Genomic DNA, 56,830 nt, shown 5'->3' with positions numbered 1-56,830 from the left:
TTTCAAGAATAAAAGTCTATGCAAAAAAGTGAACATGCGGCCACCATTTCCCTGCATTTACAATCCTTTACTGTCCGAATCGACCTTAAATATTTCAACTAGACAAGTTACTTATCAATTTTTTTCCTTCCACCATAAATGTCATTTAGGAGGTATATCTTCTCCACAATTTTCGTAGTCAAACATGTCGTTCCATTTTACGTGTCTGTTTTTCACCAGCTTCTTGAATTCCCTGTTCCACCTGATCCACTAGTGCTGAAACTACCACAGAAACTTTTTGAAGCAACTGTTATTCTGCTTTATTTATTTAAAACACACAAACCAATTGTACCTAAAGTAAAAGTATCATGATGTATTATGGCTCTAATGTCCTATTATAATTTTTGTAATAAAATGATGAATAACACACTGTAGGTGAAAAGACTACAATGAATGATGTTATATCAACTATTACATACACCCAGGGTTCTGTCCCTCCAAATCCTGAGTATTAAGTCCAATGCTTTTGTGTTGAACATATGCCGAAGGCAGCGCGGCCTGTTGCACACCTCTTCAGACATGTAACTCGTTGTGTCTACGCAGACCATAATGACTGGGATTGGTTGCTCACCTCAAGAAGTCCAGGAATATTATCTCCTCAACACTACACTGTCTAAACAGTGCACTTTAAAGATGTGTAAAACTGATATCACTGCACCACTGTATTGTGTACTACATATGGTTAAAGAAGATGTTTGAAATTCAGTCCTAGTGGTTTGGCGGTGTGACTGTAGAGCGACGCAGACGCCAGTGCACAAATATAAACTTTCACAATGGCACAGGACACTTGTGCAGGCTTACTCATTTAGGAACAAGGTTTGTGGTTTTTTTCTGCTCCTAGGGCTTGCCCTAGTGTAATACAATTTCTTTCCTTGCTTTGAGTATTGTGTGTAAAAAATCTCCAACTGACTCTCACCATCAGTGAGTGATTTGTGACTTCTACAGATCCATACACCATGTTTATGAATTAATAGTAGTTACTGATGAGTCAAATAAAGTCAAATAATAATGGTACAAATCATTTTGTTAATTCATAATGGTTATAAGAACTAAAGTGATTATGTAAAGTCTCAAACATGCACAACAGTTGATAAAAACAAAGTCTGCATTTGGTATTATTGGTTTTAGGTGGAGAAAAAAAATTCACTTATTTTAGTGCGGCGACTGTGTTCGGTTGACTTCTAGCAACGGTGCCGCTGTGTGTCGCACAGAAAGCTGTGTGGAGCAGGAAGATTTGTTTAGACATGTAACTCTTTTATACAAAAAACAAAAGTAATCGTAGATTTTCATAATGTAGTGGAGTAAAATATAAGATGTTTGACTCAACAAATAAATAAATACTTTTTTTCATGGAAATGTAAATTAATTAAATGCATTGATTCTGCATTTCCACAGGTTCATTGTTTGTGTTCTTGGTATTAGGAAACAGCCAAATAATGGACTAAGTTAGCTAGAAGAATGTTCTTGCGAAGTCACCTCACAAGTGCAAATTTGTGATGCCACATTTCTTATTGGCAGACAATCAATGGATGTATCCTCCTTATTTTGGAGTGAGCAAGAACAACATCCAGGTACGTTAAACATTCTTGTTTGTGTTCTTGAACTTGAGCATTGGAACATGACGTCAAGCAAGAACACGAGAATGTAAGAATACACAAGCGTGCATATTGAGAAATATTGTATACATTAGTTGGGTGGGTGGTCCTAACTTCACTCTAAAACAGGATTGTTCAGTTTGGCAAAACAGTAAATGTCTCAGCAGATGTATTAACAGGGAAATGTCTATATCCATGCTTTTAGTTTGCATTTTTTATCAAACCAAGCACCAGGACACACGAGTCCTGCTGGTGGACCCTCCAGGGTGTGTATCTGCCTTGCACTCAGAGATTCTTGGTAGGCACTGGACGCACCCCGATTGTTGAGCTGTAGTGGTAGACAGATGATTTGTGTACATTCTGATGATTGAGTTGATAAATGTAAACCTCTAAAAGAGTGGATTGATTTTTTTAACTCATTTACTTCAGCCACTGTGCTCCTGAGATGGAACAGGAAACACGGCAAAGCACATATTTGCTGTAATGTCCACATTCTATTGATTTGTGCTGCCTGGGCACAAGAGCCTCAGGGCCATTGATTGGTTTGCCAAGCTGAGCAAGTTGTTTTCGAGTATGTTAATAGTGCCCACCTAATTAACATACAGACCCAGAAATAAACAAGTGTAGAAAGAAAGAAAGAAAGAAAGAAAGAAAGAAAGAAAGTAATTTAGAAATTAATTGATTTGTTCATTGTCTGTAACCATTGTACGTATCCAGTTCCATGTCATGGTATGTCTAGACTCTGCTCAGGATCATTGGGCTGAAGGTAGGAACACACCCTGTGGAGAGACCACACACACACACACACCTATGGGCACTTTTGGATAGCCAATCCACATACCACCGTATTTTTTTAGACTGTGGGAGGAAACTGGTACACAGGAGGAAACCCATGCAGACACACGAAAAAAATACACTCAAATTCCTGTGACCCAACTGAGAGCTTTCAACCCAAGGATGCTGGAGCTCTGTGCCAACATGCCTAACACATATCAAGATATTTACTTCATTATACACTGGATAGTGTACAAAATAATCGATTTTTAAAAAATATTCATAATGAATTTGTGCATTCATTTATTTATACTATATATATGTATATATATATATATATATATATATATATATATATATATATATATATATATATATATATATATATAGTAGATTTCCTGGGAAATGGGATACATCATTGATAATTCAAACTAAAGTTTTGCTTTGTGAAGATAAAAATACATGCTGATGAAATATATTTAAAAAGGGCTCCAACCTTGATGATTTTCCTTAAATTTACATAAATAAAATTTTTACTTTGGTTCACATGTTTATTTGTGATATTACATCTATTTGTAGTTATCTAATGTTGCCAAAAGTGAAAAGTTCTTATTTAGAAAATGTAAAAGAAACGCAGATGGGCACCGTTTGTCCAAGTTAAAATATACTTGAAATCAATCATTCACATTCGTGTTGGGCACGAAATTGTTAAGACAATCTATATCATTTAATAATAGTTTTAAAGAATTTATCTTGTATGTTTTTTGGTTACAGAGTACGAGGAGCAGTATCTGCGCAGGGACTTTTATTGTGTGTATCGTTTCTCTTTGTCCGTTGTTCCTGTGAGGGCGATTTAGCTTTAGCGCCATCTCTCTCTCACACCCATTCAGCACACCGCAGCCGGTGACCGAGATTCCCTCTGCTTTTTGTTTCAGAAAGCTGCCAACACGTCTTACGCAATGAGGTAAAGACTGCCATTTGTATGTTTTTGTGATATTTGTACAATTTAAATTTTTAAAGTAAACGCAGCGCTTCATTGAAGTGTCCGGGAGTTGTTCACGGCGCATAGCCGTTTGCCTTCGCTGAGAAGGCCTGCTGATTCTGAGGGCATCTCAAATGGCTCCGTGTTCTCCGTGTTGGGCACTACATAGGTCGCTAAATGACGCCTGCTGCATCCAAAAATGCATCAAATGCCACATGGAACGACATTTATACACACTCATATCCTGTCTAACTCGCCTGTTCATCGTTAATTGCGTTTTCGTTTAGAGAAGCGTCGTTTTCAGTCCCTATATAACGTTAGTGCACTATGTAGGGAGTACCGAGTCGTTTGAGACTTAGCCTTTGCTAAATTTAATATTTGGTGCACAATCACCACTCACAATTATTAAATGATAGATGAGCAATAAAATGTTCTGACCTTATTTTTTATTATGGTTTTACATGCCGTTGCCAAAAATTAATTCCGTATTAACCCTTAATGTGATGTCGTTGTGAACGAACGAATGAATGAACCAATGAAACATTTTTAGCCATAGGCTTTGCGAAGTAGCCAACCGGCGATAGCAGCTATCCAGTGTGTTATGATTTACAGTAGATTAGCCGATATACAGCAGAAAATCATCACTGTGTTCGGAGGTAGTTTCCCGATACACGATAGCGATACCCTGTTTATAAATTAAACAGCTACTTCGGTTATCGATTAAGGGTAAACCTTAATAACACCATCTCTGCTCATTATAATGATATATTTCGAGGTTATTCCTAGGACAAAAAATAAAATATAAATAATAATAAAAATCCTGTTTTATAAATGGATTGGATGTAAATGAACATCTTTGACATTCTTCATTTCTTCATGCAGGGAAATATGAATATGCAATTTGTTTGATGTCTCCTAAATGTTTGTCTAAAGGCCTGGCAGGAAAGTTGATGGGGTCGGTTACTTAAATTTGTGACATAAGAAGTTGGATGCCTGAATATGCCCACATTACGAACCAGTTTGAAATTGGAAATGCTTAGCAATGGTGTTGACGGAGCTTATTTTGCTCATGAAATGGCTAGTATTTAAAACAGTCCAATTATCCCCAGTAACACCAACTGATTATGCTGTCATTTTTTTATTGAGTCTTGCATTTGGTCATTATTCAAACTCTGACAATATTTGTTATGGCCAGAAAAGCATATAGCTGTGTAATTAATTATAATAAACTATAAAATATGGTTATATTGCCCATCTCTATTCTTAATGCTTTGGTTCCTTGTTTTATTTTTTTGTTTTATTTTTTATTTTATTTTTTTCTTTTGCTTCTGACTAAAATATCATCAGCAGATTTTTTGAAGCATTATTTGTCTTTAGGTAGTCATAGATAAAGCCATGATTCCAAAAATGATGTCACCAGCTGTGGATTTGCAGTGCTGGACTAACCCAGTTTTCTTTCTCCCCCTCTATTAGAGGAGATCGGGGAAGGGGCCGTGGTGGCCGATTCGGCTCTCGTGGTGGTTTAGTGCAAGGGTAAGCTGTTCAATTTCTGCTCATTGGACTCGGCAGTCTGAAATAAACAATTTTATATGTAATTAAATAACTAACAATATCTGCAATTTTTTTCCCCTTTTCTAACCGCCCTTAATTTTATTTTTCATTTTCAGATATCGGCCGTTTGTTCCCCACATACCATTTGACTTTTATGTCGTAAGTATTTTTGTTATTTGTGTTTATTTAATTTTATTTAACACCCTGTGTGTGTTATTGACGTGTAAACTGTTTTTGTTCTCTTTTTTGCTCCTGCGCTGTGGTGTTTGAGAGTACCTTTTTGTCATTCAACCTGCTGTGTTTGTTTACACTGGTGTGTGTGTGTGTACTGAGCCTCTCCAATATTTTAAATTAGTTTTCACCTTTAAACCTGACAATTACATGGTAATTTGTCATAGCGACTGAGAAATTTAATCCCAGAGACTGTTCTCTGCAGACTGTGAAACTGTGAAAATGTCCACCTGGCAGACATTTGTGTATTTACAGGCGTCAGTGCATATGCTTTTTGGGGAGCAGAACAGTAGTGAAGTTTTGACCAAGCCATTTCCATGTCGTAAACCCCTCAGAAACAAAATTGCTTTGGACTTGAGCCCACAGATCAATCACAACAGCTTGAGAGACATAAATGTCCCACATTCTGATCCGGCTTTTTAGAGTCGCATTGCCACAGATTGGATATGCATCAAATTTCAATATGGCATATAAAATGATATTTTAAAAAAAGTCAGATTTAATGATATTTTTGCTGTTTACACAAAAAGTGTAACAGATTGTATTGGGGCCACTTTTACCTGCTGAGAATGTAGCCTATGTAACAGTTAAAGATGTACAGACTATTTCTCTGGTTCTAGTGTGAGATGGCCTTTCCACGGGTGAAGCCAGCACCTGATGAGACTTCATTTAGTGAGGCTTTGCTGAAGCGTAACCAAGACCTTAGTCCTACACCAGCTGAGCAGGTAACTTTAACTTTACCTATGCTTAACTATTGTAAATGTGTAATGTTCTGAATGACTTTCAAGCCGACAGACTAGACTTATACTGCTGTTCATTGGATTATTTTTTTTTTTATTATTTTTTGTCATGTAGTATTTTTATTACAGATCTTGTACATGCATTGGAGCAGGTCTTTGCACATGAGCTAGATCTGTGGTGGCTGTGAAAATCCAGTGCCCTAAAAATGAAAACAAGTTCCATCAAAAATCACAAAACCGTTCCATCAAAAAAAAGAGCATATATGCTTCATTTAAATAATGTAATGCAAGTTCAGAAAACAACTGCAGCTTCTGAAATGCACCTCGGGCACTGGGTAAACAAAGTAGTGTTACTGTAGTCTTTAGTGTCACTTCTAAAGATTATACTGCTACCGGTTGAATGCTGACCTAGACTGATATTATTATTATTTTTTTTTCCTTTAGTCTTCCATTTTGTCCTTGGTGACAAAAATCAACAATGTCATTGACAATTTGATTGTGGCTCCTGGAAACTTTGAAGTGGTAAGAGGTGGATATTGTTCAGACTAGAAATTTTACTTAAATTGTAATTTTACGATTGTTAGCTGATGTTGTTATGCTTCCACAATCCTAAATATAGCAAATTGAGGAGGTGCGGCAAGTGGGCTCATACAAAAAGGGTACAATGACAACCGGACACAATGTAGCTGATCTTGTGGTTATTTTGAAAATTCTACCTACTTGTAAGTATTGTTTACAAGATTTATTTATACATAATAGAAAATTCTGATTTGATTTAGACATTAAGCTTAAAAATAAAAAACGCCTTTTTTAATGCAGTGGAGGCAGTGGCGGCACTAGGAAACAAAGTGGTAGAGACACTCCGCACCCAAGATCCAGCTGAGGGTGAGTATATAATTGAGTCAGAAAACCCTCAAGCAATTAATTGTAATTATTGTAAAAGGAATGTGCTTTTTGTTTCCTCAAGGTGACTGTATTTAAATGTATTTTGGTTTCAGTGCTGTCTATGCTGACAAATGAGACTGGCTTTGAGATAAGCTCTGCTGATGCTACAGTGAAGATCCTCATTACCACTGTCCCTCCAAATCTTCGCAAGCTTGACCCGGAGCTCCATCGTAGGCCCTTAATTTGTTCAGCTCTTACAGTTTCAGACTAGTTATTGTTTAAGTATTTGACCTGACAAATTCTTTTTTCTCACCATTATGAAGTTGACATCAAGGTTTTGCAAAGTGCTTTGGCTGCCATTCGACATGCTCGCTGGTTTGAAGAGAATGCTTCCCAATCAACGTATGAACACTTATCCCATTAACTTACTTGCTTCCCAAAAAACTGAACTGTTCAATATCACTGGTGCTTTTTGTGACTTTGTTGCTACGTTCATTTCTTTATTTTCTTCTAGTTACTAATTTAGAAATGTTGACGTTAATTAATCTTTGATCCTATCTTTCTGGCTCTCACTTGCTTTGGTGTTTCATTTGGAAATGTCCTCAGTATTTCTGTAAATCAAAGTGTATTTTGTGTTCAGGGTGAAGGTTCTGATCCGCTTGCTTAAAGACCTACGGGTGCGTTTTCCTGGCTTTGAGCCTCTAACACCCTGGATTTTGGATCTCCTGGTGAGTCATGGCACTAAAAACAACAGGCAGTCAAATTTCTTTAAGTCCAAACAGAAGAGAACACTATAAATTAAGATTGATTATGGGCTGATTTTAATAACATTGAACACTGTGTCTGTATTCCAGACAGGAAATCTGTTTAGAAATATACGGCCTGTTCTCTGAATGTTGTTTAGCCTGTCCCTGACTTTGTGATATATTATACTATATAATATTTTTGTTTCCCTCCTCCTTCAGGGGCACTCGGCTGTCATGAATAATCCCTCCCGGCAGCCCCTTTCACTCAATGTTGCCTACAGGTCAGCCTGCGTGTGCGTGTGTGTGTGTGTGCGTGTGTGTGTGTGTGTACTGAGCAAGTAAACAAGTAATTTGTCTAGTAATTAATGTCTCCTTTGTGTTATTTATTTATATTTTTTGCATGTAATGTAGGCGCTGCCTGCAGATGTTGGCAGCTGGGCTTTTCCTCCCAGGGTCTGTAGGAATCACTGACCCATGTGAAAGTGGAAACTTCCGTGTGCACACTGTAATGACTTTAGAACAACAGGTAATATCCCAGGATTTACAGTCTTAGGAAAAATGTGCCTGCTGCATTATGTGAAAATACTTGGAATTAAGGTGGAAACAAATATTCAGTGATATTTCATAAATGTATATGGCAATTAATTCAAATAACAATGCATAGATTTATTCAAATACTTCACATTATTATTATTATTATTATTATTTTGGTTCTACAAAAGTTTAAAGTCTTTTTTTGCAATGCACAATTGTATTAACTTCTAAAGTTCTCCTGCTCTTTTTGTCATTTTATTTAGAAAAATAATATTAATACAGCAACGTTAACTTTGTCAAGCTTATCCACAAAGGGCACACCAGTATCTCATGTCATAGCATGAACCTCAAGTGTATTATTGCAATTATATCGCAGTCCATTGTTGCCATTTATCATTATGTTTAAAGATAAAAGGACAGAGGAAAAAATGTTTATCATCTTTCTGCGAGGTAACATTGTTCCATTAGGTCAAATTCCTTTTTTCCCTTTTCAACAAACTCTGGATCTTGAAATGGTTCTGTTCAGGATTTTTGAACTTTGGTTCTTTCCACTGAGCCCAGTCAGCCTTTACGGAGAAAAAAGTCACCTCGACTCAAGTTGAACGCAGTCACAGAAACCACACAGACATGGTGTGTTTATTTCCTTGAGATTGTCTTTAGTTTACAAATCAGAAAGTGGGTCTACTGCACCACAGTTCTTTACTCAGTGCACCTTAATATGAACAAACGGAAACTGGACATATTCCCCGTTGTCTGAAAAGGTCCAGGCACCCCACGGCTGTCTTGTAAGCATTTGTGTCTTTGCTAGTTTACATGTATTTTGGGGAGTGATACCAGAAGAGCTTTGGTCAGAGTGCCATTGTGCAATATAGGAACTCCTGGAATGGTGATTTCAGACTGAAACTAATAAAAGGTTATGTATGTAATTTTTATATGTATGTGTATGATCTTGTCTGTGCTTGTAGGATATGGTGTGCTTTACAGCCCAGACACTGGTACGGGTCCTTTCCCATGGTGGCTACAGGAAAATCTTGGGACTTGAGGGAGACGCTAGCTGTGAGTTTTCTGTTAATATACAAAATCATTTTGAGTCTCCTGTTCTTTCCTGATTGCTGACAAATTTAATCATATGGGCGTTGTTGTGTTTGTGCACAGATCTGGCATCTGAGATGTCCACTTGGGATGGAGTGATAGTCACTCCATCTGAGAAAGCCTACGAAAAGCCCCCAGAACGCAAGGAAGAGGAGGATGAAGCATTGGAGGAGGGAGGAGAAGGAGAAGATGAGAGCATGGAGACACAAGATTAAAATAAGTGAGACTTCTACCAGGTATGGCTTGTACAGTTTTAATGGGTCTAAAGGGGTTTCTTTTAGTAAATATAAATGTAGTGTCCTGGTTGCATTCCTCATTTTTGTTTTTGTTTTTTTTCTCCCTTTTCTTCACTTTTGTCTTGGCATCGTCCGCTCTAGCCTAATGTCCCCAAGACGTCCTCTCCTCTTCTGTGAATGTAGCCTTGGGCAGCAAACAGTATATGGACCAAAAGACACCAGCTGCATGAACCATCATTCTACCATTTCATCTCAACCAGTGGCTTCTGTTTAAACAGAGGAGGGGAGTGAATTCTCCTGTCGGTTTGAAATGTTTTTGTTTTTTTTTATTTTACTTTGTAACAGGTAAATTAAAGTTTTTATTTCCTTTTGAGTACAAGCCAGAGTCCTTTCATCAGTTCTTTTTAAAATATATATTCTTTTTTTTTTTAAATCATGTGTTCCAGCAATTGACTCACATCAATGGCAGCTATTTGTAATTGTGAAGTAATAAACAGACACACAAAACCAACCGGACAATAGTGATTTAACTCGCTAAAATAGCTTTATAATAACTTTTAAAAAATGTTTACAACCATCGACAGTGTTACATTCTGTGTTAGATTTACCACATCACAGTGTGCCTTCTCTCTTGATTTAGAGCTAGCAGACATTTAGCTGTACACGTCTATGGCAAGAGAACAATGACTAACTGAAACGAAAATACATGACCCATGTACTCGAGCTGTCACATCATCAACTGCAACTCTTCCTTGTAACAAACTTGAGTGGGTTTTTCATAATCAAAATGCTGAAGTAAGAAGCTATTGCTCTTTGATCTGGCCAGTAAAAAGAGGCGTGAAGTAAAAAGTACAAAATGAAAATGACAATTTAAATATTGGCACTGTATTACACTTACAATAATAATAAAAAATAAACAGTAACGTATTTAATTTGAGCAAGATCATGAAATACAGTGCTATGTTGTTTAGAAGAATTAATTTCTAAATAAACTTGTCAGTGATGGAGAAGGAACAAAAATGTTGCTACATTACAGAATGCCCACATTTTCCTTTAGAGAGGAAAAGAGACCAAAAAAATAAAAGTAAATAATCTTCTTCATCACATCTTTGTATTTTTTTTATGCATACAAAGGATTATCCAAGATCTATCAACAAACTCCATGTACGATCTCATCCGTAATCTCGCATGCAGCAACCACAGGAGCAGCCCTGGGCCAGCATTTACTAAAATGTTCAATGTTATTTCCCCCAGTTCACCTACTTTAGCAGCAATAAAAAAATCTAAATAGGGTACTTCTCTATACATTATAAACACACCTTTTAAGAATACAGAGTAGATTTTCCATAGTCAGAATCTTTTAAAGAACAATTTCTCAGTATAATGTGATAATAGTAGTAATAATAGTCATGATAACAATCCATATAGTATTAGTAACAATAACTTCCATGGCAACAGATATATTTACATCATAAAACAGAGATTGAGAAGGTATATTAATTACACAGTAATTGCTCAGAAGTCTATGACCCATGTTAATTTTAGTACTGCAATGATTAATTATGGAGTGGATAAAGACAACGTCACAGTGCCTTGAACACACGCTGCTACACAAGATCCTCTGTGCTACCAGGACAGAAGTATCACCCACACAAGCTAATTCTGCTTTTGTTATTTGAATATGGCAATAACACCAGCTACATCCTGTTTTTTTTTCTTTTTTTACACTACAAACTCAATTTATTCAGCAAAGGCTAATAGAATAACAATAACAAAGATGTGAGAGTTTACGCTGTCTGGGTTTCATTGACTCAAGGCATGTTGCACAGTGGAAAAAAATATATAGTGCCTATATATTCAACTTATTGGCCCAGGTACTCTGCCAGTAAATGACAAAGTGCCTGGGTCATGTTTCAGAGAGAGAGAGAGAGAGAGAGGCAAAGAGGTACAGACTATAGCAGAGAGCATGTTTTTGCATGAAGAGAAGATCCATTAGTCCATCTGATTATTCTAGGGTATGACTTTAGTGAGCGATTTTAAAAGTCCACTCCGTTCAGTGTGGGGCTGATTCCTTTGTCATCAGTACAGTTTGTCCATCTGAAAACACAAGATTCCCTTTAAAAACCCAGGCTCTGGTCAGAATGTGGACAAATATCAACACTCATCCTTTGAAATCTGAGAAAACAAGGAAATGGCCACAAAGTTCATTTGGTAAACATTTAAATCATTGAGTATTTTTTTTACCCTTTTACTTCTTTATTTATTTATTTATTTTCTTAAGAATCCAGTGTGTCCTTCACAGTGGAAAAGGGAATAGTCAGTTGTGCTTTTCATTCCTCTGACATATCGTGCCAGATGTATTTCTGAGTTACTTATGTATGCAAAATAGATGCGAAGTGGTTAAGAGACAGTATATGAAGGTGATGGAATAGGCCTTAATCTTATAGTGGAGGTGGTGTTGCTTAAAAATCTTGTGTTTTGTTTTAGTCCCAGTGTGGGTTGAAAAGAAAAATGCTTATCAATTTACCAGTGTAAAAGAATACAAAAATGAACATATTGCACAGAAACTTGCCCCCCACCAAGCTGATGTGATTTGCAGATTGCAAGGGTGTGTGTGTGTGTGATGGTGGTGGTGGGGGGTGGGGGACAGAATAGATAAAGGTTAGGCATGCATTTACGTAGAAACAGTTTAGTGTGGTTATCTGCTCATGAACAAACCTGATGAAGTGTAACAGATTATCAGGATTAGCAGAGTAATACTCCTTGTACATAACATATTTTATATTGAATACATTGTGGTAGTCAGTTTAGAAAGCCACGCATAGTGCTGGTTAGGCACATTTCGTCGATACAAGAGGAAAAGGACTACAAGTGGCTATTGTCTTTCATTAAAACTTTACACTGTAAGCTCGTCCTGTCAGGACTGCGATTTTGTGTGAGCCTAAAAGGCTCCAGAGATTGATTTCCAAACTAAACGAAATGTAGGCTACATAAAGAATTCAGATATGCAAGAAGCCAGAGCTAGCCCCATTTCTCCTCTTATATTCACCCTTTTAAAACTATTAATAACACACTTTTTGATAAGCAAGTCTCAGGGATTTTTATATTCGAATCTAAAAACGTCATTTAGAAAATATACATCTTCCTATAAAATACTTTTCATATCCTTTTAAAGAAACGATAGATAGCGCTTGTTTTAAAACACAAATAGGAACAGTAGGGTTACAAGCAAATGTTATGGCACCAGTGTTACAAAAGGCAAGCCATTACCTTGCATTATTAATCAATTCAAAACATTTGAATACATACAAACCCAGGCCCCTGTTAATGTACCATATTCACACACACACACACACACACACACACACACACAGAAAATCAAAACCCAGCCAGGTCAAAGGTCGAGGATGTAGGCGTTGTAACCATTGCTTTTGGGGTAAAAGGGACATGGCATATATTCAAGGGATATAAATAAATCGGAAATGAACCTACCCCGTAAATACTGAGAAACTACTGAAGGAAAACAGTAATTCAAAAGCACAACCCTTGTTGATTCTTTTACACTCACAAGTTAAAGTCCTCTTACAAGTTTATATCCTCACTCCTGTCCCATTGACGAAATTTTTGGCTGTGGGCTGTCCTGATTTTGCTTGAGTGAATTGCACACTTTTCTGCCTCAACCAGATGCTTGTGGTGACTCACTGGACAGAGCGCTTTTTGTTACTAAGCAGGATGGACATCTGGGGATTGTCTCCTGTGCCCTTGTGTGCCTCTGTCCTCTGTCTAAACCTCGGGATACGTTCTTCCTGAAAAGCTTTAGGAACTCAATAAGACTTGGATCACATTTACTAGGAAAGGCCAAAAACAAAAGCAAAGAAGAAATACACTTCAGAAGAAACACTTCACTTGAAAGCACATCCCTGCTGGGTACTGAGTATTAACCAGAACAATGAATTATGCTGCTTTTGTTGTTAGAGTTCAAATTCGTTTCGTTTTGGCCTGAGTTTTAGGGGTGCACTATCCTGTCCTGGCCACTAGAGTGTGCTGCTGCTTCACAGTGAGAGGAACTACTATCACAACACTAGGAAAAAATAATCTAGATGCACAGTTTAGATATCAAGACTATATCAAAAGAGTGTCAGCTATTTGTAACTAAAATCTAAGCTCCTCTCACCAAGTCGATTTTGCACCCGTATTTGAGCAGGCAATTTATTGAAAGAGTCCTAAGGTTTTGGGATTTTACACAGGCCTTTTTTTGAAAAACACACCCCTCAATCTCATACCACTTGGTTGTGCTGGTGGGAGCCCTTTTTAAGGTGAGAATGAACACTAGTTCAACACAAACAAGTGAGTGAGCTCACATCCAGAAAGTGCCCATCGTATTCCTTTGATCTCAGGCAGTGATTTACACTGCCGTTAATCCGTTTCCCAGGCCACTTGTGAGTGCAGAGTGTGAGTGTGTTTGTGTGTGTGCAGGTGGCCAGCGGGGTCTTGCTATGATTATTTGATGGACAGAAGTGACCGGGCTCCTGCTCACAGTCTGGTCTGAGCCTCTGGAATGTAGATTTCGATGCTATCTGCACTCTCTGTGGCTGAGTTTTGCCGGAAAGACGCAGCCCTCTTGGGCCCTGCCTGAAGGAGCCTCCTCCTGGCCTCCTGCCTCTGACGTTCGCCCAGGTCCAGGGATTTGTCCCGAATGGGTACGCCACGCCCATGGGAAACCACCAGCATGCCACTGCTGCCCCCTGACTCAGCCAAGCTGTCTGCTCGCAGGCTCCCACTCACACCACCCGCTGGCTTCTTTGGTAACGGAGGAGGAAGCTTCTTCTCCTCCTGAGACGGGTGTGAGGGGTTGGGGTGATTTGGGGCAGTGATGGATTTAGAGATTTAGACATGCAAGTAAGGGAAACGCATGAAAGTGTACGCATGGGAAGAGAAGATGGATAGTGTTGTTTTGATGGAAGTGGATTAGAATATTTAGGATGGGTCGTAAAAAAATGATCAAATGAAAAAAGAGAGAGAACACAAATTAGTTATTTTTTCACAGGTTAGATCAGGGGTACTCAACTCTGGTCTTAGAGGGTCGCAGTTTAAAACAGTTTAGTGATTTCCTGGCTATTCAAGCCCTACTTGAGCTGGATTAGTTTTAGCTGTTGAGGTATTATAGTTAAGTATGTGTCCAGTAAAGCCCCTTTCACACATGAACTCTGGGGAAACTCTAGAGAAACTCTGGATTGTCAGGTCAGTAGATGTCCTGGAGTGGTCCTTTCACACATGCAGGTTTCTGTATCTGACGTGTTCTCATAGCTCGAAATATGCTGTATCCTTTAGGCTCGAGGTGAAACCTGTGCAGCCCATGCAGGAAATATTCCGGAACATTAGCGGCTCTGTTCACACATGCACTGACTCTGACTTTACCCAGGGTCTTTACTAGGGGGCAAGTGGGATAAAGTCTGTGTAATGTCTGGAACAAATGTTTCAGGTGTTAGTGTTCACACACACAGCTCCTCTGGATACATTTCGGAAAATTTCTGGGTTAAGGTGCATGTGTGAAAGGGGCTTAAGTGATGCCAAATGGTGTTGGAATCATAACGGGATTAGCAGGGTTTTTTGCTTAAAATGAATTTGGATTGGACAAAAGTTTTTGAGCATTTATGAAACCTATATTTGTTGATGCAGAATATGTAGGTAATATTGGATTAGTATCTTAAAATGTTGCTCATTATTGTTAGAACACATTTTACAGTCCTATAAAAATGAAGGTTATATTCCTCTGTAGTTCTTCCTGTTTTAAATGTCTTTGTATCTGCATCCACATATATGTACATGGAAGCTACTGGATATTTTCAGGCCGTTCCCATTTTGTTGCATCTACGTGATGATAATTCCAGAGTGAATGACCTGTAATAAGCTAAACCTCTAGCACCTTCTGCATTTGTTCTGTTCAAACTGACCATGTTAATGTAACAGTAATCAAATATCTTCACTCAGGTACACTTACTGGCCCTGTGCTTCCAAAACTGGAGCTCTGTAACCCTGTATTAGACAGTAGTAGTAGTGATAGTAGTAGTAGTAGTGATAGTAGTAGTAGTAGTAGTAGTAGTAGTAGTAGCATGGTACGTATTTCGGAATATATGCTAAATTATTAGACAGTGTCCCAGTATTTGCCCATTACAGCACTGTTTCTATAGTCCAGTCCCCACTGCTCCTCTGCTTTGAGTTATTGTGTCCATTATCCATGTTAGCAATTCCTCTGTATGCTGGTGGTCAACCGGTGTGGTTGTCCTGGACACACAAGGGCTCTGACAAGGCTTCCCTTCTCACCTTCTTCTCTGACGGCAGCCTCCAGCCCGAGTCCTTTATCCGCTGCAGGTCTTGGAACTTCACCCGCACGTCCTCAATGGCCAGCTGCAGCAGCTCCCAGAAGCTGGCCAGGTCCTGAGTAGTGGGCTGCGGGTACGCTGAGGGGTCCTGTGGGTCAGAATGAGGTAATAATAATAATAATAATAATAATAATAAAAGAAGAATCTGAGTGCCCCAGATTCTTAGCTGCTTACATGTTGCAACCAAATTATAATGAAATTGTAATGAAATTCAACAGCGACTCCCTGGTGAGAGGAGCAGGGCCCGTGTGAGAGAGGAAAGGCCTGCTGCTTACCACACTCTGCTGGCACATGCGGAAGAACTGCTGCACCTTCTGGGACATGAGCATCTGTGCACTCCCCACCGCTGCTCTGATCAGCTCCAGAACTGTAGAGTAGAAAAGTAAAAACTCACAATATGACCCTCAATGACACAACCGGGAAGTACTTCAGATAAAAGTTACAAAGTAAGGCTACTTTCACATCACAGTGTTAACGGGAACAAATCTGCTCTGTCCTTTGTTGTCTGAATTTGATCTATTGATTTTGAAAGATGTGAGCTGTCCTAGATCCTTTCATCTTCATAATGTAGTAATGTGACCATAATAAAGGTCATTACATATGCTTCATTACATATGCACATATCATCACATGAGCAAAAGTTTGTTGACACCTGCTAATCCAATGTCTGTTTTGAGAAGGGTTTGGCTGCAGACATGCACACTCTGCCTTACTTGCACCGCCTGCCTATTCATGTCACTGCACACTCTGCCACGGAAATTATGTTGTGTCTGTTGAGGAATACATTGGTGCTTTTACGCCACACAGCAGTGTATCGTCTGGTGTGAAATTAGCTTAGATATGTGACAGGTTTGTAAGGTTTTGGTTTTGGCACAAGAATTGAAACTTAAGTTAGTTTAAGTTCAGTTTTAGCTGCATTTATTATATATATATATATATATATATATATATATATATATATATATATATATATATATATATATATATATATATATATATATATACCAGGAATCATTGGGCGCAAGGCAGGAACACACCCTGGAGGGGGTACCAGTCCTTCACAGGGCATCGCACCACACACACACACATTTAAGTAGCCAATCAACCTGCCAATGAGTGTTTTTGGACTGTGGGAGGAAAGCCACGCAGACACAGGGAGAACACACTACACTCCTCACAGACAGTCACCCGGAGCGGGACTCGAACCCACAACCTCCAGATCCCTGGAGCTGTGTGACTGCGACACCTTCCTGCTGCACCACCGTGCCACTAATTAAATAAATCTCAAGTAACCACGATTTGATACAAGGATATGAAAAATACACAGAATAAAAGCTTTGTCCCCATGACATTCAGCAATGATACAGGGATTTGCAAATTACAACTACCATGAGTATATCCTGTCACTCTAATGAGCAAAGATAAACCATGTATTATTAGGCTATAAGACTGAGCTTTGTCATACTGAATGTTAAGTGTATGAGCTCAAGAAAAGACTCAAGTTTAACAAAACAACAAGTGCTTTATTTATAAGAGCTACAAAGAACACACACGTTAACTGGGCACATACTGTATATAGCACCAGAACTCTCACTATAAATCTCACTATAAATATGACACAGTTTAAAGATCTCTATCGACTCATTAAGCAGAAACAGCCAAACAGAACCGTTCCGCTGTGCCGCTTCTGTCACTGAGGCAGAGAGTGCATCTGGCAGGGAGTGCATGTCCGCAGCCAGACTCAGTTGGAGATTTTAAAATCAAGAATATCAGTATAGAATTTCTCTTGTGTCGCTGCTGTAACAGCTTCTGCTCTTCTGGGAAGGTTGTAGACTAGAGGTTGTAACATGTCTGTGAGGATCTAATTGCATTTAGACTTTAATGAGGCCAGGTACAAATGCTGGATGATTAGTTCTGAATCACAAATGCCACTCCATGAATGCAGTGGCATGCAGATTATAAAAGCTGCACCTGCATAACTAGGGTGACCAGACGTCCTCTTTTACCCGGACATGTCCTCTTTTTTAGACTTAAAAAAAATGTCCGGGCGGAATTTCACAAACGTCCGGGATTTTGTTTTTCTAGAGCTTACATAGAACTTTGAGAAGCATTTCATTCCCAAACTAGTCCCGCCCTCCCCTACTCCGCTTGAGTGAGAAGGGGGCGTGGTCAAGTAGCCTAAAATCTTCTGATTGGACGGTCTGACTGTAGAGCTACCGTTATTGGTCGGTAACCTTCTCTGTAAACATTTAATTGGTCAGTCTGCACGTCAGTAGTCGTCCACCCCCCGGAGACGTGTCCTCTTTTTCACCATCTCAGATCTGGTCACCCTATGCATAACTGAATGGGTACCAATGTTTAGATTTAGTGTACAATGTGCATAAACCTGTCAACAATGGCTAATATTCAAATATATAAATACTTTAGTGTGCAGATGTACTTCCAGAAATGACAATATAAATATGAATCATTTATTCGAACATAAATGGCAGAGAAAAAAAAAAAACAATTAGAGCAGGAAGTCTAAACGTGTGAAGAGAGCCTTAATGTCCCTGTGCCTCTAACAGCAAGGCCTTTTTACAGCAACATGCTGAGAACATGAAAAGTCAATGAGAAACAGTGACAGTATGACAGCACAGTAGCATCAACATCTTCACTGCCTGTTAACACCCCCACTGCCCCTCCCACTCCCGTATAAAGGCTTCTGCATGCTAAACAGGATACAGAATGATTTAACAGACGAACCAAATAACATGAACGATTTAATACACAAATATAACAAAACACCATCACTTTTCAATGGGATAAAAAACACTCAATTTAGGTCCTGAAATCTAGAACAGAGAGAATGATAGAAATTGCCTTCACTTTGCAAAGGCAGGGGACGAAGAAAGCATCATAATTGGACCGGCAAGATTTAGAAAAATACAGATGCACTGTCTATGCCAGATATGATTTAAGGCCCCTTTTTGGTTTACGCCAAAATATTCAGTGCTTCACTGCAGTTTTTTTTTCTTCAGTTTTTTTCTTAAGTCTTGTTTTTTTACATGTTCAGAGACAAAACCTAAGAATCTGTCAACAACTATTTTTATTGTGTATGAGAGTTTATATTTGTGAGTTTTCTGACATTTGAAAAACACATTTGGCATTGGAGACATTTGAAGAAAAAACTGTCAGTGAACTTGATTTGAACTTTGCAGTTGTATATAAATGTGTTCATTTGTAAATTCAAAGTATGACTGAAAGATAACACAGATTTTCTTTTCAGTGTGATCCTAAGAAATACCAAGGCTAGTTTCCTCATTCCAACACAGGCTCTGAAACTTTTACTAGGAATGAAATTAATTGCCAAAGATCAGACAATTTAATGGAGTTAGACAACTCCAAAGGATCTTCAGCTGCAGTGAAGAGCATTCATTGCAGCTTCTTTGAGTGACTGTGTGTGTATTGTATGTGCATGATGAAAGGGAGATGGTGGAAAGTGAAATGTTCACGTTTTTTCCACTATTTTCACTACTCTGTTCACCACTAACTACCCAAAATCCAAAAGATTCTGCAATTACAGTTAAAGAAACACCTGGCACACTGACAAAAGGGATGCAATGATTTTACTGGGTTCGAATTAGAGCATCTGTTCCACATGAATAAAATATTACATCAAAACACTTTGGTCTTTCAGTCTACTTATTTTTGGTATTGGGTTAATGGGCTGTATTTTATTCATGTGGAAATGATGTACATGTAAATCAAGTAAATTCAGTTTATCACACTTCTTTTCAGTGTATTGATTTTTTATCAAAAAGGGTGGGGAATGTGTAAAAGACTGCAACTCACCCTCGTCTGGTAGCTCGTTTTCTTCCGCCTCTCTCTCCATGTTCTGGCACCAGCCCTCCATCCTCTCCACCTCTGTCTGCAACAGTCTGAGGAAAAACTCTCCATCTCTGAGGCAGGGTGAGGCACGGCCAGAGTCAGGTAGACTGCGTGGACCCTCGTGCCAGCCCGAGACCCCTCTCTCAGAGGCCAGAGGCAGTGGTATGGGTGAGTGGGAGTGGGGGAGGGCTCTGAGCTCCAATGGGCAGGGCTCGTTGGAGTAGCCGCTGTGGTAGTCCTCTCGGTAAGCCCACTGGCCCTGTGTGTGGACAGTGCGGTACTCCACCAGCTGACCAGCAGACTCAGGCTCTGAGGAGTGACGCTGGAATGAGCAGCCAAACTGTAAACCCTTGTCCTGTGTGGGAACATTTAGAGCCCCGAAACCCTCCGTCTCCAGATCTGCCTGGACACTTGCTGTCACACTGTTGGAGCGCTTGAAGCGAGCTCGTCTGGACACACACATTAACACACCAAATTTAAAACAACTTTAAAGACACCTTTGATAAACTTTGTGTTGATGTTATTTTGTTGACGATATAAAAGTTGGTGACTTTTTTCCCCCTTTCTTATCTTTTTATTCCCTATAACTGTTTTATCTTGTTCAGGCTTGTGGTATATCCAGAACCTACCTGGAATCACTGTAGGAACACACACTGAACCGGGCCCTTGTCAATCATAGGGCACCTCAGACTCACCCAGTTACTGACACCTTTAGACCTTTTGCACAACCAATCATGGAAATGGTAGCACCTTTAGAAAACCCATGCAGCTACAGGGAGAACACACTGCTCCTCAAAGACCTGTGGCTGGGATTGAACCCACAACCCCTGAACCCTGGAGCTGTGGGTCAGCAACATTACCTGTCGCACCACTGTGCCACCCCATGATAAAAACTGACAGTTACAATAAGGGATGATATATATGCATTGACTAAAATGATACTGTATTGATTCTGGCCAAGATTTTACTTCCATAACTTCCATAACTTAAAACCCCACTCATATCATAACATTTTCATAGGGGATTAAATATGACTCTTTTTTATCTCCTTCTGTTTCTGTTTTTAAAGAGTTGTGACAGGTCTAGTTAGAAAAACTGAGCACCTGTGACAAGCAGTGACCTGATATTCATGAGGCTGATGAGGCTAATGATCCTGTCACATGATGCACATGCTAATGAACTCATGAGCCCTGGTTGGATGACTCTGACATCTTTTCACACTTTCTGCATTTTCTGCGTAAGCCCTGATCATATCCTCTCAGCACACCACATGCACCTAACACATACACCCTCTCTGAGCGAATGTGTTTGTGTGAAAGTGTGTGTGTGTGTGTGTGTTTTTCCTCTGCACCTACAGCTCAGCTCACAACATGATTCACACCCCACCCAGCCCCATAAACTGTCGATCCAATCCCCTCTGATTACACTGTTGCTGGAGAGGTTACACTGGAAGAAGAAAAAAAAATCCAAGACCAAAGAACGCAAAACAAGAACATGTACCTCTTGTCATCCTCCACTTGGACTCCGATAGAATGCACCTCTCTCAGTGCCTTTCCCTCTGTGTCTGAGTCTGACAAAGTCTCAGAGCTGTCCACCTACACACAAACATGTATGGTCACTTCAGACCAACAAGGAACTGAATAAATACAGCACCAGTCAAATGTATAAACACAAGCGTGTATTGTCATTACTGTCTATATCTCAATATAACAGTATAAAATGGTTCCCTCCACTTACAGTGGTGTAATTAGTTATTATTCTAAATAACGAATTATATAATAAAATAATGTTAAAAATAAAAATTGTGCCCACTTACTACAATGTAAACATTTCAAGGGGTTCCAAGTTTCACTTCCCTGCTTTGGCAGTCACAGTGCTCTACAGTAATGGTGCTTTTCCACCGCATGGGTCTGGCTCTACACGACTCAACTCGATTCAGCACAGCTCTGCTTGACGTTTTTCCACTTGCACAGCTCCCATGCGAAATGGAGCTGGCCACGTCATAAAACCCTGTCTTTAATGGGAATCACAGGCTTTGAAAACCACAACAATGACAGCGGTTATTTTAGGTGATGTTTACTCATCATGTTTTCGTGTGTTGTTTTTTGGACTGAACATGGCTTTGCTCCCAGTTCTCCCAGATCAGTTTTCCTTGTTTCACATTCGGCCACAAATTTGTCTGCCATTGGCCAAAGGAGAATTTAAACCTTTTCAAAACCCCTTGACGTAAAGTTACGAGCTGCCATTGTGATTCCGATAAAAAGAAATGTGAACGATGCTGTAACTTAGATTTTGCAAGTGGCAGTTTGTGCTAGATTCAAAACAATTTAGAACCTACTCGACATGGTACGTATTATATAATTAGTCAGTATGTGGGAACTTGGTGTGAGCAATGACTGAAAAAGAACCTGGTTCCAGGGACCAGGTAACAAATTTGGCCAGTGGAAAAGCAAAAGAGCAGAGCTGCGTCAAGTAGAGTCATGTAGGACCCATGCAGTGGAAAAGTGCCATAAAAAGGCTTGCGACACTACATTGACTATTAAATGATAAACACTGTATGTCACTCCAGATAACAGCATCTGACAAATTTCATATATGTAAATGCAAACCGCGACACAAATGCCTTACAAGAACCTCTTCACAATACATCTCATTGTGTCCTCACCTGCACTGCTATGGATGGTCTCCACTTGCGCCCTTTGCCATCCTGCCGGTGCTCCTCTGAGCTCTGTCCAGCTTTGCTGAGGGTCATGCTGTTCTGAGGCAATGAAGCAGATTTGCCCAGGCTTCCTCCAGCACGCTCTCTTGGCCCACGGGGTCCCTCCAGCAGGCTATCAGCAGATGTACTGTGCTTGGGCCTCATGGGGGCGGACCCTGGGGTGTAGGTGGTGTCCCTTAGCATCCGGCCATCCATGCTCTCTGCAGAGTTGCTGTTCTGCCTGAGCCGTGCTGAGCCACCAGATGGATAGTAGCCTCCTCTGGATGTGCGTCCACTGTTCTCAGTAAGATCCACAGAGTTGCTGTGCTGCTTGGCCCTCCCCAGTGCTGGCTGACCCGTGCTCTGGAAGTAAGCATCCTGAGTGGACTCAGTACTGCTCTGAGCTGTCACGGAGATCATTGGCTTGGACATGCGTGGCGGAAGGGGAGGTGGACCTTTCCTATAAGGAAAGACTGGAAAAATAGCAGATGCATGTTACATTATCATGGATTTCTTATCATAAAGCAATACTAATTTAAGACCACATGTTTAGAATAAATGATTTTAGCTATTTACAGCCTCCAGCATAGAATGTGTTAAGTGAAACACCTTCGGAGTGAACTGTGGTGGCTTACACGGTGGATCCAAAACTCATCATCCTAAATTTTCTTGTTGGTGAATCCAGGCAGCACTTATTAATAATTAAATAACACTATTAACCCATGCAAATAATTAAATAAATAAATAAAAAAACTTCCCAGACAAGCTACCTATTTCAGAATAGCTATTGGATGAGCATGTGCCCACAAATCTTTGGCCACATTTAGATGGTGAGGACATTCCTACCTGTGGCTATTAAGCTCTATAATGAGTCACCAAGGGAAGTCAGAGACAAATCTGCAATTATCTCCATATTTCACCAGTTAAACACAGTGCTCATTATTGCATATGGAACAGCATAAACAAGCACATAAATGCAGTACATTTGTAAAAAAAATATCTAATTAAAAGAAAATACTGGCATTTTCCAACCAAACCTCCATCTGCCACAATGTGAACCATGTGTACTGTGCTACACAAAGTCAGTAAATGTGGCTGTAAATTCCCCTGCCATTAGAAACAGAAACATTAGAACAGACATCCCACAGCCTTCATTGATTATTATATCATATATATATATATATATATATATATATATATATATATATATATGTATATTATGTATGTTATATATATATATATATATATATATATATATATATATATATATAACATACATAATATACAAACACACACAGCTAGCAAATATTCTGCTAAAGATTTAAATCATGTGGAAAAAAAAGTGGAACGTGGAAAAGGAGGAAGTTAACTGCACTCTATCTTTTAAGTAATAAATTATTTGTTCCTGCGAGGCCAACTGCAATTAAAAAGAACACTGTAATCCCCCAGCCTTCTGGAAGAGTAGAACTGCCTTTCTCCAATATTATTTAGATATCTAGACTGAGAAATACACCACCTGCCAGAGCACTCAGCCATGAGAGATTTACCCATGAACCAGGCACGTATACACACACACAAACACACACTCACGCACACACACACACACACACACACTCTTTTATACATTACAGGAAAACCAATAGAAAACATACTTTAAACAGAACTACCATTCAAGTGAACTGTGAAAAAAACCTGGTGTGTGTTTTCCATCAACTTTTTAATCCTATTATCAGACAGCAGTATTATACACATCTTCCGGTGTGTGTGCGCATGTGTGCGGCTGTGGGAGTGAAGATGGATGCATTTGACACTTCACATGGGGCTTTAATAAATCTTCAGTGAGATTTCTGCTTTAAGCCAGAGTAGGAGAGCACACAAGGTCATCCACACAGACACAGAGAGTGAGAGAGAGAGAGAGAGAGAGAGAGAGAGAGAGGGGGGGGTGGTGGGGGTGACAGAGTGAAAAAAAAATTAGAGAATTTATTTTTGATATCGAATTTCTTCAGCTGAGACGTGTTTCTTGCCAGTGTATGGGTGACAGATCCAGAAACTTATTAAGATACTCAAGTAATCCCTGTTAGTGCAGAGATACTGTAGGCTGGAGGAAGAAAGTGGAGAGAAGAGATAGCATTACACATACACACGTGCACACACACCACCACCATGAAAAACACCTCACCTGCTCCTCCCTTCACGCTGCCCTGGGGGCCCGACATGGAGAAGACAGACAAGCAGTCATCATCCTGGGAGCAGCCGGCTTGAATGGCTCGGACGTAGCTGTGACTACGTGTGCGGAAACATCCCGGCAAATCCAGAGCCTCCACGGCCTGAGACTCCATCTCCCCAAACATACTCTCACACACCGACTCAAACTGGCGATTCAGTGTGTCCCCCAGCTGATAACACACGCAAACACAGAGAGAGAGCGTGTTAGAGGTCATTCCAGGACAAGTACCAGTCTAAAGAGAAGGCATATAGATACTCTGTGCCAAATGTGCTGAAGGCCTTGATTTTTTATTGGGACTTCGCCCAGCTCATCAGGCTTTTTAAATTAAATTTTTTTCATCTCCAGTTTTTATTGAATTTTCTCCTCAATTATTAGCTATCTCCAATTCTTCCCTTTCAGTTGCTTCACTGTCGGTTTTCCAAGCTGCATGAGAACCACAAGGGGCCCATATATTTAAAATGATCAATTAGCCCACACATTACAAAAGAGATCTGGTCACGTTTGGTAACATATGATTGTGCTGGCTGTGGCAAATCAGATGCATGGCTTCAAAAGTGAGATCTGGCGACATGGGGCTCAAATTTTGTGTCACTCATGTGGACAGCAGGTGTGGCTAGGGTTGCAAAGGGGTGGAAAATATCTGATAAATTTCCAGTAAATTACAGGTAAGTTTCTATGGGATCTTTAGCTCGGGAACTTTGGAAATATTCCAAAATGTAAACTTTCCATGGAAATTTTGGGAAATTTGGAAATTAGTTGGAATTTATTGGAATTAATAGGAAATACTGGATAATTTAAAGGAACTATATCAAACACTATCATCAATGTACCATTTTTTTGTCAACAGCAGGCATGAAGGCATAACAATACAAATAATACTTAGTTGCAAGCAGAATTTTATAAATGCTTAATTCTTTCATTGAACAACCAAAAGTTCAATCAAAACACAACCAAAAGAAGGCAACCCTCCTACCTCCACCCCCTCAAAAAAGTGCCATTCAAAATGTAAAACAAAGCAGCCTTCCTTCGTCTTATGTTCTGCGTTCTTGCTTTAATAGTTTCAGGCTTCTTCCTGAACCTCGGTACCTTCCATGTTCAAATAAATAATTAATAAGTTTTAATCCTTGGGTACAGAAACCCGTGGAGGCAAAAAATATAGGTAGCTAGCCTATGATAGCTTTGGTAAGCTAACCTCTTGTTAGATAGCAAGCAACTGTGTGATTTAATAGTTGCTTAAAGGTTTCAGTGCTATTACTGTCAATAAAAATATGAACCTCAATGCGTGCTCAATGTGGTCAGTGTCATGTTTCTAGGAATCTGTATATATGCTGTACATGTGATGGAAATTATATATATATATATATATATAAGATATCCAGCTTTTATGTATTACTGTCCAGCATTTCTTTTAATTATTCATTATTGTGTGCATAAGTCACAGACTTCACTTCTATATTGCTTTTAATCATCTTGGCTTTAACTCAGCACTGTTTCATAAAGCATTAATAACATACCCACCACATCATATTTGTAGACGTGTAGTGTGACTAAAGATGTGAGAGCAGCTGTACTGGTTTTCTGTGATCTTTATTTCACACATTTCAAAAAGCCCTCACATTGCCCTCAGACTCAAGCTGAAAAACACACCTGATTCAGCTGAGAAACAGCAGACTGCAAATTCCTTGTTCTAAGCTAACAATCATACTGCTGTTTATCACCTTGTGATAAGTTTATTTTTTAGGCTGCATCCAAACACCGTGAGCTGGGTGTCACTGACTTGGCTGATGATTAAACATAGAATATGACAGAAAATGACTTTTCATGTTAAAGCAGAAAACAAAGGCACACTCTACTGGCTTTGATCAGCTGGCCAGAGGACTGAATACAGTGGAAGCAGAGATCATTTGTCATGCTTTTCACGAATAATAAATGACCATGAAGTTATACCATGGAAGAAGAAGAGAAATGACATCAGAGAATCAGAGCTTGTCCTTTGTATTAGTGAAACTCTTCTGGTGGCACATTATGTTAAGCTCCAGCAGACAAGGATAATGAAAGTGCAGTAATGAGACTTGTATTGTTCTTGGGATGAGGTGGAACAAGACTGAGTAGAAGAGAGAATGAAAGAGAAAGTGAGACAAAGAGAGCGAGAGAGAGAGAGATACCTGTGAGCTGGTCAGTGAGCGAGTATAGCTGCGAGAGCGAGTGTGTCCTTTCTGTGTGGTACGGCTATTTGTGTAGGTGTCTGTACACTGTTTACAGGAATATCTGAAAAGGGAGTAGAGATAAACAAGAAAATAAATGTTACGTGCACAAACCGTAACACTGTCACACCAGTGAAATGGAAGACTGCACAGTGATTAATAAACAGTAATTTTTCTATAACTTTCTAAAACAGTTTTACAGTACGACTGGAACACTGTAGGGTAGTTTTCCAGACAGGGATCAAGTCTAGTCTTGGACTACACAGTGCTTTGGATTGGGATTTCCACTTCCAGGACTAAGATTAATCCCTGTCTGGAAAACCTATGACATTTTTAACCAAAATAAATGAACAAATGTTTGTTCAAGAGAACTATGTACATTGATCAGCCATAAAACTAAAGCCCCCTGCTAATTTCTACATCCATTTTCAATTTTATCACTCAGCTTAGCTTTTGTATTTATTGTATAAGATACCTTTTGTATTCTAAGAATTACAGGCTGCAGTCTGCCTGTCACTCTGCATACTTGGTCTCCTTCCACCCTGCTCTTCAAAGGTCAGAAATCCCAAAAGGAAATGGGATCAGGACCCATTAGTGCTGTTGAATTTATTAACAACGTGCCAATTCACTCTCCACTCTTGTCTTGTTGCTCAACCTTGTAGATGTAAAGTCAAAGAAAGCAGCTCATCTGTTTGTGCACAGCTTGTGTTAGTCATCCTCTGGTCTGTCACCAGTGCTCACAGGTAATTGTTGTGGCTGCATGTTTTGGGTTGGTGCACTATTCTCTGATCGGGACTGACATGGACGTGTTTAAAAACTCGGATCCAGTTTTATCAACATAATACACATTAACACATCACCACCACAGCAGTGCTGAGAATGATACACCACCCAAATAATACCTGCTTTGTGGTGGTTCAGACTATTGAAGTACAAAAAAATGTGGGCTAACAAAATATGCAGAGCAAGAGATGGATTCTAGTCTGTAATTGTAGAGCTAAAGTGCACCTATAGAATAAATGGAGCTGATAAAAGGGACAATGAGTGCAGAACAAAGGAGGAAATATTAATGTTATGGTTGATTAATGTATATACATATTGGCAAGTAAAACATTTTAATTTGTCCATCTAATATTTCAAATAGTCAGTTGAATAATCGTATAGCATATAAGAATACTTAGAATCTCAAAATGAGAATAATTCTATATTTAATATATTTTGCAGCATAATAGACATATTGTACACTCAGAATCCACAAACAACCCTAGCTCAGATTATAAAACAATAATAGCTTATGAGGCTTGCATTTCATTAGCTTCTATTACTTGATAGGCTCTTATACCTACTGCAGAACTGAAGTGGACATTTATGGCACTTTTCCACTACATGGAACCTACACGATTCTATGTGACTCGACACAGCTCGACACTGGCCAAATCTTGCCCCTTGAACTGGCTTGGTTTTCACTCCCAACTCGCTCCAGGTTCCAACCGTGCAGAGTAGGTACTAAATGATGAGGTTTAAACCCTGCAACACGCTGATTGGCCAGAGAGACGTGTATCACCACGAAATACAGAGCTCATTCAAATCCAGCACAAACTGCTGCATGTAAAATCTCTTAATTTACAGCAGCTATCACATTTATATCCGACTCACAACGAAAGCTTGTAACCTTACCTCGAGGTATTTTGAAGAGGTTTATATACTCCTTGGGCAGAAGGCCGATACAACTTCCAGTGAAAGGCGAACATGCAACATGTAAATTTGATTGAGCCGTGTTTAGTCCAAAAAACCAAAATATCACGAGAATACACAATAAAAACAGCGCCTAACTTTACTGCTCCCCCCATTGTCGTGGTTTTCAAAGACAGGGATTCCTGTAAGAGATGGAGTTTTGCCCATTTGACAAGCTTTAAGTGTGCTGAACCGAGCCGGGTCGATTTGAGTCGTGTAGAGCTGGACCCATGCGGTGGAAAAGCACCATTAGACACCAGAAACATCTTCATAGATTGTTAACATATGGGATAAAAGGAACATTGTGTAGTTGTAGGATTACACTTTACATTCCCTTTGTGATTAATTAAGAAACGGTGTTGGTCACACACTTGGTGGTGGTGGAGCGCTGGTCCATACTGACGGAGCGGCGGAAGGCCTCTCTCTGAGCAATAAGGGAGCGTTTGGGGGATGTCTTGGGGCTGGCGTCCGAGTCCCCGCTGTCATCATCCCCCATGGCTTTAATGTAGCTGCCGCTACGCATCCGTCTACAGGGGATTTCTCCTCCGCTGTCTGAACCCCCTCCTCCTCCACCCCAGTCGTCTGAAGGGACCTGCCAGAGACATGGACATCAGCACGGTTAGTCAACTGTACAGATAAGAGTTAAACCTGAAATAAATGTAGTTATGGTGGACACAGCAGTGAACAAAAACTATCTAGAATCCAAAAAGTAGACACGTTGTGCTTCTTTAATAATGGAATGCCTGTAGGTGAAGACTACTCACTGATGCAGTTCACCACAACCATGCAGGCTAATCCACTTCTCCATAGGTCAGATTTCTCCAAAATAAATCACATTTGCTCAACAAAACATTATGAATCCCTGACTTTGTGGAATGGTAAAAACGCACTTCACTTCGAGAGTAAGTTCATTAAAGGAGGTTTTATTTAAAGACCATGTATATTGGTTTAGTAATCTTATTTTACCCATTGTAAAAATGCAGCTGCCTGTGTAAGAAAACAAAACAAAAAACAAACAAACAAAAAGATACATTTTATTTGATAAGATTTATCTAATAATTGTATTCTATGAAGCAATAGAAGAGGCATTTATTTTTCATTTTCTATACATTTTACTGTGCTTTATTGTCTTCATTCTAAGGATTTTCTTTTCTATTTTGTATTTCTCTCTCGCACAATAATTTCCTTCAGGAAAAAAGTTATATATCTTTCACCTATATCATCACATTCTGAAATATTGTAAGAAACATGTAATAGTTGTAAAGCTAAACTGTATTTATGGATGGGGTTTAATGAAAAGCACTTTTTGCTTCAATTTGTAAGTACATAAAACTTTCCCTTTTTTTAAAAAAAATAATCATATTTTTTCCTCACTTTGGAATCGCAACAAATGTGTGTAGCAGGTAGCCATTTAAAATTGGAATAATGTTGAATGAATATTAAATTCAAATATTATGTGATGCAGAAAATGTACTGGTGGTTACTCTCCACCCCCTGGTATAGAGCACTGTGATACATCAGGTTAAAGCTGTTGATCCAATTGCATTGATCTTGGAATGTTAGAATCAGACGTAATAAATATATCTTTTTAAATATGGAGTACTGTGTTTGTTATCTGTATTCCACTATGTAAATGTTCTCCATTTGTGTATTCAGTGTATTTTTCAGTTCCCTACTTTTCTTTTTCCAGAAGATTCATAATGGCTTTAAATCTTTGTGAGGATTGAGATTTATTCTCCTGCTGTGTAGAATGAGAAGCACAGGCCTTAGGCCACTGAAATCCTTTATTGAAGCTCTGGCTTATTGGACTGACTGCGGTGGGGTGGATAAGACTCAGCAGAGTCGTGCTGAGGCAGTGAAGAGGAGGCAGCGTGGACCTTCATAGCTCAATAACGAGAGCCTTGATTACTTGCCATGACGTAATGTCCCTACTGTACACTCAGTACCGCTCTCAACTTGGAGAGTGAGACCTCCACAGAGCTGACGCACAGAGACACAAGATGCTTCTTCTCGAAGCTGTGGGGCAGTAAACAGCTTCACAGACACACTTCCTTAATTGTTTTCGTCATGGATCTATTAAAGTGAGGGAGGAAGGAAGGTGCATGTCTAATTGAGGCCATTCATTTGGGATGATGTAAGTGATATAGCAGGCGTAATTCCAGGCCAATTTAATTTTATGACAGTGCCAAATTTACAGAAGCTAAATGTGTGATAAACAAGCAGAAGCATTTACAGAACTTTTAAACATTTAAAAAAATAAATAAAATCCAAATATTCCTTCCACGTATTTTTGGAGATTGTGTATGAGGACCTTGATTGTGATGCCTTTTTAAAAGGATATTATTTTACTTTGTTACTTACATGTCTTAATAGAGCAATATTACTTGCCTCTGAGACACATGGTATCCCAGCAACACCTACATTAATGCTGTCTTCTTATTATTGGATCACCCAGGACACAAGTAAATGCCAGGTGTAAACCAGGCCATAAATCTTCTGTGATAGAGCATGAGATTTAAAAATTAACACAGAGGAAATGTAATGAGCAATGATTACTTTTTCTGGGAATTGCCAAGTTAATTAATCCCATTACAGCTTGACAGAAGTATTGAATTATTTGTAGTAGAATACTTTTTGGAGTAGCTACTTCAAGACTGTAAATAAGCATAACCTCAGGCTTAGGGGGAATGTAGTGGTCCTTCTTTAATGACTTCAAACTATCAGAGAGGAGATAATCCAGAGTCACAAACATACAGAAATACACATAATCTGACTGTCTAGTCATGGGGCACTAAAAGGTCATCGCTTTCAAGAGTTGATTCAGCTTGATCTCCTTTAAAAGGCTCCTGTACTTTGCCTGTATCTTCTCTTCTGTCTTCAGTGTAGCCAACAGGAAAACAGCAAGTTCATTTATTGAAGCCTTTATCCACATTCATGACCAATTTCAGAGCATTATTGATCTCTCTTTCACTCTCCCCCTCTCTTTCAAATTCAGTAGTCCATCCTACCAGTTCCATCTCTTCTATTATTCCGCTGTTCTCCTACCAGTCCTCTGAACTCACTCTTGTAATCGTGACATATTTCAACTCTTCTCTGGGCATGGCCCTTGCTGTTTGACTTGGTGACTTTTTTAGTCCTGTCCTCAGATCAGATTAAAATTTTCTGTTCCACAAAAAACATTATTCTGCTGGATCCCAATAGGCTCTTTCTCTCTTTAATACTTTCTAGTTTGCTTCTCTCTCTCTCTCTCTCTCTCTCTCTCTCTCTCTCTCTCTCTCTCTCTCTGTCTGTTCAATTGAATCAGCTTTATTGGCATGACCATATTCAGATACAGTATTGCCAAAGCATTAATACAACAACATATAGCATTATAGTTTTTCTCAGTCGCTTTGAACATTTCTTGAATCATCATTTATATTTGTGCAACATTATGTGCAATTATCAAAACATTTTGTACAAACAGCATGAGGCTGCCCTTTTACTGTGTGGTGCATATAAACAGTACAAAGTTTCATTACTGTATGTGGGAGATTTACTGAAAGAGGCTGCACCAGATTTACATTCATGCTCTTTACTGTTGGTCCATGACGGATCACGTCGTTATGATACAGAGCAGAAAGACAAGACTGTTTAGTACAAATGAAAAATGAAAAAATATCTGACAAATCAGAAATATAAACATGGGAACACCCTTTAGGCAGAGATATACATAAAGGACTGCATGGGGAATTACACTGGAGTCTTTCTGGACCTCCTGACGCTGCTATCTGTTGGGCCACAGATTCTCATCGACAGCACATCTGATATCTTCCCTTGCCATGCAGCATGGGACAAATCTTTTTGAATGTCTTATCAAGCCTCAATAGGCATCAGCTGCATCCACAGCAGCTAGCAAGGTCATCTGAGTATGTGGCTGTCCTCTTACTTATTTTGGGCTATTGACCATGGTTATTTCATTGTTCTTCTATTGTCAGAGACTGTAACACTGTGTTGTGCTCTGTCTGTATAAGAGACGGAGCACAAGGTTCATGAGATGCACTTTTGCGCTATTTTAGAGGACTGGTGGATGAACACTCACCTTTATTAGTGAAAGTCATGGTTCACCTGAGAGCTACCCATCAGTTCAGTAGACATTTACCAAAAATCTCAGAATTATAAAGAAATGTAACAATCTCATGAGAACTGGACCAACATTTCTGAGTGTATACTGACTTATGCAATGAACTAGTGGCTGGATGTTTTGAGGGTTGAAGTGTTTAACAGAGGAACAGTTTAATGCATACTGACCGACATGATAAAAGCAGCAGATAATGTAAGAAAGAGCTGACAGCTGTACAACATCTGCATGATTAACTAAAGCATGTGCTGTTTGTTAAAAATTAATGAGAAATGTATCTTATGTGGTGCACAAGTAACTAGATGATGTTGAGTTAGAACAAGTCATTTTTCTTACTTTCATCAAAAGTAATATTAATAATATTAAAAATAATGCAATCTGATAGAACTGTAATAATCAAGGAACCATTCATTCATTCATTCATTCATTATCTGTAACCGCTTCTCCAGTTCAGGGTCACGGTGGGTCCAGAGCCTACCTGGAATCATTGGGCAAGGTGCAAGGCAGTGTGTTGTCCTTCACAGAACAACACACACACACACACACACACACACACCTACGGACACTTTTGAGTCGCCAATCCACCTGCTACGTGTGTTTTTGGACTGTGGGAGGAAACCAAAGCACCGGGAGGAAACCCACGCGGACACGGGGAGAACACACCACACTCCTCACAGACAGTCACCCGGAGTGGGAATAGAAACCCACAACAACCTCCAGGTCCCTGGAGCTGTGTGACTGCGACACTGCCTGCATCAAGGAACCAGTAAAACATTAAATGTAATAATAAATAAATGATAATTATAATTAAACTTAATTGAAGTGTGAAAATTGTAAAATATATGGCATTTGTGTGTGTGTGTGTGTGTGTGTGTTTGTAGGGGGGGGGGGGTTGTGTGTCTGTGTGTGTGTGTGTAGGAATATGTGTGTATGTGTTGGTCCCTCACTGTCCCTTACTGTGTGGCAGGTAGATACATATCTCGCTGCCAGGGCACCTCCGAGCAGGACGCTCACTTTGGCTTTGTTAGAGAAGCTGTGGAATTGTGGGTGAATTTTTTGGCAAGTAACTGTTTGTGTTTATTACACTCTGTAAGAAAGTGCAGCTGTCTCTATAGTGCCGCTGTGGTACTGCCAGCAGTGTCTCTGCTCTCTGGGGAGCCAGGTCTGTCTGTAGCGGCCCGTCTGTATGGCCAGGCTGTGGGCGCTGAGTCTGTACCTCTCTGTCTCTCTCTCTGGGGAGCTCAGGTGAGTGAATATCTCAGAGAGTGGATATCTGCTGAGTTCTGTATCTTAGAATCTGCTGCTCTGTAAGGAAATGTCACTGAAAACTTGACTTCGTTCCCTATCACACCTAAATATTCCATATGCTACTGGAAGGAAAGCTAGAAATGACCTTTAAAGACTATTACAAACAGGATATGTTCATGAATGTGCAAGGAAGCGATTAAGAGAAACACTGACGAGATGAGTATGAGAACAAGTGAGTGGAGAACAATTGCAGTAAATAAATGTGTGTGTTTGTGTGTGTGTGTAATCAAATGAGTATGTGTGTAATCAAATGTAAATAATGATGGAGTGGATATTAAAATTTAGTTTCTGAATTTTCAAGCACACTTCTTACTTGTTTACCTTCTGATAGTTTCTGAAGGGCATGTGTTTTGTACAGTAAGACATTCTGTCCTGGATTTCTTTGTTTATACATCAGTATTTTATTCAGATTATTTGGTCTAAGTTGTGCTGAATTGGAATGGATGAATGCATAAAAGCAAAAGAGTCTCTCTACAACACAGACACACACACAGTCATGTATGTTTTAATGTGCCCATGTCTGTTTAGAGGGATTCAGTTCTATTGCTGGAACAGTAAATACGGAAGAGCAGTGGGTGATACCTGCCGTTGCTGTAGAAACACAAACCCTATGCTGGGCGCCTGTCATTAATGACGATGGAGGTTATAGGAAGCAGGAAGGTGTTTATAGGAACTAAGCACCTCTCATTAAACCTGGCTTGATGAAAGATTATCTTTCCAAGTGTGTATAAATGACTAATGTTGTGTACGTTTATGTTTGTATATGTGGATCAGTGGCGGATGCTGGTCTTTCAAGGAGGGGAAGCTCAATTTCGGCCTACATCATAAAATATGTCGGTTTATTTATACGTAAATTCTACCCTACGTTCCTTTTCAAGAAAATGATCTGTGACCCTGTTGTACCAACAAGGTGTCTTTTCCAGGGACTTGACTAGTGTCCTCTCAATGGCCAGCAGAGCTAGGCTGCTTAAACGGCCTTGGCCCATGTGAAGTGTGTCCGCCTGTGAGTGCTTTGTGACGGTGGAGGGGCTCAGCAGCACCCGCTGGACAGAAACTGGGATAGAAGTCAGAAAGAGTGATAGAAGTCAGTCTCCAAACACAAGCAGCTACAAAAAACCCACCAGAAATAGAAGCTCGATTTGTCGCTAGTCGTTTTTAACAAAGAAAATGCCGCTAAGAGGTTTAAGAAAGTCTCCGGTTCAATTCAGAACAGAATGAAAATGTAATGCTTCCACGGATCTCTACACCAAAGGATCGCTGATTCGCTCATTTCACTGTCAGCAGTAAAGACCACTGAATGAAACATGTTAATAGGAGTACCACAGCCATGATGAGGACTAGGTCATTCTCTTTCACATTAGTAAGTGAAATATTTCAAAGCCAAATACTGTGGTTAATTTACGTGTATGTTTTTGTTTGTTTGTTTGTTTTTAACTCTCAGGCTTTTACATTTTTATAGCTAACTAAAATTACAATTAACCTTAATTTAGTAGAATTAGGATGAAAAGCAACTAACAAAGTATGCCGAACAACAGACGGGCAAAAGTGTATAACTGTAGCTTTACAAAATGCACCTCTATGAGTTATAAATAAAACTGAGAAAATGAACAATGGGTGGAGAAACAAATATGTGGCGTTGATGTTATGGCTGAATGATGTATGTTTCAATATACAAACCGGATCCCAAAAAAGTTGGGACACTAAACAAATTGTGAATAAAAACTGAATGCAATGATGTGGAGGTGCCAACATCTAATATTTTATTCAGAACAGAACACAAATCACAGATCAAAAGTTTAAACTGAGAGAATGTATCATTTTAAGGGAAAAAAAGTTGGGACAAGGCCATTTTTTACCACTGTGTGGCATCCTACCTTCTTACAACACTCAGACATCTGGGGACAGAGGAGACCAGTTTCTCAAGTTTAGAAATAGGAATGCTCTCCCATTCAGGTCTAATACAGGCCTCTAACTGTTCAGTTGCTTGGGCCTTCTTTGTCGCACCTTCCTCTTTATGAATGTTCTCTATAGGTGAAAGATCTGGACTGCAGGCTGGACATTTCAGTACCCAGATCCTTCTCCTACGTAGCCATGATGTTGTGATTGCTGCAGAATGTGGTCTGGCATTATCTTGTTGAAAAATGCAGGGTCTTCCCTGAAAGAGATGACGTCTAGATGGGAGCATATGTTGTTCTAGAACCTGAACATAGTTCTCTGCATTAATGGTGCCTTTCCAGACATGCAAGCTGCCCATGCCACAAGCACTCATGCAACCCCATACCATCAGTGATGCAGGCTTCTGAACGGAGCATTGATAAAAATTCGGGTTATCCTTGTCCTCTCTGGTCCAGATGACATGGCGTCCCAGTGTTCCATAAAGAATTACAAATCGTGACTCATCTGACCACAGAACAGTCTTCCATTTTGCCACACACGTCTGAGCTTGTGGAGCTTGCTTAGAAATGGCTTCCTCTTTGCACTGTAGAGTTTCAGCTGCCAACGGCGGATGGCACAGTGGATTGTGTTCACTGACAATGCTTTCTGGAAGTCTTCCTGAGCCCATTCTGTTATTTCCATTCCTGTTTGAGGTGCAGTGACGTTTAAGGGCCCGAAGATCACGAGCATCCAGTAGAGTTTTACAGCCTTGACCCTTACACACAGCAATTGTTCCAGATTCTCTGAATCTTTTGATGATGTTATGCACGGTTGTTGATGATAACTTAAAAGTCTTTGCTATTTTACGCTGGGTAACACCATTCTGGTATTGCTGCACTATCTTTCTGTGCAACTATGGTGGAATTGGTGATCCTCTTACCATCTTGGCTTCAGAGAGACACTGACACTCTGAGAAGCTCTTTTTATACCCAATCATGTTGTCAATTGACCCAATTAGTGCTAATTGGTCTTCCAGCTGTTCATTATTTGCTCAATTTCCTTTTTCCAGCCACTTATTGCTACTTGTCCCAACTTTTTTGGGATTTGTTGACACTGTGAAATTTTGAATCAACATATTTTTCCTTTAACATGTTACATTTACTCAGATTAAACATTTGATCTGTCATATATGTTCTATTAAGAATAAAATATTGAAATTTGCCATCTCCACATCATTGCATTCAGTTTTTATTCACAATTTGTTTAGTGTCCAAACTTTTTTGGAATCCAGTTTGTATTTATTTATGTTCCATAAAGGGCAGCACAGTGGTGCAACATGTAGTGTTGCAGTCAAACAGCTCCAGGGACCAGGAGTTTGTGGGTTCAAGTCCCGCTTCTGGTGACTGTCTGTGAGTGTGTTCTCCCCATGTCCACGTGGGTTTCCTCCCATGGTCCAAAAACATATGTTGCTAGGTGGCTTGGCGACTCAAAAGTGTCTGTAGGTGTGAGTGAATGTGTGAGTGTTTGTCCCTGTGAAGGACTGGCGCCCCCTCCAGGGTGTGTTCCCTCCTTGTGCCCAGTGATTCTGGGTAGACTCCGGACACACCGCGACCCTGAACTGGAAAAGCAGTTACAGACAATGAATGAGTGAATGTTCCATAAAATCTCAAGTTGCTTTATTACAACTCCCTAATCTTGGTGTACAGTTTGACACTTCAGTCCATCAGTTGCCATGGTCTATTTGCATCATCCTCTAGGCCTTCATCAAAGGATTCTTTTTCTAACCACAGTGCTGCTATTGTCAAGATATTTTTAGGTGGTAGACCACTCTTATTGGATGTTTGGCAGTGATAATAATTATAAGCCTTTGTAATGGGCCGCTAGGTAAGAGGACCTCAAGGGTCAGTAAGTGTACCTGCCAGGTGTTTTTAATAAAAAAGAATGAAGGATCTTTGTTGGCAGTCACCCACAAGAACAATAGTGAGGTACAGTACTGATGTTGCATGACTTGATTTGGATCAAAAATGCTACTCCAACACATCCCACAGGTTTTGGATGGAGTGACATCACTCCAGAGAAGCAGTTCCTCTGCTCCACAGACCAGTGTTGATGGGCTTTATAACCCTCTAGACGGCACTTTTGTATGGTGACGATAAGATTAGGTGCAGCTGCTCTAGAGAAAACCATGTCATTTCATGGTTCTTTGTGAAGATTATGCCATGCTGTGTTTGTGTATGTACTTGTGTAATTTCACATTTAATATGAGTTTTATGGAATGTGATTTGCAGGATAAACAATGACACAATGTTCCCTTGATGTGAAGCACAATACCACAGCCTTGTGGGGCAGTCTCTAAATGTGAATATGTAAAAAATGTAGTTCCTATGAGTGAGTAGGTAGAAGCATGTGAATTTGTCAGTGAGTTACAAGCCAATTCCATGAGGTTCCTCAACATGTAAATGTAGTCAGCAAATCAACTGACAGCATGTGTGTTCTTGTTATGGTGTGAAAGGTTCATTGTTATTTGTCTTTCTTCCCGTGGTGCTGTTTATCACTTTGCCATAAGGGACTGAAAGACGTTTGAAAAGGCATTAGACATTGATCCCTCAGAGAAACAATTGATAACAAAAATAATCATAGAGTCATATTTTTTCATTTTGCAATGAGGAACTGCCACTCAGTGCAGCTAGGAGAGCCTGCTTTAGAATACAGATTAATTTTCTTTGTCAGGAAAGCGAATCTGCAAGTCTGTGAGATCGGCAGGGTGACTGTGTGTGTGTGTGTGTGTGTGTGTGTGTCTTGGCCTTTGCATGCATATTAAAGCAGCTAAAGCTGAGCTGGGGTGACTCTTCCTACTATGGCTCTTACTTGTATGTTGGAAAAGTGGTTGTAAAGACTGTGAAAGGGGAGGTTTTCTCATTCACTGGTCAGTTCATCAACACAGTTTTAGTTGAGTTTACTCAGAGATAACGTTGGTAACGTAGGTAACGTTGATTTTCATTCAATACACTTTATATTAAATTCAGAGAAATGTTACTTCCCCATTTACTATCTCTCCAGTTTGTTTTGCATGCTAAGAAAAGGTCAGGAAACAAACTAAGTGTTTCTCCCTTCCTTGCCAGCTCAGGGACTCTGAACTTTGAAAAGCATGAAAAATGACGAGGATGTTGCTCTGTTCTTGCTCCATAGGTGGGTAATACTGACTTACGTTTGCTGTTACGGTTACATTAAGAGGAATCTGACCCCAAATTCAGGAGACCACTAACTGCATGAAAGTAAACACACACCAAAAAGTGCTACAAAATTAAACAGCTTATGTTACAAATAATTTTATACTTCAAGCATGAACAAGATATGTCAGCTTCTTATTTAAACAGAGTTCCACCTTAAAAGATGTGAAGCTTCTGAATGAACATAAATGTTAAGGGGTGAGGGGTGTAGTGTTTGCTGTGAGAACAGTGGTTCTCCGGAATCATCCTTGTTGTCTTTAAACAGCTTAAATGTTTTGGAGTGATCTTTTCCGTAATTTAGTCATTACTGATTACTCCTCCTATAAAAATGTCTCCAGCCTTCTGCAGTAGTCTGAGAGGAGGAAGCCCTCACCCACTAGAAGCATTGTGAGATAAGGGAAGTTGCCGCCTGGTGAGGGGAACTGGATATGACTAAACTGGGGAAGGATCTGAGGGAAAAAAAGCTTTTACCTTATAATGAGCTTATAGGGGGAGTTACTAAAAATGCTGATAAAATGTAAAAAGATGGGCAGAAACTTGCCTGTAGGTAGTGGAGGTTACGTTCCTTCAGCTTGGTATCCAGAGGCACCAGGGCTTTCTCATAACCTGTCCCTACTGTTCCTGCACCCCCTCCTCGAGAAGAGGCAGGGTATACTTCTCTGGCTTGGTTGACCGTCATTGCAGACCAGGTACTCCTCTTCAGAGAGTGGCCTCCATCTCCTGTTCTGGCCATGGTGGTACAAGCCAGGCACTCCCCGGGAGGTGGCCCTTTGGCCTTCTTCAAGGTCAGCTCTTGAATGGCTGCATCCAGGGTCTCATGGCCTGTAGGATATCCCCTTCCCCCTCGACCTCCGGGGACTAGGAAACTGCTATCACTGTCCAGGTTGTCATCAGAGCTCCACCAGCCAGCTGTCTTGCTTCGGTGTCGTGAGCTGTGTCGGGACTCGTGGCGAGAATCTCCACTTTTGCTGCGCTCCCTGCTTTTATTGCGACGTGCTGAGCGGGACTGGTGTGTGCCCGGATGGTGGTGACCTCCGCCCTCCTCTCCTCCACTGCGATGACCCCTGTCCCTCTCCCGGTAGTCCCCTCCTCCACGTGTCCCATTGAACTCTCGCTTGGATGGTGCCTCGAGTGAATGGGACTTGGCAAAGAGGCGCTGCACTGAGTTCACCAGGTGGCGAATTCTGCTGGGGCTCTCGCTGCGCTGCTCCCCGCTGGCTGTGCGCTGGTACTGCAGGGTGTGGAAACCATCCGGATGGAAGGGTAACTGCTTCTCAAACTGGTCTAGAAGATTGGGTGGGATGCGGTGCATCTTTTGGTGACCGTGCCCATGACCAGCTGAAGACAGGCATTCCTCACATGAGTCATAGGGCTGTTGCTGCTGAGGTGCATGTGAGCGAGGGAAGGTGCCACCTCCAGAGGGGGGCAGTGCCAGAGGCTCAGGAGGTCCACCCGGAGGATAGTAGGGATGGTCATTATGTCCCTGGTAATGGTCCGGGTGGTGCATGTAGTCCCGCATTGCAGCATCGCAGTCTTCAGGCATGCAGTGGCATGGCGCTGATGAGTGTTGCGACAAGCTGCGACTGACCTGGTAACTCTTTGTGCCCGGGCCATGGTGGGCCGCCCGGGCCGAGAGCGGGCGCTGTGGGCGCGACAGGGCTGCGCCGGAGTCAACTGGACACAAGAAGAGAGAGAAAACCACAGTTAGATAAGGTCTAACTTAATGATATCTTATCTTGCATTACAATTCTGGAAATTAATCTTAGATTCTACTCCACATTTGCCCCAGGGGTATCCTCGCTGCCATCTTCAAGGGCATTACACATTACAGTTCATAGTTAAAGGAAGTTTTTATTAACAGGCATCAAAGTCATGCCTTATATCGAATGAAGCACAGTGCTACAATCTGAGATATATTTTGACCTTCATCACAGTCTTATGTGGAAGAACAAACTCCTCAATCACTCAAGATGTATTATTTCAGCTAACGTAAAATGTGTGATTCAGGGGCATCAAGAGGACGTCAATAGACAGAAGTAGGACTTGGACAGAATGCAGAATCTCTAACAAGAGCTACACTAGAATTGAGAGTCCAAGAACAAGTCAGTCCTGATGGGAAACAAAAATGACTGCTCTACTTTTATTCCACCATCTGCCCAAAACTTTACTCTTTCTGCTGTTCAACACTGATAGTAATTGCTACCTGCTCCCCACACTAAATTCGTACTTTTTTAAGAACATGCCCCTATGTGCAAGCTTTTGCATGGGTGCTGTAAGGCTCACGTTATACTCAGTTTTCACAGAACCTAGACATTGTACAGAACACATAAAGACGTTTATGGACAGCCTGTTATTATGTAACATATTTGAAGAGTATAGTGAAACACATCAAAGCCCACAACACGATTTCCATTACAAAGCCGATCTTCAGGAGCAAATCCCACTTTTATTTGTGTAGAGAAGCAGGTGACCCTGAACACAGCTGATTACCACTGGGTGCGCACTGTGTAAGCAAAGCTCCTCTCAGCATGACTGAGCTGCATTCATTCATCTGCTGGAGTGACTTATCCCACCTCCTCTATCTCTGCCTCTAGACTCTGTTAGGAAAGCCAAGCATGTTGTTCTGCTAATTCAACCTTTAACTCATTTCTTGTACATCAGCTGCAACTCCAGCAATCGTCCCACCATTCTGTGTGCTCGGTTTGTACTCATCTGTGCTTTGAGTAGAATCAAAAATATAAATACAGAGTAAGTTACAGTGTGAAAGTTGGATTTCTCAAAGGCACTGTGTATGATTTCAGTCCAACACACTTTGGTAAAGTTCAGCAAACATTTCTTTATGTTTTGTTAGCTCTCCGGTCTGTTTGCGTGCTGGAAGAATGTTGGGTGTTTGTACACATAGCACTGGATCTATAAACGGGAAACAAAAATGGCTAGGACCAAGAAGTGTAACACTGTTCCAGCCAATCAAACAACAGGGATGTTCATGCTTGTGCATTGGACTGGTGAAGGAGAGAGGCAGGGGAGTTTATGTTTCTGGCACATGCCATGTGCATGAATTTGGTGGGGATGGAGATACTGAAGGAGCATTTCAGAAGATATATTGTTTTGCAGTTGTTGTTCTCCACAATCATATACAGTGCCTTTAATTCATGCAGCATCTTTTAACCCAGGAAGCTAAGTTTGCTAGATGCTGTTCTTGTCTGTTTGGATCCTTTTGTTTATAATTGGAAATATAATTATGTATTTACATTTTTTTGTTACTGTTGATAAGTCCATCTGTCCCTTACTATGAGGCCAAAGATGAAAGATCAGAAAAACATTTTCAAAACGGCACTGAAAGTTTGGAATGGTCTTCCTCCTAATGTAAAGTTACTGTTTTGGAGATGAAACGTTTTGCTCAACAAGAAGTTGAAGATTCATATGAGGTCTTCCCTCCTAACTTCAGTTATTTCATAACTCTATTTAGCGCCTGGTGCTTATCAGCGCTCTTTTCAGCAGCAGCTGGGTGCTGGCTGGAGAGGGTGAGTGATTGCTAACAGAGGTGTAGTAAATAGAGCATGGCCTGTTAGTGCACAGTTCCAGCAGAAGGGCACAGGGAGCATTCCATCATACACAAGCTGACACTACAAAGCCCATAGTAACAGAGGTGTAACTACCTGTTATTAAGTACTAAGTAGGTGCATGTATGTAAGGGAGAGAGAGAGAGAGAGAGAGAGAGAGAGAGAGAGAGAGAGAGAGAGAGAGAGAGAGAGAGAGAGACAGACAGACAGACAGACAGACAGAGAGAAAAAGGTAGAGGAAGTTGAGCAGTGCTGTCACACCTCACGGCTTGAATAACATAGTGCCTGATGTGTATGTAATTTAGAGGAGGCTGCTGTCAGTCATTGTCTCTCAGCATTCCTTCAAGTGCCACTCATCTGCACCTCTCTCTGTCACACAGCATCACACCTCAGTCACTCGTAGCCAACGATGAAAATGGAGATTAGTGAAAAGAGAGAATTGGAAGAAGCACAAGCTTCAAAAGAGCTCACCCACCCCTTTCCCTCTCTCTTCCTCTCCCTCCAGCTCAGAAATATCTCTCAAATGTCTTCTGGCAGTCCCTCTCTCTCTCACTCCGTATGTTTCTGTCTCTCTCTCTAGATCCTTTCCTGTGACCTACTTCCTTCACTCTAGATTAGAAGGCAGCCTGAATGTCTGTTTATTGCAGCACCTGTCTGTCTGAATGTCAGTACTCTCTCTCTCTCTCCCCCTCGCTCGCTAACTCACTAGCTCACACTTATTTTTCTGGTCACCATTTTGTATCTAAAATACTTTCTTCTTGTCATGTCATTTTTTTTCCCGTCTCTCTGTGTGCCAACTTGTTCCACCTAAATCCGAAGCCCATACTGGGAGTGGTCTTCAGTAATGCTCACACACCCTGTTTGTTTTTAGAAATTGTCAGGCTGTAGGCTCATACATACACAATGTGCCCTGGTGAGACTTCATTATGTATCCAAACTGTTTATGAATTTAACATTGGACATACAAAACCTGCAGCTTAACAGAGTGTAGCTCCACTCGTTAAATTCTCACCCAGGCACAGGCTTAAAAAAACCTCAGGGAAGCCAAATGGAAAGAGACATAAATAGGAAGACAAATTAGCCAGTAAGTTCATTGTTGGAGTGAGTGCAGTGTTAGTAAATTAATTTATCTTCCACTAAATCATGTTTAGAATTAAAGGAAAATCATACTTTGCCACTCTTTTTCTTACATATGTAAGAGCTGATTCCCCTCAAGACTAAAAACCTCAGAAAGATATCATAAAACAGTTTCTTTTAATAAACATCATACAATAAAAATATGGAACCCAATGTTACATCCCATCCTGTCCTGCTTGTCACACATTGCCTTGTTTCACTGTGTATTGTCTTGTAATATACTGATCATGTGGACTGTAAGGAAATCTCAGGGCTTTTAGTACAGTGCAGAATCGAACAGCCTTCCCAAAGCAACAAAACACATATTTACAAATTTACATGGATGGCAGAATGGGCAATGGGAAGTGATTAGTCTTTCAAAACAGAAATGTATAGTTCTAATTACAATGTTACAAAAAACGGCAAAATACGGTGGTGCAGCAGGTAGTGTCGCAGTCACACAGCTCCAGGGACCTGGAGGTTGTGGGTTCGATTCCCGCTCCGGGTGACTGTCTGTGAGGAGTTGGTGTGTTCTCCCCGTGTCCGTGTGGGTTTCCTCTGGGTGCTCCGGTTTCCTCCCACAGTCCAAAAAAATACCCCACACGTTGGTAGGTGGATTGGCGACTCAAAAGTGTCCGTAGGTGTGAGTGAATGTGTGAGTGTGTGTTGCCCTGTGAAGGACTGGCGCCCCCTCCAGGGTGTGTTCCTGCCTTGTGCCCAATGATTCCAGGTAGGCTCTGGACCCACCGCGACCCTGAACTGGATAAGCCGTTACAGATAATGAATGAATAAATGAATATGAATAAATAAATAACACTGACAGAAAGCATAATAATTACAGTTTGAATAACAGTTCTTGGAAGGCTCATGGAAATATTGTGCGATGTGTGTTTTTTGATGCCAAGCACATCATGGGACAGGTTTGTAAGTCACTAATGTACTGACTTGCACAAAGTTTTTTTTTCATGAGTTGGTGTCACACATGCCAGATGCTGAACTGCTCCACAAGTGGGTGCTATTCAATGTTTTGCATCCAATACATGTGTCCTTGTTTACACAGAATATCTAAAGGCAAACTAGATTTCCCATTAGGGGAATTGTATATGAGATTAATATTTAAGAGTGACCAATGGAATCAATCAGTCAATAACATTTTTAATGTAAAATAATTGGAAATTCTAGATATGTAATGTCTGTTCAAACTTCAAATAAAGCATGGCATGTGTTTCCCATGCTGTGAATATCTACATTCATTCTAGAACTGGCAGAAAATAAGAGTTACTAGCTTAGAGCTAATATTTTACTAGCATCCCGTAGGGGTTCTAACAGTAATTAGCATTATTTTTTAGCAGTTTCTTCCCCTCTGCTTTAACTGTGTTTTGACATTAATAACCTGAATTGATAGCCTAGCTCTTACACACACACACACACTCACACACACACACACACACACACACACACACACACACACACACACATACACACACACAATTCCCCCTCATTCCAAAAAAACAGCTAAATATCAAGTTATAGATTTTCAAGAAAGTTTGCTTACAGAGGAATGTCTCAGATTTTAGTGAATATATATATATATTTGAATATATATGAATATATTTTCTATTATTGCATAATTTCTCTCCAATTAATTTAATTTGCTGAAGGTTACAACACTCAGCTTGTGCAAGCTGTGCATCAACATTTGTACAGGGGCAATCTAATAATACTTGTGACTGAATATGTCAGAGTCAGAAGGTGTAGTCAGAACATAATTCACAAGACTAGCAGAATCTAATGACTGTGACTGTGAATATGTCACAGTGAACTGGTCTATAGTCAGGACGTCATTTTAAGTCTTTGGCAAGTGCAGCTGTAAATCGCTTTAGGATGACACAGAGCAGTTTAAGGCACTAATTTGTGTGTCTTTCACCAAGGCACAATGCAGCAGAGACAAAAGCAAGGAAAGAAAGCCAGCTTAGAGAGCAGACAGTGGCCATGTAATAACCACAGCTATTGTGCTTTTACAACAGGAGAGACAAGCTGAATCAACCCAGCCATACTGTGGAGCAGATACGTCCCAGTCTTTTACCATCAGAATGTTATCTTACTCCCCATAACCTTACGTGAGTCTGCTCCCAACCATGGCACCATTCAACAAGCAATTATCCTGCTGTCCCTTAAAAATACAGAATGGGCATACAATGCACTTCTTAAACAGTGTCTCTTTTAAGCCTGTGTATTCAGCTCAGTGCAATTCACTGTTGGGCACACGTATGAGAGTGCAGTAATTGCTGTAGTCATTGGGTTAGAAGTCAAGAAACTGTTATGTCTGGTTTGGGATGATGAAACCATTTCATTACCCACAGTAGAGGAGCATACAACCAAATGTAAAAGTTTTGGCACCCCTGGGCAAATTGCATAAGTAAAAAGACATGATCACAACTTCTGCAGGAATGTATTTAATAGAAAGTGAATTCTGTGATTCATTTTTGTGATTAATACACACATACTTTATATATGTCACTAACTTAAAAATAATAAGTTAGGTACAAAGAGTTGTACCTCTTCTATTAGTAAAATCTCTTCATTTAAATTTATTGAACATATTGATTCCAGTGCATAATTGACCATAGGTAGGCTCCGGATTTAATGAAATAATAAGTGGATGAATATATATAGCCATTAGGAATTTGTTAACCAATACACATTAACTCATGCACTAATGAGGGTTTGTTTCTACAACTTTCTGTATAAAGGATAATGGAGGGAAGACAGAAAACAGAAGAGCTTGTATGTTAGTAGCAGGCACAGCACAAATTCTAAAACTTAATTCACAAAAAGCCTGGGTTTTTTGCCTTCAACACAAAAGTTGACACTAAAATAACCGTCACAGAGCTTGAGATAAAAAAGGCCCGAACACGGAACACACTCATGCAGGAGCACACAAAGAGAGGCAAGAAAATGAAAGCCAAGTCCATTGCAAAGATTGATAACTGGTGAAACAATGATGAATGGTTTCGCTCATATTTTTTGGTGCAGATGATGAAAATGCAGGAGTAAATGAGTGAGCAATATTCCTATAGATTCCTATAGACTGCAGGTGAGATAACAGGAGAATAGTGGCTATACATGAAAAAAAATGGTTTTTGATTGAAATGAAATGCTACTAATAGTAGTTCTCTGAGAGAAACAAAAAATGTGAGATAACTGTAATGGCTTCTCCTTTCTGCTAGGAACACCATATGGCCACATATCACTTCACATACCCCTTAAAGAGGGTATAAAGAAAGAATATGCATGCATACACATACACACACACACACACACACACGGTGACACAACAGGCAGTGGAACTGTCACAGAGCTCCAAGATCCTTGCTCCAGATGAGGCGTTCTGTGTGTTCTCCCACACATTGGTGGATGGATTGGCAACTCAAAATTGTCCCTAGGTTTGAGTGAATGTAAGAATGTGTGTCGCCCTGTGAAGGACTGGAATATGCCCCTCAAGGGTTTATTCCTACCTTGCGCCCAGTGATTCTGGGTTAGCTCCAGACCCCCCCACCCAAATTATTTCATCAGTACGTTTCTTTGTCTCAGTCTGTACTGCTTTCTTGGCAGAATACGCACATGTAGTGTTGCCAACTGTCTTGTAAAATATGGAATCTTCCCGTATTTTGACAGTTCCATTTTGAACTGATACTGATACTGGACTCATTTGTTCCGTATGTTTGAGGTGACATTGTTATGGCAATAGACAGAAACACGCAGCTCTCTCTCAGCTGGAGCAAAGGGCAGATTCTCTACTGCTCCTAAACAGAGAATGTGCTTGTCATTGGTCATTATTTATCCAATCAGCAACCAGAGTTATCTGTCCATCATTTAGTTCTGCAGCCAATGGAATCCTAGTCCCTCCTAAAGTGTTGTTTGTTTTGCAGTGTTGAGAGCAGCGTGTCAATGCTTAAAAAACTGGGAACTACAGTTCTGCTTTTAGATAGAAATTAGTCCTGGAGAAACTACATTTAATTCTCAAAGTCATTATTTATGCATTATATATTTTCATATAGATTAACATTAATTAGAGCTTAAAACAAATAAAAATAAGCAATTCATTCTATGGCATTTTTACTGGACATCTGATAATATAATGAGTCTTTTAGAGTCTTACCGTGCATTCACACTAGCAGGCAACAACTCGCTTACGTCTCCCCAAGTTGTCTCTTGTGTTGAGGCCACTCCTGTTGTCTCAGTCAATCGTTATTATTATTATATACAGTCAATATTATTATTATTAACTGGCTTTTTATATATATAGAGAGAGAGGTGTGTATGTGTGACAATGGTGGATATTCAACCAGCCCAGGTGAGTGAGTGAGTGAGTGAGTGTTTAAGGTGATTTCCCATAGGATGCTCCAAATCCAGCAAAAATAACAGAGGTTTTTGAGTCAGAATGTCCCACGAATGAAAAACAGTGATTGTTGGAAGCACATTTAAGGCCAGTATCTGCTGAGGGAATTGCTGTAAACATTCACCTGCCATATGTATAGCTCAGTGGAAACTGCCCCCACACTCTCACAACAATGTTCTCTACATTTAAGCCATATATTTAATTTTTAAATGCTGTGGATTCTCCTGTGTACAGGGCAGGTGAAGGGTGTGATATGATTCTTCTCCAAGCTCAGAGAGAGAAAAGATAAGCCTTGGCCTCTTCCCACGCCTTTTTCTACGAGTGCTTTGAGCCCTCACAGCAAGCAGAGACGGAGATGAATAATAATAGATAAAGCCAAGGATGGACCTTAGGGAAAATCTCTCCCTGTCTCTCTCTCTTGCTCTCTCTCCCTCTCTCTCTCTTTCTATGGGGTAACATGAGTGCCATCTTTGGCTCTCTTGGCTCCGGAGTTGAAGCTAGATGGGGTTTTTGTAGGAGGGGGGCTTGGGTAGGGGGTTATAGTGTTGTAATCATGCCCCCAGAGACAGTAAGGGTATCTCTGACACAGAATATTTGGAATGTGGAAGCAAATGAACCAAGTGGCTTTTCCCCCAGAGCACAATTTCTGTGCAGTCTTGCGTATAAAGGATGACTGTAAGCACCAATAATATTTCATGTTTTGAGGGCATGATGATACACACAGAAGAGTAAACAGTGTTGGCGAAATTGACTTTCAAGTCATAAGCAAGGTCTGCCTCCAATAAAAGCCAAAAACCATAGTACTGGAAAAAATACAATATTATACACTTTAATTACAGTAAGACTTTTAAATGCACTGACTGTGTTGTCGTATTTCTCTTCCCTTCAACTTTCCATCTCGCTTTCTCTCATTCTGAATCAACACTCATAGCACCATGGAAGAGAGGGGATGGAAAGATTAATCACTTGTTCAATAGACACAGGCAACGGAGAAAGAGCCAGAGCCAATCCTCATGTTCCACACAATGCTTCACAAAAACTCCTTTCTCCCATCACTAGAGTATACCCACAGTCTGCAGTGGTCTATGTGAAGATGCTGCTGAATGCTGAAAGGCAGTGTGAAAGACAGCCATGGATAGAGAACAAGAAAGAAGTGTAAATAAAGTCCAAACCTGAAGGTTAAAAAATAAACAATGATAAAAGATGGCAGAAGAGACAGACAGAATGAGAGAGAATGGGGCAGATACGAGGTGAATGTAGTGTGTAGTTATGAAGCAGTGAAATACAGAGCTAGTCAAATATTTGAGCACACACACCTTAAAAATACCAAAAAATGCATCTAGGTGTTTCTGATAGAAAGGCCAAGTAGTAGTTGCACACATTAAACTATAAAGGTTTCTTTTGAAATGAATGGCATTGATAGATTGATTGAGCAAGCTAACGTTAGCATAAGTGTTTGTTTGGGAACATAATCACAAAGGAAATGCATTCAGAGTTTGAGTTTTTAAATAGAAAGTCACATGTGTGTAATGAATCTGTAGGATTGTTCCAACATCTGCATGTGTGAGATCATACAGCACAAAATCACATAATGCACAGTCAGCTGGATTCGCTTCCTTCATCCCACATACTCTGCCTTTTTGTGTCTGACTGATTGTGTTGAATATTCGTGCACACTGCCTAAAAGCACAGTATGTACAGGTGTTTTGGCGTTAAAAGATGCTCCACTAAGAGCTTTTATTGTGGCTGTGTGCTTTCACAGAGAGCCGGAGAATTGAAAGAGAGTCAAGCAGGGAGCTCTCTTCACTGTTTGCTGTGTGCTTTTCACAGTAAACATGCATTTAGCACTTTAGCTCTGTAGAGCTATAGCCAGCACTGCAGCTAGCGTTCTTCTTCTCCTGCACTTTCAAAAAGTTAAGTACCATTCATGTTATAGTAGTGTCTATTTTACACTTGTGCGGACACACAAACCCACACACCTGTTTTCAGGCATTGTGGGGACATTATACAAATTTCTACTCATTTTGTGGATTTAACCTTCTGTGCTACTAGTCTGACCCTTAGGCTAACTTTAAAAGAAACCCTATCCTTACACTACTACTTTTCTTTGTGATATACTCACATGTATAGTAGAGTACATTTTGTTACAGGTTTATCTTTATCACACAACAATATCACAGTTTTTGACTTATGGGAAATTAGTAAACAGATCCTTCTATCATACCAATTTCCCCATGTGATGCAAAAAAATAAAAATAAAAAATAATCCTCATTTTCCACAATGATATCAATAATTAAATATTACTGTCTATTTAAAATTCATTCACTGAACTTTACCGGAGCACCTGGAGGAAACCCATGTGGACATGGGGTCACCTGGAGTGGGACTTGAACCTACAACCTCTAGGTCCCTGGAGCTGTGTGACTGTGACACTACCTGCTGCAACACTGTGCCACCACTATTTAAAATTTCTCCAGATTAATACACAAAATGTTTTATAAGCAAAAGAAAACAAATGCTAGAGAGAGGTTCCTTTCTCTTATTGGCCTTGAAAGTGAATTAGACATGCCAAAATGCTGATAAGTGGCAAAGAAACAATTATTCTTAGGGTTTGCTACATTTGGACATTTATATCCTATTTGCCAGGACATTTATAGTAAGCATGAACCCATATCGTAGTAGATAAGAGATATAACTATTAGCTGCGATATAACTGTTTGCAGCTATGGCATGTCTTATATTTAATGAATAACGATATTAATATAATCGTTTACATTTGCAGATAACAGATTAACAGGTTTATTTGACATTACTTAACGTTAAACAACAAAAAATATGATCTAGGCTGACTGTGTAGATTTAATGTTTCTTGAATCTTTTAGATTTAATAGGGTTTGCTGATCAGTGCTGAGAGTGCATTGGCATGAATGTAGAACATCTGTCCTGCACAGCTGATATCACACTGAAGTACAGCGAAGTCCAGTGAAGTGATAAACATGAGGAAAACATGTGCATTTACTGGGTTGTAAATCAAATGCACGTGATTAGGCCCATGTGAGCCTGCACATGTTTGCATTGATGGTTACGTATTAATTACAGGGCTAAAGACACACACACAAATCCTAATCTCTTCAAATCAGAGATTTTCATATGTGATCATAAAAATCGTCATATGCAAAAATCTTTAGTAGCACATGATAGCTCTTACTCTACTGATCAACATCAACTGGCTATCCAAACGGAAATTTGGCTTACATATATTTTTATATATAAATAAATAAAACAAGGTAAGCAATCCTCTTAAATATCCACTAAGAAACTAAGCTGCAACACCGTAGAAGAGGATCCAGAGTGAGGATATACCTGTGAATTTGTTGTGATTTGTTGTGGTAGCACATACTATATACATTGCTTTACTGAAGTTCAGCATCTTTATCCAAAAATTCAAAAGGTGAAACATGTATATTATGTAAATATATGAAATATATGATGCAAATATGTCATGTATGTATTTGATATGTAAATATATTAAATGAGAAACTGTCTACAAATCACTTGTTTAGGACCAAGGAAAGGTTTATTTCATACATATAGATTTTAAAATGGTCTTGTTGTGTGTTGGAAGATTGTCATGTTTGTCATTACTGCTTTTGTCTACGTCACTGAAACTATTTGTGTGTATTGCTTTGTGTACTAAAGGTGGTGTTTTTTCAAGATCACACACTGTGCTTCTTAAGGCACAGTCTGGGACCTTCATTTTTTTAACACCACATCCCCAATCTAGCTGTTTAATCTAACTGTACGATGGCGTGGGTAACCTTCTGCGGTCGCGTCTGTTACACACACCTAACCCCTGTTTATGTGAGTGTACAGACGGAAGCCAATTTCGCTGCAATGTTGTACTTGTATAACTTTGTATATGACAATAAAGATCCTATCCTATCCTATCCTATGTTTCATGCTTTCAAGCCAGAGGTGTGTTCAAACTGATGACAGATATGGGTCCCTTATAAACATAAATATAAAGTATCTGAGGAAAAAAAAGATAACTAAAAAATATGGCTTGTAGAGGGAATGTAGCTGGATATTCATTGCTCTGTAGCAAAAAGCCAGAAATGTGTAAAATCATGCTGCGCAGTTGTAGAGGGTTCCACATATTCCCTCGCGCCTCACAAACACACACTGTGGCCGCACAGATGGAGCTTTAAGTGTATAATAACCTATAATTGCATTAAAACAACAACCCGACAAATGGCTGTTTTGGCTCATTATGAGAGACTGTATAGTTCTGCCATTGAAATAAAAATAAATTGTGACAATTAGCTGAATTAGCTAACAGCCTGGGCAACAAATGACCTTTGCAGTCATGCCGCTTCATTAATCCATGCTGCACTGTTACAGAAGGAGGGGCAGTGCTCCAACTCTATAAGCAGCAGCAAGCCATCCTTCACACTCAGTTAGGTGCATTAGGAGTCATTCCACATCCTCGATGACTTCTACAAAGAGGTGTAAGATCTGGAGCAGAGTGAACCAGTGTGGACACATCTCCGGTTCAATCACTATTAAAACAAGCTGTGAAACTGATACTAAGAGGTCAAAGAGCATCTTCCACATGTGGTGCATATAAAATACAGTGTCACAGCAGCGTCAAACCAACAAGTGTTAATCTGTCAGATAAGTGTCAAAAGTCACTGAAATACTTTGACCTGATTATCACACCGACACAAAGAGAATGAGGTGTGACATGCTCATTATAAAGAGATTAAATTGTTAAATAAGTGTTACACTGCAATGCTGTGGAACAATGAGGCACTGACACTGTATGGCCACAGGTTTCAGATGTGAGTTTTGAAGGTGTTCAGATAAAAGAACGTTAGGTGGTCAGAGGGTGATGTTGGACAGTTTATTCCACTATTTCCCAACCTAAATATTTTGAATGGTGCACCATCATGTCAAAGTCTTGTGCTGGTGGGGTCTATGCTTCTTTAGCCAAAGCTTGGCATTGAGCATGGTGACCTTGAGCATACATGCAGCTGCTCCAAAGCATCTCCCATTCCATTTCAAGCTTTGAAATCTTCATATCATCTATAAATGTACAGAATTGCTCAACTCACCTAATTATAAGAAGTGCCCAAATATGTTTTTGACTTATAGATATGTATTGCTTAGAGTAGCATCTCAAATCTTGTTTGTCTGGGACTATATTCATGTGTCCAGCAAAAAGCAACTTCTAGAAACCATGACCAGCACCAGAAAAATTGCAAATGCTCAGAAAATCTAAAGAATAGCACAGTGTTACTGCAGTCTAAGTATTAACCAGATGATTGTTTTGGAAGAAAATTGTAATTTATTCTACATTACTGAACAGAAACCAGACACTGCAGTTAAACAGATGTGTTGTGTGTGGAAGAAAAACAAAACAAAATGCCATCAGCTGTAACCAGGTGGCTTGCAGCTCACTTCGTGCTTTGAGCTTTCTGAAGCTCATTTCAATGGTTATTCCATGAGTGTTTCTAAATCACATTGTGGGAATAGAATTACTTTAAATGATTTCCAGCTGTCAAGTATTTGTGATTATCCCCTTGAAGCCTGTTACCCACTGACCATTCAGCTCTGTTACACAATTGACCAGATTTATGACATGATCAAAAGGATGACTGTGAAACTAGTCTTGCATGAATTCAAATGCACAAAAAATACACACGCATGCTTCCACGCTTATGCATGCATGCTTGCACGCCTGCACTCACTCACGCATACATCCCCATCCTTTAAGAACTAGGTCACAACTCCTCTGTCACACTCGAGCATGGATTTGTATGTAATGGCTCCACATGCTCCACTTTCCCACCCTTCTCCTCTCCCCTCTCCGTCTCTACGTGATTATTCGCTTTCTCCAAGCTGCACAAACACATAATAAACTCTCCTTTTTTGTAGTGAGCAGTCTTACCAGGCATTCTACCCTCATTGCTTTTGAAAGATTACAACGTCGTGCGCAGGAACCACAACAGGATCAATGCAATCATGAATAAATAGGGACTGCCGCTTCACTTGGGTGGGGAACGGTAGAGCTTCTGTGAGACGGGGTCTATGCTGATGGCTCTTTCCCTCGTTCTCCATTCTTCAAAGAGAGAAGAAAAATAGAAGAAGAAATGAAAGGGCTAGTCCAACTATTAATCAGCAGGGCCTGGAGCATGGTGGGGGTGTGAGGAAAGGACATTCAAGGAGAAGTGTACAGGATGAGGCTCTATTGTACACCGCTGTCTATAAAAGAAAAAGTGAAACCCGCGGCATTTCGGCCGGTGCCCATTTTCTCATTTCTGGGCTTAATCAGCGGCTACACGATATTGTGCCCAAGCCATAATGAGTTTAATGATGAAACACGAGAGAACCCAGGAGACTTCTCATTACTGCAGAGACACACACACAGCGCTCAGCCTCTCCTCACCTACTGAAGAGTGCTTTCTGAACACACAGGAACATTCACCATGTGCAATGAGGGGATGGTTGTTAACTGCATTTTAAGTGTGTGATGGCAGCACTCGGTGACATGAGCATATGCAAAAGCCAAGGACGATGAGCACAATGAAAGAGTGCCAGGCAAAAGACACCTTAATCCCTTAAAATGCACACTCATTATTCAGTTATTAATCACCAAGGCTTTGACCACATTGCTAGGCATGGGAAACATCAGAGTCTATGGAGCCACCTTCTCCATTAGACCATCTTTGTGGTAGTTTGCAGTGGTCTGAGGAATCTTTTCCTAGTGTACATTAAGAGTCTTAATATGTAACCAAGAATGTCTCTATGGTAAAGTGTATGTTAACATACTCCAGGAGTCAGGAACTTACTGGACCACCACAGGTCATGTTTTATTTGGTCAGTGGTGTTCGTGCTCATGACAGGTTCCAACTGTGCTGGGCAGGTACAAAATGGTGCAGAACGCTGAATGGCCAGAGAGCCATGTGTATCACCACAAAATGCAGAACTCATTCAAATCCAGCACTAATTCACTGCTTGTAAAATCAAAGTTACAGCAGCATTCACATTTATTTTTAATCGGATTCCCAGCGGCAGCTCGTAACTTTACCTCAAGGTATTTTGAAGAGGTTTATGTGCTCTCTGGGGCGATGGCCGGTGAAAATTTCCAGTGAAAGCCGTATTCAGTCCAAAACAACAACAACACATGAATACACGATGAATAAACAGCACCTAACATTACAGCTGCCGTTGTTATGGTTTTCAAAGGCAGCGATTCCCATTAGAGACTGGGTTTTGCGACATCTCACCGGCTCCATTTCACAGGGGAGCTGTGCTTAAAGCGTCAAGCTTTAAACGTGCCGAGCCAAGCCGTGTCGAGTCGTGTAGTGCTGGGCTGATGTGGAGGAAAAGCAACATTAGTGCGTGTTGTGCTGGTACAAGTGGATCAGACACAGCATTGATGCTGGAGATTTAAAAACTGGGTCCACTCATTGTCTACTCTACTAGACACCACTAACTTGTTGATTTACCTTGTAGATGTGTCATAGATAAGTCAGCCACAGTAGCTCAGCTGCTGCTGCACAGTTTATGTTAGTTGTCATTAGATCCTATCATAGACACTGACCTCAGAATGTTGCTGGCTGGGTATTTTTAGTGGACTCTTCTCAGTTAAGCAGTGGTGCAGTATTTAAAAACTCTATCAGCACTAATGTACATGATCCATCAAACTACATTACAGCAACGTCACTGTCGTCCTGAGAACGTTCAGTAGCCCCCAGAATGAAAAGCAGGTAACAAAGTATGCAGAGCAACCAATGAATCACAGATTCATGTGAGTGGAGCTGATAAAATCACAGATTCATATCAGTGGAGCTGATAAAATGGATAATGACTGTAGAAACAAGGAGATCATATTAACATAATAGTTGTTGGTTTAGCTTTTTCCATACAGCCATACTCAGACCAACACTTCATTATAAAACCATCATTAATTATTCAAACCTAAGGCTATTACTGTATGTTCCTTGTGACCTGAAGCCCAGCTGCTGGCATGTTTTAATTATGACTGTGGCCTTCTTATTCAAATACAGCTTTGGGAAGACTATGTATAAATCAATGAGTGTCAAACTAACAAAAGCAACAGTAGAGTGGAAAGCTACAGTCCCCATGAAACTACACAATGCAGTGGTATTTGAGCAAGGGGGATAAAGAATGGATTCCAATGACTGCATGTATAATATATAAACAAATTGTTTGAAATGTGCAGCCATTGATTCTCTCAGTGGATGCTGGTGATGAAATTTGGAAGCTGTGCTCACTCTGTGGTGTTAGAAATCCCTATAGGTCACGCCACATTCACCCAACATCATCAGTCACCATTATTACTCAGCCTCCCAGTGCTTGTGTAATAAAAAATTTTATGGCTTTACATCAGATTCCTGTGTTTTAAATCAGACACTTTGTGGCATTCCTCAGCCCAGACATTCCACATCCTCCATGAGTTCAAAACAAATGAAAATGAGAACCCAGGCTATACTTTAGTCTTCACAATATAAATGATCATATGTGTCCCTGACCCCCTCCAGTGGTGGTTTGACTGATTGGATCACAACGGCTCTCTCATTCACACTGCACTCTGTTCACACCTACTTCTAGCGCTAGCCAATCATGACTGAAGCATCTGAGAAGACTGCTTATCCAAGGTATGAATGGAGC

The 56,830-nt window shown here is 40.1% G+C and overlaps 2 protein-coding genes across 2 annotated transcripts; one reads left to right on the top strand and one right to left on the bottom strand.

The window, feature by feature from the left end:
* The first annotated feature begins 3,249 nt into the window (after positions 1–3,249).
* Positions 3,250–9,773, top strand: ilf2 (interleukin enhancer binding factor 2). The gene is made up of 15 exons (XM_066674223.1): positions 3,250–3,372; positions 4,864–4,923; positions 5,058–5,100; positions 5,793–5,897; positions 6,357–6,434; positions 6,532–6,634; positions 6,732–6,797; positions 6,911–7,027; positions 7,121–7,199; positions 7,438–7,525; positions 7,763–7,824; positions 7,955–8,069; positions 9,043–9,133; positions 9,233–9,405; positions 9,547–9,773. The coding sequence occupies exons 1-14, from the start codon at positions 3,368–3,370 to the stop codon at positions 9,382–9,384; spliced, it is 1,164 nt and encodes a 387-aa protein (XP_066530320.1). The 5' UTR covers positions 3,250–3,367; the 3' UTR covers positions 9,385–9,405; positions 9,547–9,773.
* A 257-nt stretch (positions 9,774–10,030) lies between these two features.
* Positions 10,031–40,698, bottom strand: dlgap3 (discs, large (Drosophila) homolog-associated protein 3). Its single transcript, XM_066674224.1, has 10 exons — positions 39,593–40,698; positions 28,893–29,113; positions 26,749–26,851; positions 24,536–24,752; positions 22,324–22,829; positions 21,159–21,253; positions 19,623–20,107; positions 16,064–16,155; positions 15,730–15,876; positions 10,031–14,238 (listed from the first exon to the last, which is right to left on the bottom strand). Exons 1-10 carry the CDS (start codon positions 40,592–40,594, stop codon positions 13,939–13,941), a joined length of 3,168 nt encoding a protein of 1,055 aa, XP_066530321.1. The 5' UTR covers positions 40,595–40,698; the 3' UTR covers positions 10,031–13,938.
* Between the last annotated feature and the right edge of the window lie 16,132 nt (positions 40,699–56,830).

The sequence above is a fragment of the Hoplias malabaricus genome, chromosome 6, assembly GCF_029633855.1.
Source record: "Hoplias malabaricus isolate fHopMal1 chromosome 6, fHopMal1.hap1, whole genome shotgun sequence".
Classification (NCBI taxonomy): Eukaryota; Metazoa; Chordata; class Actinopteri; order Characiformes; family Erythrinidae; genus Hoplias; species Hoplias malabaricus.
This window is presented reverse-complemented; position numbering and strand designations above follow the sequence as displayed.

Coding starts and splice junctions, on each gene's coding strand:
- ilf2 (XM_066674223.1), top strand. Junction 7,200..7,437: donor GAGAATGCTTCCCAATCAAC/GTATGAACACTT, acceptor TTTTGTGTTCAG/GGTGAAGGTTCTGATCCGCT. Junction 9,134..9,232: donor ACTTGAGGGAGACGCTAGCT/GTGAGTTTTCTG, acceptor GTTTGTGCACAG/ATCTGGCATCTGAGATGTCC.
- dlgap3 (XM_066674224.1), bottom strand. CDS start 40,594: ATGCCTGAAGACTGCGATGCTGCAATGCGGGACTACATGCACCACCCG. Junction 29,114..39,592: donor GTAACCTCCACTACCTACAG/GCAAGTTTCTGC, acceptor TGTCTCTGGCAG/GTCCCTTCAGACGACTGGGG. Junction 15,877..16,063: donor GCATGTGCCAGCAGAGTGTG/GTAAGCAGCAGG, acceptor TCTGACCCACAG/GACCCCTCAGCGTACCCGCA.